Source organism: Zosterops lateralis (assembly GCF_965231275.1).
Source record: "Zosterops lateralis genome assembly, chromosome: 6".
NCBI classification, from domain to species: domain Eukaryota; kingdom Metazoa; phylum Chordata; class Aves; order Passeriformes; family Zosteropidae; genus Zosterops; species Zosterops lateralis.
Window position 1 is genome coordinate 14,943,605 of NC_139761.1, and position 71,611 is coordinate 15,015,215.

General features: G+C 39.9%; 3 protein-coding genes across 4 annotated transcripts; all 3 read left to right on the forward strand.

Annotated features, from left to right (window-relative positions):
* The first annotated feature begins 2,075 nt into the window (after positions 1-2,075).
* On the forward strand, positions 2,076-23,843 carry LOC310910918 (uncharacterized protein). Its single transcript, XM_083863990.1, has 9 exons — positions 2,076-2,148; positions 4,919-5,581; positions 6,450-6,720; positions 7,356-7,503; positions 8,308-8,498; positions 19,348-20,096; positions 20,520-20,790; positions 21,504-21,651; positions 22,368-23,843. The coding sequence occupies exons 2-9, from the start codon at positions 4,936-4,938 to the stop codon at positions 22,572-22,574; spliced, it is 2,631 nt and encodes an 876-aa protein (XP_083720116.1). The 5' UTR covers positions 2,076-2,148; positions 4,919-4,935; the 3' UTR covers positions 22,575-23,843.
* Positions 23,844-36,173: 12,330 nt separating this feature from the next.
* Positions 36,174-42,364, forward strand: LOC310910579 (alpha-1-antitrypsin-like). Its single transcript, XM_083863401.1, has 5 exons — positions 36,174-36,256; positions 37,917-38,586; positions 40,071-40,341; positions 40,988-41,135; positions 42,100-42,364. The coding sequence occupies exons 2-5, from the start codon at positions 37,929-37,931 to the stop codon at positions 42,289-42,291; spliced, it is 1,269 nt and encodes a 422-aa protein (XP_083719527.1). The 5' UTR covers positions 36,174-36,256; positions 37,917-37,928; the 3' UTR covers positions 42,292-42,364.
* A 2,899-nt stretch (positions 42,365-45,263) lies between these two features.
* On the forward strand, positions 45,264-54,834 carry LOC310910805 (alpha-1-antitrypsin-like). Of its 2 annotated transcripts, XM_083863817.1 has the most exons (6): positions 45,264-45,350; positions 48,733-48,813; positions 50,436-51,077; positions 51,768-52,038; positions 52,567-52,714; positions 54,385-54,834. In XM_083863817.1, exons 3-6 carry the CDS (start codon positions 50,450-50,452, stop codon positions 54,592-54,594), a joined length of 1,257 nt encoding a protein of 418 aa, XP_083719943.1. In that variant the 5' UTR covers positions 45,264-45,350; positions 48,733-48,813; positions 50,436-50,449; the 3' UTR covers positions 54,595-54,834. The 2 variants fall into 2 exon arrangements, with proteins under 2 accessions (XP_083719943.1, XP_083719944.1); XM_083863818.1 differs by lacking the exon at positions 48,733-48,813 and having other exon boundaries at positions 45,302-45,350.
* Positions 54,835-71,611: the final 16,777 nt, after the last annotated feature.

The following is a 71,611-nucleotide window of genomic DNA, read 5'->3' on the forward strand; positions in this document are numbered from 1 at the left end:
CGACCACCATGAGCAGATTGTGCCTTTATTCTTCATTATATACCTCATCCAGACTAGAAAAAACACAGTCCACCAGACATGTACATCTCCAATCTAAGCAATTTTCCTGCACTCTGAGTGCCCAATCCTTCCCAAAGGATTACATCAAGGCTATCAGCAAGGATATTGAGGGGAAGGCAATGTCCATTTCCTTCCTAATTCCATACTCCATTTCCTTCATATTTCTGCTCTGTTAATATGCTTGTGGTCTGTATTCTTTACACTAAAATGTCTTTGTGCAAGTTATGACATAATAGACTTATAGGTATAAAATTTTTTGATATTTGAAGTTACATGTGTGTTTGTGAGCCATAATCCCAGAAGAGTTTTATTGCTGCTAAATTGAGCCAAAACCTCTAATTTCCTTTCCTAAGGTGTAGAAACAAAACAAACTGTCAGGAAGACATTTGCAAGGTATTAGCAAATGCATGAAATGAATATATGGCTCTATTTCTTCTAAAGATGTCAAAATATGAGCTGGGGTGTAGTATAGAAACTGACCTACATGAACTATGCAGCAGTGACATGGACTCAGGCAATGTAGACTTTGTCACGGTTTTAATTATCAGATGGAATAAAACACATCTGTTTTGTTATTTCCATGTTCTGTGCTTTTATTCCTATTAAAAAAAACAACATAAGAACAAAAGATCTAGTTCATTAGATAAATGATCAGTATGAAGCTGGTTAACATGGTTTCATGACTCAGAGCTGAAACTGTGCGCAGCAGGGAGGTGGGACTGCAATGGCTCGTGGCAGTGCGTGGTACACCTGGCATGCCTGCGTCTGTCTGCTCATCCTTTTGGTTTCAAGCTGCTGTACTGTCTTATTTCTGCTGCTATAATGAAATGGTAAGGAAATGCCTTGTTAAAGTTTAGCTTAACATTATTAAAAACAAAACAGTAATTACAAGGCATCACAAATGAAAGAGAAAACAAGAGGCTTATAACCATTTTGTAATACAGTTCGTCCTTGACCACCATGACCTGTTATTCACCTGGGCTTTGATGAGTAAAATAATCTCTGTGTTTGTGACTTTTACAGGCAGACTTAGAAGGAGCAAGTTAAAAGGGAAGGGGGGAGGGGGGAGAGGGGAAGAAATACAGAGGAAAACAAAGAAGGGGAGTGTCCAGACAATGTTTATCTATGTTCCGTCTCCACATTTATCTATGTTTGTAACAACAAAATTACGCATGAGTAAACAAGTACAAAGAAAAGACTAATCATAAATGAGGAACTGTATTTTGTGTCACCACTCAATCATGGTCTTTGTTGTTAATTGGAAAAATTCAGTCATCTTGATCCATCAGCATTTCATTCCTATTGGGAAAAGTTAACAGCACTTGTTTTCATTTGAACAATTTAAAAGTGTGTGATAGGGCAAGGAGAATGAGAAGTGGGTGAGCACATGTAGTATGCCAACATGTGGGAGTAAACAACCTGCTACTTGAATTCCCACCACCTGCCCAAGGCAGTAACTGAGATGCACACAGAACTGAGGTGGATGAAGGGACCACATCAACCAGGGTGGGAAACCTATCATGGAAATGTGTCTATCACATACCCCCTCAGTGGTATTTAGCTACAGAGAAGGTACAGGCAATTACTTTGCCATCCATATACAGGCCGAGGATCATGCAGAAGATTTGCCTCTGGATAGATTTTGGAAGAGCACCAAGCTGATGTGATAAATGGCTCTCATCTCCATGTGTGCTTCATCACAACACAGAAAATCTGACTTCTGGCACCAAGAGTCAGCACCTGTTTCTAGTGATTCCAGACACAAGCTCCTGGTTTCCAGTAGGGTCTTATTGCACAACATTTGCATTTAAGCTCCTCAGCATGGTCAGAGGCAGCAGAGAGGATGTCACAGCTACTATTGAGATGGCTGAAGATTGTCAGCTTCTTTGGCTGAATAACAGAGGTGATCCTTGTGAACCCTGTTTCATCAATATTTGCTTTGTTTCCTCCTTTTTTTTGGTTGGCTCTAATTTTTATCAGGTCTGTGTAATGTTTAACATCTCTTATAAAGCAGAAGATGATAAAGCAGTAAAAGTAACAGTGTGGGGAACAGCATGGTCATCTGAATGCAACGAGGCTTCTGATTTTGTAAGTACGACACATGCATTTATTTTTTTTAGGGAGTTGGAATGATGCTTTCTGCAGTCCGTGGAATTTTAATATAAGGTTAATTTCATTTCATTTATCTGTTTGTGATTTCTTTCTTTGTGGATGTTGCAATGAAATATTAACCCAGCAGAAGTGCAAGGGACCAGTGTGACCTGCTGTTCTGGGGGAATATGCTTAGAGTGAAATCAAACTAAAAAACTCTTTGAAGTCATGGGGACTTATTAAGTACTTGTTAAAAGAGAATACTGATGTAATCACCTTTCAGGTTGGAAACAGCCTTCACAGTGACTCAAAATTAGTATAATCCCACTAGTGACTGAATAACCAGGTCCAATTTAAAACCTCTTCTGGTGACTTAATTTATAAAGCAACAATTGAATTGGTAAGGCTAGGCTCTTTAATTAGGACTGGGGTAAGTGTAGGGGGTGGATGGAAGGCCACAATTTAAATTTAATTGCCCCCTTTTACTCCCATAGGCAAACTAATATGTGATCTGGAAGAGAATTATTTTCTGCATTTCCAATTTGCATAAAAAGTACTTCCAGATTTAACAAAATATTTACAATGTCTTCAGCTTTGAAATGTTAACAAAAATACTGGTGTCAGAAATTTTCTAATCTCAAAATGTTGAAATTAATATGATTTTCTAAAAGGAAAAGTATGAGTGGAAAACTTGATGAAAATATTCAGTGTTTTCCAGCTTTTGGTAAAAGTACTTATTTTAGATTTTTGTCGAGAGTTATGATACCAGGAGAAGTTTTTTAACTGATCTATTGCAGCAGAAGTTAAAGACAGAGCCATGTCTAATATAAGTTTGCTGCAGAAAAAAAACAAAACGCAAAAAAACAGACCACACTCTATGCTTCAGAAAGTCTTTAAAATTTAGAAATTCTTTAAAATTTAGGCTAAACTCTGTATGGACAAAGGAAGTAAAAATTTTTTTTTCTTTCTCAATTACTTAAGTGTCCAATATCTCAAATAACTAGAGAAAAACAGACTCTGACATGTTGAACATCAAATATTTTTGAAACATCTTTTGTACTATATTATTTCTTCTTTTTTCCGCAGTACATAAGGCTTGTTTGGGTTTTGCCCTTTTTTTTTTTTTCTTTTCAGTGAAAAAGAGGTTGCGTTCTACTTAAAAGAGTGCAATTTGTTGAATCATACTCATGTCTAGGGCCATACTTCATAATTTGTTTTAAGGAAATTCAAATTTAGTGTTACCACTTGTAACTGTGGGTCACTGCAGTGGGCCCTGGCTGATCTTGGGCAGACTCAGTACATTCAGATCTTAGCAAATATGAGAACACACAGCTATCTATATGTTTGCTATGAAAACAAGAAAGACTATCAATACAAAAATAATACAATGGGCTACTCACCAAGAATCCTTGAACTTCGGCTGCCATCAGAAACTCTAAATTTTTAGACAGTGTATCTATACTATCTATACAGTCACCTTTTACCTCTAGGAATGAATGTAGGACCAAGACAACTGTACCAGGGACATGGGAAAATACATTCCTGAAAGAAAAGGATACAAACAGGCTGTATTGGCTGGAAACCAGAAGAGGAGCCACGACAGTAGAAAAGTTCTAGAAATGTTTTCACGCTGAATATGTTTGGGCAAAAAGCTTATTTTCATTGATAACTTCTTAGAGTTCTGAGGAGAGTTTATACAAGATGCCTCCCCAGAACTGCTGGGAACAGAATTCAGTAACCCAGAGACTTGTTCCAGCTCGTGCGGAGAGCAGGCGGCTCATGTGAAATATATCATGCCAGCTTTAGGAGAACAAGCTTAATGAAGAAACTTGTAATCTTCAAGGGAATTAACCTGTGCACTTTGATGTCCAAATGGGATGAGTGTTCCTCTTCCTCTTTGACCCAGGTTCTTCCCACATCCCATGCAGGTTAACCCATGGTGAGGGCCAAACTGCCATTTAAGAAGTTACAAACGCTCGTTGCAGCTCCCCCAAAAGGAGAATTCCTTCATTCCAAATATGCATATCACTATCTCATGCAAATCTGCTGCTTGCCACATGTCATTGTGCCCACCTCTCAGTGCAAAGCACAGGATGCTCCAGGCTTTTGCCTTGAAGTTCATGTAGATGACCTTTTTCCATCACTTATCCGTTGTGGCCAGTAAGTGGCCGTGTGAATAAGTAACCATGAAGTAAACAGGGGTGTGAATTTAACAAGCACAGTATAGTCCATGATAGTTCTCTGTCCATGTGCTGCTGCCCTGAGGAAAGTAAGGGAATTTACTCAGTCCCAGTGGGTAGTGAGTTGCCTCACATTTCCTTACATTTATCAAATTGCTTTTGGGCAGATTCTGTGGAGTATTTGATGTCTTTGAAACCCACACCCTATCTTACCTTGTAATAATAACTTGTTTGTTTAGGTGTACTCTATAGGAGACAGTGTTTTGGGAAGATAATGTCATTGTTAATAAAGATTATTATGGACTGTAGTTTTATATTTTCATTGCCAATGGAAAAAAGTATTGCTTTTTCAGAGCAGTTACCATGGAATATTATGATTTTATTATGCCTGAAATTTTCATCTATAACCTATTTGAATTTGTTTAATGAGTTTCATGTTGTGCCCATGAGAACTTTAAGCATGCTATGTATGTTAGATATTTACAGTTGAACTATGCAACATTTATACTAAAAATCTATTCATTATTTCTTACTACCAAGCACATCATTACCATCTGCTCATTTAATGACTATTTATTTTGTGGCAGAATAATTTGAAAAGAAGATGAAGTGTCTCCTGTGCCTGGGTTTACTCCTTGCTGTTCTTTGTGCTGTAACCCATTGCTGCCCTGAAGACATTTGCCATGAAGTCAACAACACTAATTTGAAGGATGGAAGAGAAAATTTATTAACATATAGCTGTGACAAGGAAGGCTCTAATTATGCAGATTTTGTATTTAGATTTTACAAGCAGGCTTCATCAAAGGAAGCTGATAAAAACGTTTTCTTTTCTCCCATGAGCATCTCGACTGCCTTTGCCATGCTGGCTCTTGGTGCTAAATCATCCACTCTGTCTCAGATTTTTGAAGGACTGGGCTTTGACAACCTGACTGAGACTCGCACAAATGATGTACATGAAAGTTTCCACAAAGTTTTGTCAGTACTGAACTGTGCTGATGTTAATATCACATTAAATATAGGGAATGCCCTTTTTACAGCTACTGGGTATGAACCACAGGAGTCATTTTTAAAAAATACCAAAGAATTTTATGATGCAGATTTTTTCTCCAGTGATTTTCATAAACCAGATGAAGCTACAAACCAAATCAATAAATATGTAGAGGAGAAAACCAAGGGGAAAATTCCTGAATTAGTTGCTCATCTTGATCCAAGTACCGTGCTGGTTCTTGTTAACTATATTTACTTTAAAGGTAAGACACGTAACATAATATTTCAATCGATAGTTTTGATACAAATTAAAAATTTTAGGGAATTTCTGATGATTTATTACCAGAGTGACAATTTAGGAAAGAGCTAAACTGTGCAAGACCTTTCAATTAAAGATAAGATCTGGCCAAAAGCAGAGTATCTGATTGTTGAGAAATACTGATTCCTTGGTTTTGATTCAATTTGCTTGAAAGCTGTGGGCAGAAAAGTTCCATTCTAGTGGATGCCTCACAGACAAGGATCCACACAGTCCCACTGGTTGAGGCCATAATGACTAAAGATGTGTCCGAGATCTCTGTGCTGGGTGTACATGCCAGTCAGACTTGGTGGGACAGGGACCTTTGCACAGGGACCCCAGTTTTATGGTAGATCTACTAGGTGTTCTGCATGAAAACCTGAGACGTAACATCTTGAGGGCCTGTGCTTCTGGAGCCGTGCTCAAATGTTAGGACTCTGTATTTGCTGATGAATTCCACATCAGGCTGAGTGCAGTCAGCTTGCATGGGGTAGGCCTAGCAGAAAAAGCATAAGAAGGTCCTGTGACTGAATGTTTAAGTGATTTTTTTTAATAGCATTAAAAGCATTACATAGGCTTACAGTAGGACTCTGAGCTAATCATCAGCCTTTGGTTGTTCTTCAGCAAAACATGATGTGCTCACACAAAACATGATGAGCTTACTGCACAGCTAGAATGCTTTATTGTGTATTATGGAGGAGATTGAAGTGATTTAGTGAGCCTCTTCTCCCACCAATATACCTCCAGTGCCCTACATTAAAGCTGGTCTAATTTAGATGAGCCATTCTTTATGATCTTCATGTTTGAGTGCAACAATATCTCTTTTCCCCCATTAGCTGCCTGGGAAACATCTTTTGATCCTTTGCTTACATATGAGGATGATTTTTTTGTGGACACCAATGCAACTGTTAGAGTCAACATGATGCAACGTGATGGTACCTCAAAAATCTACTACGACCAGGATATCTCCTGTGTGGTGGTAGAGCTGCCTTACCAGGGCACTGCACGAGCATTGCTTATTCTACCTGATGATGGAAAGATGAAGCAAGTGGAAGATGCTCTCTCCAAGGAAACTGTTTGTAAATGGGATAGCAAACTTGTGACCAGGTAACTCCAAGTATATGGACTGCTATGTTTGAGGACACATCACTGTTTTTAAGAAAAAAACACCAGATCACCTCCTACTGGACATATTGTCCTGATTTCATGAAGAGATCTGTTAAGCAATTCCCCAAATGAGAACAGAGCACAATCACTGAAAAACAGCAGGCTTTGTGGCCTGACAGAAAGGGTCACAGCATTGTAACAGCTGCCTTAAAACTTGCTTGGCTACTTTTTGACTCCTTGCCTCTTCTTTCATGTTGTAAACATGATTAATTTCCTTCACCATATCTTAGATTTTATCCTCCTTTTCCCTTACTTTAGGCTTTCTACTAGTGCTCTGCTTACTCTCTGTAACCCTTTAGCCAAAAAACTCTACTATCTGTGCATGTGGCACAGGAATGAAATAGTGACAATGAAGAAATTTGTTTCTTTACCTAAAATCAAATAGACAATGTAGATACAAGAAGATGATGCACCTCTCAGGATGCCAAAATTGCTCAAGGAGTACAAAGGCTACCATCAAACAAATTTGCAATCAAAAGAATGCTTTCAAGTGTCGCTGAGTTGTGTACTATCCACCCTGCTAGCTGAAAGGAGGCTGCAAGGCTCACTGCTCTTATGTTTTCTTTGATCAACAGGAGATTAAATCTGCAGTTACCAAAGTTTTCTGTTAGTGGGTCTTATGACGTTAAAAACCTGTTTGAACAAATGGGCATTACTGAAGTGTTCTCAGGTAATGCTGATCTGTCTGGAATTAGCGGCAATCACAATCTCCAGGTCTCACAAGTAAGTGCACAGAGCTGGTGATGGGATGGTGGTTGGTTGTTTTGATCAGTTGTGTCTGGGATTTTTAAAGATTTTATTTCCCTCTTTATATTACTGAAGTTGTAAGTAAAACTCACAATGACATGTAGGGGCTAGCTCAGTAATTGTGCTTTTTTATGAAAGAATCTGCCGGCTCACTTTTGTATTACTTTAATGCTATTATTAAAAAGCTGGATATTAGATACATAGAAAAATTGGGCAACATTTTAAATAACTTCTTGGCACTGGAATATAATAGTTTACATGAAATTGTGTCACATAAATGACGAGTTCATTATGATATTTGTGTTAATTAATATCACAATTTTTAATATTCCCAAACTGGAAATCTCCAGTTTGCAGTAGCTGAATGTGACTGTCCATTTGAGCTATGATTTAATGCCAAAGATGCCAAATATTGCTCCATTTTAGCATTTAAATAGCAGTTTTTAATTAACTTTGAAATAAGTGTTGCTAGTAGAAGTCGAAACCATCTAAAAAAATTAACTAGCTTGTACATGGGGTATTTTTATCCCACTCTACTCAGCACTGGTGAGAATGCATTTCAGTGTGCCAATGCTAATTTTTGGTCCTCCTGACTGTGCTCAGTCCTGGCATAGAAAATATTCCTGTTTCAAACTGTTGGAAATTTATCATACAATAAAGCTTCATCCACTGGATTTATTAGTCCTTTCCTCTCCTAAATGTTCCATAAGAAGAGAATTTATTTTAGTCCTGCTTCCTGTACCATATATAAACCACACTGTTTTCTCTTATTCTGTGCAGGCAATTCACAAGGCCTTGCTAGAAATTGATGAGGCTGGAACTGAAGCTGCAGGAGCCACTGCCATAATCCTTACCAGACTTTCCTCTGCTTCTCGTACAATCAAATTCAACAGGCCCTTCCTTATTTTGATCTCTGACAAACAAACCGGCACCACGCTTTTCATGGGGAAAATTGTTGATCCTACTAAGGAGTAATTGCTGGTTATTTGGCATATCGATATTGGGTATGGCTTATAATGGCTACAGTGTTTGCAGTTTTAGGTTAGTTAGTGCTGCTAACTAGACTCTGATTGAGGTATATTTAGAAGTAAATGAGAAATTTCGTTACAAAATTAATAAGAAAACAACATTGTAAAAAATCACCATCAACTGACACTTTCAAAAATGTAACATTTTCCCCAGTTCAATAATTGTATTGGGTTTGTATGGCAAGGTTTTGGTAGCAGGGGCCTGTGGGGGGCCTATAGGGATGACTTCACTAAGAAGCTGCCAGAAGCTTCCCACATATCTCACAGAACCATTGCCAGCCAGCCCCAAGATATGAATCTGCTGCTCCTGAAGGCTGAGCTGACCAGGAATGATAGTAACACCTCTGTGGTAACATATTTGAGAAGTGAATAAAGTTATTTCACAGAAATAATTGAGCCCAGAGAAGTGCAGATTGAGAATAAATGACAGAAACCACCCTCCAGACACCAAGGTCAGTGAAGAACAAGGGGAGGAGGTGCTTCATGTGCCAAAGCAAAGGTCCACCTGCAGGCTGTGGTGCAGAGCATGGTGAGCAGGCTGTCACCATGCAGCCCATGGAGATCCAGGGGAGATCCACCTACAGCCCGTGGAGGAGGCTCACTCGGGAGTAGATGGATGTCCAAAAGAAGGTTGTGATCCCATGGGAAGCCCACACTGGAGCAGACTCCTGGCAGGACCTGTGAGAGAGGAGCCCACTCTAGAGCAGGTTTGCTGCCTGGACTGGTGACACGTGGGGTACCTGTGCTGGAGCAGCCTGTGCCCGAAGGACTGCATCCTGTGGAAGGGACCCACAACGGAGCAATTCACAAAAAACTGTAGAAGCTGGAAAAAACACTGCAGAAGTTCATGGAGGACTGTCTCCTGTGTGAGGGATCCCACACTGGAGCAGGGAGGAGACTCCTCTCACCGAGAAGGAAGCAGCAGCAGAACCATGTGATGAACTGACCATGAGCCTTATTGCCCTACTCACTGAGTTAGGGCAAAGGTGTTTTTAAGATTTGGTTTACTTATCATCATCCTGCTCTGGTTTTGATTGGTAATAAATTCAAGAAATATCTCCAAGTCAAACCTATTTTGCTTGTGATAGTAATCAGTTTGTGATCTCTCCCTGTCCTTATGTCACCTCATAAACCATTCATTTTATTTTCTTTGCATTTTTCAGTTGAGGAAATGAGTGATGGAATGACTATAGTGAGCATTCATCATTCAACCAAGGTCAAACCACCACAAAAATTCAACTTATTTATACATTTTCCAAATTTTCCAAAAGTTAAGAAGATAACTTCTTCCTAAGTATGTTGTTATATTTAAAAGTGAATTATCTCTGCTAAGGAGTTTCATACTGTTTCCAGTTCTGAATTACTCACCAAAAACTTTATCTCAACAGGTAACAACTCTTGTCATTCTACTATGTCTTTTCCAGTGTTCACCTGAGCTGGTCCCTACAGAGTCCTTTCCTCCTTACATCACTCTTTGCTGTCTAGGCTGCCTAGGCTCACCTCCTCATTTGGAGGTATGAAAAATCCTCCATCAACCTGTTCTAACATGTTCCAAAACTTTGCCTAGGACATCTTAAGAAATCATTGACAAAAAGAAGGTGAATAATCCCTGAAATAATAGACTTTTTCTGATGTAGCTCTTACTGTAAGTGCCTCTTTGTGCTCCATAAGGTCAGCAAAAAACTTTAAGAGACAGTAAATTAGGCATTGCATAAACTGTCAAAGAATTGTCTGTGAAAAAAATGTCATTTGTGAATAATTGATCAGCTGTGGATGATCAATAAAATATACAATGTAATTTAAGCATATCACTGAGGGAATTACTTGAGTCTCTTGTACCATTCTATAAATCTCTCAAAACCAACAAACACCTTCAGTCACTCTCACTAACAAAGCAGATGTCAGTAAAATATGTCTTAAAGCTGTTAAATGAGTGCAACTTTTCTTATATGGAAACTGTGATTCTTGATATTCATTATGTGCTTATTTGGGTAAAACCTCTTTTTAAGAAATATCTAAGCAGTCTCTTGCTGTTGTGGGTCTGTAGATCACCCACTCTTATTGCAGTGGAGCACTGGGGCTAAACTCTGTAGCAAACCATTCTTTGCACAGCTGCTGCCTCAAGGAGAGACTGACAGCTTCTATCCCACTGCACTGCTTTCACGCCATTGAATACTGATCCTGGATACATTTTTTGAAAGTGGAGTTGAGACCCCATCCCTAGGAAGATGAGGCTTCTGAATGTTCACTGCTCATTTCTACAGCGATCCTGGCAGAATGTTTTGAGCACTACAAAGTTAATGCAAGCCCCAAATCAACAAACAAGCTCCCCACCTCTGACACTTCTCTGGCCTTCTGACCTGTTCTCCCAAACTTGGCCCACCTTACAGAGAGATGCCTTTCAGGGGTCCATTGTTGTTTGTAGGATTGGGTTGTTGTGTGGGGAGCTGTGCTTCTGACTCAGGGGGTTTTGGAGATTACTGTCTTGTATGAGTCCCTTTGCTCCAAGTGGCAAGAACTCTGTGGAAGCTCTGAGCTATTGCTCCTCATGAGGCAAGATAGCATCACTCAGGGGACTGGGAGTGACCATGCCTCAGTGCAAAGCAGCGGCTTTTGCAGAGTTAAGACCAATAACTTGCTGTGGTGTGAGGCAGCCTGCTCTGCGGTGCCTGTACAAACTCAACGGGAGCTGGGAGCAGTTCCCATGAGATCACATCCTGATAAATCTGTGCACAGGACTGATCAGAAGGTAGGAGGGTGAGATTTTTATCAGAGCCACGAGATTTTTATCAGAGTGTGGCAGAAAAACAGGTTTTTGGCCTGTTGCTAGAGGGAAAAAAGTTAGGAAAAATCCCATAGTTGCTAGGACAGAGCAAAAGCCTTGCTAAATCACGCACAAAGAAACTTCTTTCCCCAACTACCTCCCAGGCCTTTGGGTTTGAGATGGCACGATAACAGCTGCATTGGAAGTTTCCCTACTGGACTGTGAAGAATGGCTGCTACTAGCAAAAGTATAAAACGGGATAGATACCTCTGAATGCTGGTTTGGGAGTAATCTACCAAGCTGTAGGGCATCTCTACAGTTTTCCTCCAGCTGAGCAACTTCATTCTCCAGACCAGCAGGTAGACCTGAATTGTGACAGGGACCAAGGGTAGGAAGAGGGATCATCCTAAATCCCTCTGGAAGAAGGGGATGTGTAGGGAACAGGAAACCAATAAATCTTGTGCCAAACGTACACTAAAAGCAGAAAAATGCCGACAGTTCACAGTAAGAAGATCTACAGAGCCTGGGCACTGAATATACCTCGCTGATATTACTCTTAGCACAGTTCTGATAATATTCTTTAGGAACTATTTCAAGATAATAAGAGAGACAGGATGAGGGAGATATGTTTCAAAGCATGATTTATTGCTCTTCTACAGTTTCATGAAGGGTGAGAACGTCTTCACCATATAAGTCAGAAGTCTGTGATCAGTGGTTCTCAGTGGTCACAAGACCACAGGTTACAAGGTGTTTTAAAGGTTAATTAGCCAATAAACTACTGCCACAAAGAATGTTTCTAGTTTCACACAAATCCCTAATTAAATTGTATCACATCTTGCCACAATGTAGACTTTCTTAACCAATCATGATACACAAAACTACTTGCTGCACCATAAAGCTTTTACTATTTCTATAACTACTTCTTTATCCAGACATGAAACCTTAAAACTTTTCACTACCTAGCTTAATATGTTTCTATCTAAACTACAAACCTACATTCTTGCCATGGTCTCTAGATCTGGAAGCCTTTTCCAAGGTCTCAAGTCAAACCGTGTATTCATTTCTCTGTTTGCCTGCATGAACAAGGTTTTGAGGATTTGCTGTGCCTGGAATTCCCACAGAACTGGACAATTCTGCAAAGCTTTTGTTGGGAGGTAGAGTATTTTTTCCTAATTCCAAGAAAATCTGTTTTAGTCTACTTCACACCACTTGTCCTTGCAGCTTTCTTTTGTCTGAATATGTGATATCCCTTTTCATTCTATTGGTGTTATTAAAGCTAGCCAAAAAAGGAACTATTCTGATAGACAAAATAACAAATTTTCATTTAGGGACTGTTTATTTAATCTGTGGTAAACACATGTTTTTTGGTGCTCCTCATTCATCTGGAGATGTTTTTATTCCTTTGCAATTCCCACTCATACATTCTCTCAGCCTATGGGGAAGCTGGATCCAACCTAAGCCCTGAAAGAAAACTAGACCTTCTTTATAAGCTAAAGATTGTAACCTTTATGACCCAATCCACCTGAATTCCTGCAGTGACAGTCAGCAGAAGGGGATAATACAGCTTACAGTGAAGCATGTGACCACCTATAATAAACATCCAACATAAATGGCCTGCTGTGGGTCTGTGAGCCATGATCTGACACATTTATGGGAAGTTATGAGGAAAAGGACTTACCTAGAGAGAGTTCCACGCAGGTGAGAACCCTTGTGAGGGAAGATAGATCCACAGGGCTGAGTCCCTGGAAGGCAGCCTGGCTGTGCCCCAGCAGACCCAAGTGCCAAATTTCTCCTGGCAGCCCATGAGCCAAGTGAGAGACTGTAAGTTTGTTCTGTCTGACCTTGTTTGTGGTCCAGTGGGACTCTGCTTGATGGATATCTTCTATCAGTACCTCTCTGTTTGCTTTGCCACATGGCAGAGTCCATGTAGAATGTTGTTACAAAACATGAAGCAGTGGAATTGCACAGCTGCTGCAGTGTGTGTTCCTTTCAGCAGTAAGGAAGAGATGCAGACAGTGCCAAAAGGCACAGAGCATTTGGATAGCTACAGAAGCGCCAGTTGTTCACATAAACCCTGCTGTTCAGATGGTACCAATAATTTGGAGTTCCTTGTCCCTAGCTATGCTATTTGAGCCTCAGGTATCTGGTATGCCTTGAATGGGCACATCCACCCTCTCCCCACAGACATATCATCTGTACAGCCTGTGATCACTGCTATTATTGCAAGGAAATGGGAATTTGAACAGGTTTTAAGCCAACCCTATTCTAAATGTTTCGGTCGATTCAGTGCAGCAAAAGCTGTAGGCTTTTTCCTTATACTCACGCTGATTTCAAGCAGAGAATCACTAAGCTCCTTAAAACCAGATGATTGTGATAGTTCCCAGGCACGGTAGGTTTTGAATGGGGATTCTGAGAACCCAGCTACTCATCTTTGACATGAGTCTTGGTAGTTCTGGAGGTATGAAAAAACATCAAAGAGTGTTAATTCCTAATCCAGCATTCAAATCTTGTCTCCAAAGCACAGAGGCAGTAGGATTTCCAATCACAGAAAAAGGGCAAGAGAAACACAAGCATTCTTAAATGTGTGTTTCACTTGAAAACTTTGAACACTCACTGCAGTGGGAGTTAGAAGGTGGGTACTAAAAGTGACTAAGAGGCATCTAACAAAAGCAGATGGGCTCCAGCAGTTCTTTACATTCTTAGATTGGCAGGCTGGGAAAGATGGAGCTGCAACCATGACAGAAAGCCTGCATAGGTACGTCCTGGATCCCAAAGTGCCCTGTGGATGCATGACAATGTAAGTCATTGATGGAAATGGAATTGCAATGACCTGCCAGGCTGTGACCTGCAGAGGTAAGGGCAACCACACAGTCTTGTATTTTGCCTCCACTGAAACTGGGAAGAAAGTTGCTACATTAAACCATCTCTGATCTGTCAGAATCCCCAAAATCCTAAAATCTTAGAGTCTCAAAGACTTGTTAAAGAAAAAGGATTTGAGCAATAGAATCATACAATAAATTTAATTTCATTGAATATATTCATTTAGCTAGTTGGTCTTCCTTCTGCTTCTTCATTGAGGCCAGCAATATTAATCTGTTGTACAATAACAAATTATAACACTTTGAAAAATTTAGCCCTAATACTTTCTGTCTGGCTTTGGAAGCAATAAACTTAAAGTGTAATTCCAAAATACCTACATAAGGAATTTTCTTAGTGCTTGATTAAGGCCATGTTTGCATCACAAAAAATATAGAATGTAAGACATCAATTTAAATTTAATTTAACACCAAGAGGTTTCTCTGAGTAACTTATTTTGAAACTTCATTTCAAAATAAGAACTTTTATTCTCTGATGAACTTGTTATTCTAAAAGTTGTTTGCATAAGAATGGCTTTTTTACACCAAGAGAAAAAGGTCCATAGGGCAAATTCTACTAGTAAAATGTAATTATTTCAGTATACCAGCTATCAGTAAGATCCTTGCAAGAAGTCAACCTTTCAGTGTGATTCTTCTACACTGCTATCTTTGTAGAATTGTTATGCGTGGAGCCTCGAGTTCTGGAGATTGTAGGAAAAGGAGACCTGTGCCACCATCTCCTGGTAAAATAAAGGAATGGACAAGACAAATTCTAACTCATTTTCAAACCAGAAGGAACAGTATCTTTCTGGCATGTTATTGTATTGATATGGACTTCAATTTTCTTGCTAAGTTTTAGCTGCAGGTTTGGAAAAATGCTGCACTTGAACTGACTGCTGTTACACAGGTTTGATGGTTTGTTGTTCTGGTAAGTAGTACGCATATCAGCTCAGTAGTGGAAGAGGAGGCAAATTATATATTAGAAATTACTGGGAAAGAAAAAAAGAGGAAATTGCATAGCAAATCATCTAAATCTCTGGGCTATCCACACATGGTCTTATAATAACAGAGGGATAAATGAGAACTATTAAATCTTCAGAAAAAACTGTAAGGTTAATCAAAGGTCTGGAGCAGCTCCTGTTGGAGGTGAAAGATTTTCAGCCTTGAAAAGAGTCAACTGGGCAGGCATAAAGAAGGCAAAACTTATTTGTGGCAGAGACTGGGCAAAGTGAGACTGTTCCATTACCACGTCTGATGCCAGAGCTACAGACCACCACATGAAGCACATATGAGCCAAGTTCTATGCCAGTAAAAAGAGATGGTTCCGCGCACACAGGCAATGTATGTGGAGTGGCCCATTGCAGAGTGATGCTGCATTTCCCAAGGTGTACCTGCACACTACTTGCTCTTCATGTGTTCCTGACACAAATTCCCACTGATCAGTATGGCTTTTTTTTTAAAGCTGTATCTTTATCCACAATGCAGCTGACAAACAGCCAATTTCCTCGGTAGATATTGTATACACTGCTTTTTCACTTCATGTTGTGTCTGTTGTATATTTCACAAGACTATCTCTTGCTAAGCAATCCCCTCTTCAGGGAGCCCAGATTGCTGATGGACCGAGGAAAGGCAGGACCAAGGTGCAAATGTAGGGCACTTGGTTGGAGGCAGATGGAGAATGAGGAAGAGTTGGAAATGGGAACTTACAGGAGAGAGTATGGAGGTTCCTCCACAATATGTTTATCTTCCATTGTAAATGTAAATGGCTCTTTTGGACACAAGGAAGAAGGGATTAAGTTTTGCATTTTAAATGCTGTGAGCATGATGAAGGGTGAAGCAGCATGTATTTGTTCCTCATGCATCTCCTCCTAGTGCTCCCCTGAATGACAACCTGGGCTGAGAGCACTTTTTGTGGAGAATGCTTCGGCTCAACCCAAAGATACAGAATAAAAACCATCTCTTGCACTGCCACCCTCAGGCTTTGAGGGAAAATTGAGCTAATATAATAGGAAAGGCTGGAAAATACCTGTGTTTACCCAATCAGATGGACAGACTCCCTATTAAGGGCTCCAGAAAGCAATGTGTTGTGTCCTTTCACTACATTAACATTCTGCCCAGAAAGTGCTGTCCATGCATGATGAAAAGCGAGATTTGGATTCTTTTCCAATCCAATATTAAGTCATGTAAAAATATTTAAAACCTTAGAATCACTTTCAGATGTAAATAAAATTATAAAATTAATAAAAGTAAGACAATTAATAAGTTGATTAGCCTGTAAATAATCAGGCTGAGAGACATTAACTCTCTCAGACAATTTGTCATTGGAAAAGAAAATATCCCTCTACATTACTTCATATCATGATGGAAAATAACACCCTCATTTTTACTATTTTTCAGAAAAAATGGTTTAAAACAATTGCATATAAAATCTACCAAATGTGCAATTCTTCAATGTTCTTAAAAATGTTTTGAGTTTATTATTTATGTGTTATCATAATTATGTATATTAATATATATCATATAATATTTATATGTTATCAAAATATCACAAGTAATTTGAGATAGAATTTCTTCTTTTTTTTTCAATTCAAATCATAGCATATTAATTATTATTGTAACAGGTTCTGTTCAGATTTAACAAAGGTAATGATTCTCTTTAGCAGAACTACTCACACACTGCCATGAGTAGAATTGATAACAATTCCACATCTTCATCAATCAGTTATCACATTCAGAAACAATTCCTCTGGCCTTTGTTTCTTCTTCTATTTGAATTGAGGACAACTCAAGTTTCCTGTCTGCCAGCTTTGTGCATGCATTATTACATTAACATACTACATACTAGATGATCTTTTTCCACTACTGTGAATACTTAGAAATGTGTGTATTTACATACATGTCTTTCACATAGAGGTGAAAACATGTATGATTATTCACACACAATTATCTACACACATCACATAAGTAGTTTTATATTTATTTGATCTTTAAGCAGAAGATCCTCAGAAGGAAAACTGTGAATTGCCTTTCCCCTCACTTTCTCAGCAACTTGTTGCAGCCCACATATGAGCCAAGTGGATCATTTGAGTCTGATGGTCTCAAGTAGAATGGTTTGAGGGTCTTGTAACCAGATCAAGTGATCAGGTGTTGCAGTCCCTAGGTTAGTATGAAAAAAAAAAAAAGAACACTGCTGAATTCAAAATGAAAAGGGTATGCCCTGTCCTGTTTTGCTGCTCGACTACGCAGCCATATAAAACAACCACAAGACAAGAGCCTTGATTTGAGATTGAGGGGGAGAAAGTCCAGTTCCCTTTCCAGCATTGCCTTCAGCTTTCTGAGTGCAGCTCTCCACCAGTCAGAGATGTTGAACATCTCGTGGGACATTTCAATATCCGATATGGTCTGGGGCACTTGCTCAGAATCCAAATGCTTGAGGGTTGGCAGAGAGGGATATGTTGCCAACCAGATCTGTTAAAAAAGGTTAATTTTCTGCCTTAGTTTCTCTTTCAGCAATTTGTTCATATATTATATTCAACCCTGAATATCATCCAGTGATGCCAGCATGTCTTTTTTAGTACTGGATGAAAGGTGAATTGCCAGCCTGTTCTGTGTCCTCCTGGTGTCCATTTCAGCTGCATATGATGCAGAAGACTCACGCAAGGAAACAGGATGTCTATTTCTGACCACATGTTTCTCTTTGCAGCCAGTACTACTTTTAGCAGTGGTGGTTTTGTTGTATATTTTCTACAAAACCAGGTGAAAACTCTTCCCCATTTCCCCAAACACTCCGTCACAGGTGATAGCCAACAGCAATGAGTAAACAAGTTTACTGATTGTAAATGTCTCACTGGAGTGATAATGTCACGTGTTATTCCCCTAAGAAACTTAGAGACTATTCACTGATCACACAATCTGCTCTACATAAGAAAATCCCCAAAACCATTAAACGTGGTGTTGAAGGTTGTAACTGAGGTATACATATGGCAGAAGGACTTTCTAAATCCAAACCCTTTTTTGAAATCCTGCCAGAGAGGTTATGGGTCCAGCAGTGCCCCCAGGATGGATCAAAGAGGGCATCCTGGCAGGGATGCTGTGATCCATGAGTGGGGCTGGCTCAAACAGGCCCAAGCAAGAGGTGTCCCTCACACTCAGTCACAGCTTTCAGCTCCAGCCAGGAAAGGTATGGCTGGGGCTCTCTTGCCAAACACCCATAGCAGCAGGTTTCTCCTGTCAATCCACAAACATGGAAGCAACAGAGATGCAGCCTCTGCTCCATTTCTTCTTGTCTGCAGCCCCATCACCCAGCACTGTTAGTGTTTGTGTTGGACAGATTGTCCAAAATACCCAATGTCATTACTGCTTGTTGTGCATTCTCACTGGCAATTTTTATTTGAACTAATTAATGATTAACGGAGCGCCCTGATTAACTTTGTTCAGTGGTATTGAAGAGAAGAATGAGCAGACAAGACCAGACTGTAACAATGTAAGTGCCCTTTTAGTTTTCTTGTGGATCTCTTCCACTTCATTTTGAGGGTGCAGGAGGGTTGTTGCCTGGGAGTGGTGCCTTTGTACATGTAAATAGGGAATATACCTCTTCTGAAAAAAATCAATGCATTTCAAAAGCCAGACAGAACCAATACTAAAGAAGATACTTCACATAATAAAGTAAAAATTTGGTTTGGAAACAATAGAAGTGCCTATAGAGTTTTATACCACAAAGATCAGTGATCTAGTCTTTCATCTTGGAAGAAGCTGTAAGATTATTTTGTAATTTTGGTTCTAGATAGTATGATCTATGCTTATATCATATTTTTGTTTAATACGGATTAAATTCTCTAATTATTTGATGAATTGAGGAAGGCTAACAGAGCTGCAGTACTGAGTATAAAACCAGCTCATGCCAGTTACTCTGGGGAAAAGGTCATAAGCTTCCAGTTATTTACAAATTTTAAAAGAATATGCTAATATTAAATAAATTAATAAACTTTTAAAATTTTACATTACTTACATTACCTCTTTTGAAAGAGAACTAGACTATATATATATATAAATAGTGAATCAGAAGGTGTATTCTTTCCAGGGAACACTGGCAGGCATCAGAAATGTGAATTTTAAGTGTGGGGGACTTTGGAGAACAGGTGTGTGCTGAATGTATCATTTTACTTTACTGGAGGACACAGCATGAACAAGTTAGTTTCCTTGACATGTTCTGCATGTCTATTTCTTTTCCAGAAACAGCAGAAAGCAAAATGAAGCCCGCTTTCTCCTTGTGTTTATTGCTGATTGGTTTGCATACTGTTGCCCTGTGTCATCAGCATCCTCGGTACCGTAATAAGCAGGATGATGCTAAAGGCACACATTATCCAGGACACAGTTTTCACTGGGAAGAAGCTTCTCCATTTAAGAACAAAAGCTTTGTCAAACTAGTTTTCAGCAATGCTGACTTTGCATTTTCCTTTTACAAGCGGGTTGCATCTGAAGCAACAGACAAAAATATTTTCTTTTCACCTATAAGCATCTCAGCTTCCTTTGCAATGCTGACACTTGGTGCCAAGGCTGTGACACTGACACAGATTTTGGAAGGGCTTGCCTTTAACCTGAAAAAGACTCAGGAGCAGGAAATACATAAAGGTTTTTGCCAACTCCTCCACATGCTGAACCGTTCAGACAGTGAGTTCCAGCTGAACCTGGGCAGTGCCCTTTTTATAGAAGAGACACTAAAACCACTACAGAAGTTCATGGATGATGTCAAAAGCTTTTATGAATCTGAAGTCTTTTCTACTGACTTTAACAACTCTGTTGGTGCTGAGAGTCAGATCAACAGTTTTATCGAGGATAAGACAAATGGGAAAATTGTTAAACTAGTGGAAAATCTTGATCCTCTGACTGCAATGGTTCTCGTTAATTATGTCTTCTTTAAAGGTAAGATATATCAAAGGGTGCAAAGCTAATGCTTATTACAGAGAAAGAAAAGAGAAAAAATTGAAGTATTTTAAATAGAGAAAATCATGTTCAGTATCTGGAAAGTATCTCTATAAGCCCATGTATATTTATTGCCAGTAAAAACATCTGCTTTAATGAAATTCTAAAACAAATATCTTTATTGAGTTTGGTTAATTTTATCATGTGATCACAGTGAAAGACAGTGTTTTCAGTATTGCCTGCCTGTAGTTGTCTTTAAGCGCCTGAAAAAAACCAGATGTGATGCAGTAACACCTGAGGACACAGTAACATGAAAAGGATATTTACTCTAATGACAGGAAGGCTGTAGGACTGGGTCCCATTTTATTCACTGTGACCATTCTTCTTTGTATTCCACTGAATAAATTTTCTTTTTTTCATAAGCCCATTGGGAGAAACCCTTCAGTAGAGCACAGACAAAACAAGAGGATTTTTTTGTGGATGAGAAAACATCTGTAAAAGTTGACATGATGTATCGAAAGGGTTACTACAGAAATTACTTTGATGAAGAGCTGTCCTGTTGGCTGATTCAGATACCTTACAGTGGACATGTTGCAGCATTATTTGTTTTGCCTGATGAAGGGAAGATGCAGCAGGTAGAAGATGCCCTGTTGAAAAGAACTGTAACTAAATGGGAAAAGTCCCTCCGAGACAGGTAAGTTCTTTTTGCTAAGGTGAGAGGTGACCATATTTCAGATTAGTAGTGTTTATGTCACTGAGAAAAAACATTAAAGTACAAGTTTTTGATTGAACTTTATACACTTAATGGTTCCTCTGTGATGAAATTCCCTTTTCTTAGCTGGAAAATGGAAAAGAGTTGTGGCTAATGAACAAGTAAGTCATTGCACTTTGGATTCATCTTGGGTTAAGTTCCTGGTTCAAACAAATATTAGTTAGTCCCATGATGAGGTTGACAGACCCTTGTTTCGTGCAAGTGCTGGGAAACTACAGTGGAGTAGCTTTTGGGTGTTAGAGTGTTGAGGGCATTCTGTGTAAAAGTGGATTAATTCACTATTACTGCAGCTATTTCTGTGCTGGCCAAGGCCCTGTTGTGTATTTGAACAGCCTTAGGTCAGCTAGCTACAATCTTTTTGAAAAAGCCCTCCTACCTGGCAGTAGTAGGTCCATTTGCCACTGAGTTGGTATAGCTGTGTTTTCCAACACACTCCTCAAACCCCACTGCAGAGGCAGGAGCTAGTACAGACTTCTTCTGTTCCAACCCTCCACATTAAGTAGCTAACCTGATCAGAAGTGCTATCTGAACACTGTAAACATTTAAAAAAACAAACGTGAAATGTCAATATACTGAAGCCATTGGGGAGTGTTGCCTAGATCATGATTTGTCTCTATTTGTGTTGTTTGTTACAGAAAAATACATCTGCACATTCCAAAATTTTCTATTTCTGGTACCTATGATGTGAAAAATATAGTCAAAGAGATGGGTATAGTCAATCTGTTCACGGAACAAGCTGATCTCTCAGGGATTACTGGGGAACCTGGACTGATGGTTTCAAAAGTAAGTTGGCATGTGAAAGCAACCACAGGATTTGCCTCTTCCCAGGAACCTGACATTAATATCCCATGAAAAGCTTATCCCAGTCTCTCTGAAGCATCACTCAGATGCTGCCAGTCTGGAGGCAAAGAAAGCTCTGTCTTTCATAAACCTGAAGCCAAACATGCTTACAAGAGGTTAGAAAGGCATGGTTGGAGAGCGAGGATGAAAACATACATATAATTAAATGTTCTTTTGGCTACTAAACAAAATTATCTAAATGTAGTGCATTAGCTTTGGTAAAATTTCCTCTAATTCTTCCTACAGAGGGCAAAGGGAAGTTATTCCTGCCCTTGTAGTGTTCTCAAAAAGTTATTTTTTTCAGCTAGATGACAGGGTAAATTCACAATAATACATGAAGCTGCCAAAGACAAAATTGAGTCTCGGCTAAATTATCAGGTTTCTTTGCTTCCAGAGTTTCTTGTCATCAGTCATCTTGAGCACTCTTTGGCTGCCTGCAGTTTGAGGGTTACTCTCTGCACAAGTGGTGGAGGAGGATGGCTTTAGTGGTGGTGCTGCGGTGGGAACAGGAGCAACTGGTGATGACCTTCCCAGAAGCTGCTGCTGCTCAGTCTTGCTCCAGGCAGGGCTCCCTTCAGCTGGCAAAAGGGAAGAAGGTGGCAGGCTGCTCTCTTCTTGCTGTATTGTCAGCTGGAGGCTGTTTGCATTGTTCCTTGCAGGTGATCCACAGAGCCATGCTGAACGTCCATGAGAATGGCACTGAGGCTGCCGGGGCCACAGTGAAGGAGGTCACCTGGAGATCTGGAGATTTTCCTCGCCCGCCTCGGATCAGATTCAACAGACCATTTCTCCTGTTGATTCTGGATAAATTCACCCACACTGTCCTCTTTATTGGGAAAATTGTAAACCCTCAGAAAAATGACTGACGAAACTTATGCACATCACTGGCTAAATTCCTGTGATCCAGTGTAACAATTATGTATGCATACCACTCTGTGCTAGTGCTCATCTTTCAGCCATTTTCCTTAGATACCTTATTAATCCCTTAAAACACAAAGCCTATTTTTTCTTGTCCAAAAGTCACTAGGATTTCCCAGAGTCAACACCTGAATATAGCATATAGTGTTCATGAAATGCAAGTTACTTTTCACCAGTGTTGTAAGAAGCCCTTTCTGACATGCCTCTATGGGGTATTCAGTTGGTTAAAAGTCTCCAATTGATTAGGTATTGCTGTACAGTCACAGGGTGAGCATGTGAAGGAGAAACAGGAAAAATGAGGTGCAAGTTGTAAGTCCTGTCTGTTTAATCCACTAACCCTTTATCATTACTTTTAGATTACTTTATGATTACTCTTAGACTTTTTTTAATATTGGAGTGAATTTTCATTAATTTCTTCAGGTTTTGTAACCAAGTATGGCATGAAACTGCAGGATCAGTGACTGAGACATTGGAGGAAACACCAATGTAAAGGGCTGATGAACGCAGATGTTTTAGCTTGCCTTCCTCTGCCTCCTCCTGAGGCAGAAGCCCTCTACATAGAGCCAAGAAGGCTGTTTTTGCTGTACAGATAATTTTAATTCTACTAAGGAAGGAATCCATAGTGTTGGGAAAGATGGGACAGGAAAGACTTATGGATATGATTGTCTGGTAAGAAATACTGCAGATGTAAAACCTTTGAGTGAAATAGAAATTAAAGCCAGCTTTGAGATGTGAGCATGGGAGGCAGGAAAACGGTGATTAGCTGGAGAGGGGTTGAAGGACAGGAAAACAAAAGGAGTCAGGAATGTAGCCTTTCCACCCTGCCAAGGCATCAGGGAACAAGTACATAAGAAACTAGTCTTTAGAGTTTAGAATATAAAATGATATGGTAATATAGTAGTTCTTATAGGCTGCATGCAAAGTTTGTAGGTTTTGTATTTTGCACCGGTTGGTCACTGTAAATTAGAATTTTCAACACAAAAAGGGATATAATGTATTGTAACAAGATCCTTGCTCTCTTGCTTTTTTCCATCCTCTTTTCCCCTACTGTCTTGCTTGCTCTCTTCCCCCTACTTTTACCCCACTTCTACCCTTTAGCTCTCTTCTACCCTCTCTCTCCCCTCTCTCTTTTGGGGTTTTGCTTCAGCCAAGGCTGGTGGCTGAAAGCAGGCCCTCTTTACCCACAACCCTTGTAATAAAACCACGTGTTTCTAGAATATCTCAAGTCTGCAGAGTTCCTTGTCCCTGCCATCCACAGATGCTACTACACCATAGCAGAAAAAAACCCTTCTGTTTTATCCTACTAGTATAACGGTTGTTGCTATTGCCTTGAGATAAAAGATTGAGGGAGTAGTCCATGACTTAGCACCACTTTCCTTTTCATAGATTTGTTGTCACTGTCATTTCTTGTTTCTACTGATGCCAACTTCAGTATTCACTTTTCAGCTAGACTTGACAGATTGTGGTAGAAAAAAGGAAGAATGGAAATTATAACTCCAGAAAATTTGCATTTCCTCAGTAGGAAGAGCAGAGCTTTCCTAGAGATTGTTAACTTGGTTTAAACTATCATAAACACACATAAAAAAAATGCAGAAAATATTTCAGAAGTCACTTTTCTAAATGTTAGCAGTGGATTACTGTTATAGAGTAAAAATAGACCAAGAATTGATGCTTGTACCTTTTCTTAACTTAAGGTTCCTTGAATCCAACTACACTAAATAGTTGCATGGTTATGAAAGAAACATAATTTTACTTAAAAAGCAGTAAATATTTAAATTATTTTATTATCTTTTGCTTTATTTTTTAAATCAACATCTTTAGCACACCTTATTAAAATATAGAAAGCCAAAGAAAACATGTAAATTATGGATTGATTAAATATTTGTTACAGAATATCTCAAACTGATAGAAAAAGTATAAATGCCTATGTTTTAGACGTTAGTTTCTTAAGATGTCTGTGAAAAATGTAACATAAAAACTGTGGTGAATATTTCTAAAACACAATTTTTGTTTTGGTTTGGGGATCTTTATTTTCTTTCACATTAAATCAGTGTCATCAATATGAGTAAATTGTAGTGCAAGAATACCAATAAGGAACAGAAAAAACATTCCATGTCTTTCTGCAGACAGGTAACACTTGATATTCACTTTCAAAGTCCTCCTCAAAATCACATAAATCAATGGCAAAAGTTTCTCACAACTGTTTTTAGTATGTTCTGTATTTAGTAACAAGTAGTTGGCTTCACGCTTCTAAACATATAAGGACTTGGTCTCAGGGTAATGCAGATAAATTTATTCTACAGAAGATCATTTAAAACTTCTTGCCAAATCTCAGGGCTAACTCAGGATGAATTGTCAAAGTCCAGCTTTGCAATGACAAATAACTCTGTAGGCAAATATCAAGAGACTATGTTTGTTGTTCGTCATGGAGCTCAGATCAATAGTCTCTATTTGTTAGTAGGAAAAAAAAAAATTAAATGCTATTTTCCCAACCACATCTGTTTGAGAAATAACCTTGCCTCTTAACTCATTTGCAAGTGGATAGGCAAAAATGAAGCTGATTTAAGAACTGGATGACCAGAAAACCTCTTGGTAAGGAATTATCTTCAGACAGGTATGGGAACCATACACATCTTGACTTGGTTTTCTTTCTATTTTGGCAAAAACCAGGGCATGCCCCTCACTGCAAATGTGCAACAAATTTGTGTAGTAAATAATGAACACAGAAGGATTGAGCAACCCCCTCCCAAAAATGTCAGCATTAAGGTTGTCACAAACCCACTGCACTCATGGTTTGCTCAGGACAGTCTGCTTCTTTTTTGCTTCTTCTTTCATGGGTTTTTCTTTCTTGGTTGGCTCTCTGGCTGTGAGTGTTGTGACCAAGAATAAGCAGGGAAGGACTTCCATCCTAGCTAGTCAAAAGTTGCTGCTGCTGCTGTTGCATGCAAGTACTGTGAGGGGCCACTTCAGTGCAGGGGCATTGCTGGAGACTGGAGCTGGTGTGATGAGACACATGAGGGACAAAGTGCAAAGGACATTTTCTAATGCAGCCTGCACTGGTGTCTGCACACAGATATGACATGGGAGTGCATGAAACCACGTGAACGCACAAGCTGCAGCCTCAGCACTGCCTATGCAGACCCTGAGGGAAATCTGGGATGGTATGGATCAAAGCAGTCTCTGTAAAGGCTGAAAGCAGTCTCCTCTTGTAGGTTAACAGCCACAGAAAAAGAATTGCCAACATGGCAGAAACTTTGGAACAACACACACTGACCAGCTCTCTGAAATAAGGAGAAAAGGAAAACAAACAGTGTGGAAATAGCAGTAAACTGTATTTGCTGTCATATTTAGGAACTAGAAGTGAAAAAAAAGACTAAAAACGTAAATGAGAAGCTTAGAAACCCAGGCTAACCCATGGTGGAGATAGATTTAACTGTCATCTACAAATTATGTGAAGTTCAACAGACACTGGAAGAAAACCAGAGGCAATTTTGAGTGGTGTTAAAGATCATAAAAAAAGGAACAAGCAAAAGCAGGAAACTGTATATTGTTGTGGGGCCAGAGAGAGAAATAGGATGCCTGAGATATAAAAGAAAGTTACCTATTTCCAACAGCCAGTGGTTAGTGCCAGTGCACAGGTCTGTCATTGTTCCCAGTGTTGTACAGCACCCGCTAGGGAGAAACTAAAAGCACATAACAGAAGCAACAGCCTTAAATGTCATGGGCTGAAAACAAACTACGTATTCTGCTGGAAAGACCAACTAATACACTGTTAAATGCACAAAGTAAGGATGGAACACCTCTCCTATGAAGAGATGCTGAGAGAACTGGAATTGTTTAGCCTGGAGAAAAGGCTTTGGGGTTACATAATTGCAGCCTTGCAATACCTGAAGAGACCCTGCAGGAAAGATGGAGAGGGACTTTTTACAAGGGCCTGGAGTGACATGACATGGGGGAATGACTTCAAATGGAAAGGGAGTAGGCTAAATTAGATATTAAGATGTAATTTTTTACTCTGGGGGTGGTAAGGCACTGAAACAGGTTGCCCAGACTAATTGTGGTTGCCCCATCTCTGGTAGTGTCAATGGCCTGGCTGGATGGGGCCCTGAGAAAAACTGGTATGGTGCAAATTGTCCTTGCCCATGGCATGGGTTGGGAACTAGATGATCTTCAAGGTCCATTCTAACCAAAACCATTCTATGATTCTATGATGTATTTAATTTTGTTTTCTGATAGTCTAGTAATCGTCACACAATTAGCAATTAACAGATATTCCTGGGAAATACTATGAGAATTTCTCAGTTTTAAAAGAACTTGGTGATTAATCAGGGCCTAAAATGTTGCTTCTATTGCCATTGGGAACTTGGCAGATATGAAGATGCCATGGTCAAGATCCTCATAGCCAGCATCCATCATCTGCCAATCACAGCAACCTCTAGGCTCAGGAAATCTGTGTGATAGATATATGCCTCAAAGTAGAACTGTCCCATAACCTTCAAAGAGCCTTGGTAACCTCAAATGCCCCAACATTCTCCTGGCACATCAGAATGAGTTACCTGCAGCAGAATCACCTATGCTCAGGGACACCTGAGCAGCAGCCCAGGGCCTGTCAGGACCCATAAGCTCCTGTGAGCCAATCTGGTGAGGAGGGGATGTTGCCAGGGCATCTGCAGGAGATGTAAATGGCTCTGGGAGTGTGTGACCAGGGTGTGTCACATTGGATGCCCTGCAGCACTTGGTGTGGGCAGGGCATGCAAGGAGGGCACTGCAATCTGTGAGGAGGTGCACAGCTCAGATAAGTTAAATGCTGTAAAGGTGGGCTCTTGCCTCAGAGCCAAAACCACTGAGACAGCCCTGAGAAGCCCAGGTGGGACTAGTAAGGAAGGAGGTGTCAGTACTGGTGGTAGCTTGCAATGGATGACCAGATGCTTCCATTGGAGAAAAGGCTGGTGCCTGTACAAAGTGTGCACAGGTTGATGACTTGTTGTGGCATGTAGATGAATTCCAAGGGATGGTTAATAGACTTGAAGTATTAGAGGGGCTGAAACAGAGCTAGATAACCTGGCTTCTGGAACAGGGTGTATTTAATTGTAGCAGCGGCTACTAGGAGACTGCAAAAGGTAAAAGTAAGAACAAAACAAACAAATGCTCAAACAGATGCACTCAAACGTTTCCAGGCCCTCTTAATGGAAAGCCATAATCCTAAATCAGTAGTTCTATATATTAGATTCCTGGCTCTTGCTCTGTCATTTGGCCAGGAGACAAAAAATATCTGTGGTTATTCGACTCCTGCGAAGGCTTGGAAAAGAGTAGTATTTCTTTTCTTCAAATACAACATGGTTTGGTCATTTTTGTCATTTCATCTGGAAAACAGGGCTGGAAAAGAAATAGGTTTACAAATCAATCAGAAGTGCATGGCTATATAAGCAAACCATGCTCTAGCTGAGACTGTTGGCTTTCCAATCCATTCTTCAGATCTCTCATTCCCTCTGAGTAGCTGACTTTGCCATTGCTTATGAGATTTCTCCATTTTAAATGGATTTACAAGTGTTTTGTGTTAACTGAAAAGTATGTCTTGGACTTTTATCACAATACCTCTAAAATAACTTAAACCACTAACTGCCTGCATTGAAAAAATATGAAAAGGAAGTAATCTTCTTCAGAAGATTATTTACAGCCTCCAGGATTGTTTTTACATTCTCATTCAGTTGCCTTATGCTGTGTGAAGTGCAAGCAATAAAAGAAAGGGCAGAGAGGACATCTTGGCTAAGGGGGCATCCTGCAAGTGGTGTGAACATCAGACTTATTTTAGAGCTCATGCTACCTGTTACTCCTGGTACAGTTCCTTAAGGATGGGTTTGATAGTGGTGCTCAAGGACATCACCACTCTGCAAAGGAAAACATAGGGCCTTTAAGGCTTTAAAACTTGGAAACGCTCAGAATAAACATTCTGCACCTGTGTTACCTTTCCATTCCAGTGTAATTTTGTGACACTTTCATTTGCATAGGTTTTTTTATGTACTTCAGAGCATATATAAGACTTTAAGATTTGACTCTCACATGTCTTTGGCACTGGCTTCCTGAACTTTTTGTCTGAAGGCAAGGTCATGTGTGGGAGCTGATAGCTGATGTGACACAAACACTTCTTGCTCCTTCTTCCTTATTTTGGGAGTACAAGAGGCTCTCCCTGCACCAGGCCATGTAGCATTTGCTGAGCACTGCAGCAGTTTCTTTCCTGAGACATTTATATCCATTCTAACTGCCAGCAATTTCCACACCATTATCTGCTCAAAGACTAATCCCTGCCAAACTAGTGAGGTGATGGCTCCATGGCGCCCTCTCTCTCTCTTTTTTTTTTTTTTTTTTTTTTTTTTTTTTTTTTTTTTTTTGTGCATCTGATATGGTAGGGTTAAACCCAGTCTTGAGTTCAGGCTCCAACTCATTCAATATACTACTATGGATCACAAATGATACTCAGACCTATTCCAATCTGAGATGACTTATGTTTTGGCCAGTTTTGGGGTGGTATAACATGAGGGTTCCTTAAAGATATAATTCAGGTTTTTTACTAAGAAGAAATTAAGAGAAAATTTCCCAAAAAATTTTTGGGAAAAACTGTGTGTTTACCCAAAAAATACAGCTGGGGTAAACACACAGTTTTAATTATTTCTTTAAAAGGTGTATTTTTTCTGTACATGCATTGCTGTGCAGATGAAGGCACCACAGATATACATCCTAATTTAATTCAACACAGCAAAATTAAAAGAGCAAGCTAGTTCAGAGGCAGTAAGAGCAATCAGATATACCTTCTATTTCTAGATTCAAAAGCAAATTTTTTTCTTACTGACATTGATTCTCAAAATGTTCTTCCCTTGATCCCCCCAGGAAACCCAGTTCCATTTTCTTTCCAAGGCACTCAAGTTTGGATAGAGGTAGAATTTGAGTGGGGGAAGATGATGAAAGATCAAGAGAAGTTTAAGGGGAAAACAGCCTCTCTAAACACTTCAGTATTCACAGAGCCTGGCAACACTGAACTGACCACTGAGATCTAAGTCTTGTAACTCATTTCTGTGGGAAAAATGAGGAATTATTTTTGGGACTCTGTGGATTTTTTGGGTGTTCTAATCTTTCTTTAGAAACTACTTCAAAGACATTAATTAAAACTGCTTTTTTTTCCTCATTGTTTTTACTCTGGTCTTTGAGTTCATAGATCCAAATTAGCATAAAGTTAACCTCTGTAACAAATATTGATGGTTTCTGTGCAGACGTAGGAAATTTTCATTATGCTTTCTCACTCAGATGTTAATTCCCTTCCTCATTATCTTGTAAATGACCAGGAAATAAAAAGTTCACTGTGTGATTGGGTTTCATTCCCATAAACTAACTGATCACTCCACTCAGTAGTACCTCTCAAGAGCTGTAAATTACCCACATCTCCTGGAAAGCTGCAGTGTAGTCAAAACCTGACTCTACTGAAGGTAGGCACTAGCAATACTTATTTTACATTTTGGCATTACAAGCAGATCTAAGCAACAGCAGGCAACAAGAACATTGAATTTTCTCCTTTGAGTCTTTTTGTGAGGCCCACTGCATCAGCAGCCTCCCTTTACACTTTTACTGTCCAACCTCTGATTCTATGAAATTTGCCCACTTTCTTTGCAGGATTTTCACAAAGACCTCCTGAATTTTGCTGGGAAGCACATTGAAGGTGCACTAGCCAGGACTGCTGAGTCTTGTCCTCTCACTACTCAGCAGTTGTCATTGATTACAGCTGTAGGTTAAACTGTCTGTAGTGAAAAACGCTGATGAAACCTTGGCTCAGAGTTTTGAGTTTGTAAATCCACGTAAGGCATGATGAACATCATCACTGAAAAAAAAAAAAAAAAGGCATAAATCATATTTTTAAAATATAGAGAAAGATATTGTAAGCTTCAATCCATTTATCTCTGTGCAGACCCGATGCTGCCTTAAGCAGCCTGTGTGCTCTACTCAGAGCTTTTGCACCCAGAAATAATTTTTAATGTTGGAAATATTAAGGATTACAGACTTGGCTGCACAGATTTTGGGTTCTTGTGTGATCCAAGCTTTTGCTGTGATTAAACAATAAGAATATGAAATATTTAGCATGAAGACAGCCTCTATCAAACTCAAATTGAAGAACATGTCAATCTGTTTTACTGAGACCTGTTTTTATATTGTACAGAGGGAAGCAGAGTCCGTAGAAGAAGACAACTTGAAATTCAATTACACAATACTAGAAGCAAAGAAAAAATTCAAGGAATGATCTTTATTTTATATGCATACATGCATCACTAGGCAGCTGTACAAACAGATACTGTGCCAGCAGCACACTGTCAGATTAAGTTGGACTAATTAAACCTTATTACTTTGTTAGGCATGGCTCACTGAACAGCCACTGTGTAACTGCTTACAGAAATTCAGCAATGCTAACATCCAGGCCAAGTTAAAACATAAGGGGAGAGTTTCCATTAGTGTCAACGACAAAAATCGACATCGTTGTCTCTCTTGAAAGGATAAACACAAAATATGAGATCAGAATGACTTTGCACATGACCTGTGTTTGTATTAGAGCTAAGAGCAATATTATGTTACTTTCACAAGTGTGCTAGCAAGAAAAAAGAAGCAAATCACTGAGAAACATTTCAGTGCATCCAGAGCCTATGTTTTCATGTCTTATGCTATTTTTAGAGTCTCTTGTAAGCTAATTATTATTACAACAAAACAAAACAAAACAAAACAAAAAAAAAAAAAACAAACCACCACCACCCCCAACCAAAACCCAAAGAAAACCAACACACAAAAAAAGAAACCAAAATACAAACAAACCGGAAGAAAAGCAAACAAACAAAAAAAAACCACAAAAAAAACCCCACTACATAACTACTTAGGACCGGTAACACTTTTGTGAACAAACTTTCCACCAGCACAACTAGATTTTTCAAAGTTGGAGTTTTAAAATTACACTCTTTTAGTAACAACAGGGCTCTTGGATAAAAACATGACTTGGCCAGCAAATATCAAACACCTTAATATTTATTTCAAACATCTGCCAAAGGTATTCCTGAAGTACAGACTGATTATTAGGACATTTTTTATTTGGTCCATAAACACAGATTTAAGAAATCTGCTTCCAGATTTAAAAAGTTCACTTTCCACAGAACACAGAAAACTGTGTATTTGACACATAAATTCTGGTTCTTCTCAGAATCAATAAATACAATACATAAAAAGCAAACTTTTGAGAGTTTAATGAATGGAATAAAATGGGATCATCTCCTTTCTTTGTTGAGGCTTTAATTCTGAAATATTATTTTCAAGGCTTTGAATTATGAAAATGATAACAAAATGATTTTGCACATCTCTTTATAACTGAGTTGTTTCTCACTGTGCTTCTCTAATTGAGATAGCTTGTAACATAGATAAATATTAAAAGAAAGCTAGAGAAAATCTTGAACACATTTTAAAATTATTAAATACAAAATTCATTTTCCTGAACTAATGATTTTAATGGCAGCAGAAACTGAACTCCTGCTATATTATATTTGACTGATATGTGAATCATAGATCTGTGTTCCTCCCAGATAATTTGAAAATACCATTCATCATCTGTAGCTTCTATTATCATCATTTTAAATGGATATGTTTACCTCTCAAATTATGCAAATTATTAAAGACTCATTAAAGCAAAAAGTTCCTGACATTAATCTCCATCTACAGTATAAACGAGCACATGGGTTCTGTCAAATGGGATAACAGAACTAAGAAAAATATTTGAGAGAAATTAAATGCAGGAAAGGTTCTTATGCGAGCCATGACAAAACAGTGTGGTTTACCTTCCATGAATCCATCCTCCTTCCCTGCTGACTGGAAGGCCAGGGTGGGCAGATCTTTCAGTCCTATTGCAAGAACTGAAATCAAAGGGAAAATCTGCCTCCAATTATGCATGCCTTCAAGAAATACTTCAGGTAAGTTCTTCAAGCTAACTCTGACTATTGCCCCAGAGCCACCACCCCTCATCTCCCCACTGTCACTGCATCCTCTCGGCTGCAGTCTGGTGCCAGGGTAAGTAATGGTGAATTTTGGTAGTGCAAGTACTGTCCTTGTGGACAGGACATGAAGACAGCCTTGGGCCAGCCAGTAGAAAGGGTTTCACACCCACACCACATATGTATTCTGTCAGGTGGATATTATAGGTCTGGAGTGGGGTGGCCATGACTACTCTGCAAATACTTTGTCCAGGTCCTTCCTCAGCCAAGGCTGACATTTTGCTGCTTCAAGACAGTGCCATTACTTTTCTTTCAGAGTGCCCAGAATTACAGGGGAATTTTGTAAGAGCCTGAGAAAATATTTCTGTAGAGTGATGGTCTGCATTGCACTCAGCAGGGCATGGCTGGGGCTGCAGGCAAGGCATGCTAAGTATTTACTGATGAAAGGAGCTAGGTAGCTTCTAAAAGGAGCATTTTGAATAAGTAGTAGGAATACAGTCACATTTTTTAAAAGGAACTACAGTGAAAAACAAAGTAGTAGTGTAGGCATGCCTTATGCATTGCTGTCCCCAGAAGTGGGGTGGGGTCCCTGGGGTGGACCAGCTTGGAGAATCTCTGCTGACCTCCCTGGTAGGATGGTGAACCTCATTTTCAAGCCACCACCTCATGACAACAAGGATAACTGAAGCAAAGAGAAGCAGATTTTGAGAGTTTCAAAAATCAATCCATGCTGACTTTCAACAAGAGGCAAATACAAATGAATGTCTGAACAGCAAAACATTTGTGTTTGTGTCTCTGACACAGTTTTCTCACTGTACTGAAGCATATTTTGGTTCACCTCAGAGTCAAAGAGGGAATCCAGAATTAGCCCCAAAGCTTGCATATAATTCTTTAGAGTGCTCTCTCTCCTGTTACCTTATGCTTCAGCTGGCCCTGAAGCTGCACAGTGGAGTCCACTGCCCAGGGTTCCTCTTCTGTTGTGACCAAACCAAGGCTCAAAGAAAGCATCTGAATGTAGGACAGTTTCTGAACTGCTGCCAAGTTAATTTGTGGGGAAAAAACCCAAGTTACACGTTAACTACCTCTTCTGATCTGTTGCAATGTGCATTTTTGGGTTTTCTAAAGTTCTGTATGATTTTTGTTATTAAATTCCTGTAGTGGTTCATTCCTACCCCCACCCCTTTCCTTAATCTTTGTCGTTAAACTTCTCAATAGGCCTCCCCCTCTCCACTGTATCCCCTTAATAGCCCTGTCCCAGTGTATTGTATCCCTATTGTATCTTACCTATTGACACACTCCAGTGCTTGATGGGGTGTGTCAAGGCTTCAGGTATCTCCACACCCCTTTTACCCCAAAATGGCAGTGTCAATCCCCCCTGTACCTAAATCACTCCCTCTCATTTCCATCAGTAACACCCCTGTTCATAAAGGCAAGTAAGAGCCAAAAAGAGTCACTCACACTCTCACACTCAGCACCCTGGACCTTTACCCTGAATAAACACCTTCTTAAGTACCACCAAGTGTGAGTCCACTCCTTGTTCCAAGCAAGGTCACGGCCCTGTCTGAAATCTGGACCCAAAGGAATATCTGCTATCTGAAGGGCAGAGCTAGCCAGAGAGACAAGCTCAGAAGGACCATACTTTAGATGTGCTCTTTTTAGTACCATGTAGAAACAGGTACCCAAGCTGCATGATCAAAAATCTAAAGCCTCAGTGTAGGCCATAACACCCTTCAGGAGATGCCTCAGCACATGTGCCACTAGCTGGCAATAAGCTAGGGAGCTGCATGTGGTAGTACAGCTGCTCATGGCCATGGACCTCTCCTCCTCAGAGTGTGTTTGCAGATGGCTATTGTGCCCATTTGGGGACAACAAACATTAAAGCCAGCTGACCCAGTGAGCACTGACTCCTGCCTTCTCTGCATGGCTACATCAGCATTTATCCGTGTCCTCAGACAGGGTTTTTTAAATCCATGTAATATTTAACAGAAGTGTAAATATTTACCACTGCTCACCTCTATGACTAAAGAAGTGCCCAGCATCATCACCAGAACAGCCTGACTTTCTTGGAGCACCACAAACACCTCTCTTGCTTTCCCTGAAAACTTCCCTTGTGCCATCAGGCATTCTGGCTTACATATTCATTCAATTTAAATGCAGAGTCTTTGTGGCTGGCAAAAAAATAAAACAGGCTAACAGGCTATTCCATCAAGCCTCACCTGCCTTTCACAAGTGTTCCAAGGGACAGCAGCAATTGGTACTCTAATAAGAAAAAATACAAATTCAGAATCAAAATACTTAACAGCAAACTTTGAGTATATCTAAGGTAAACATGTAGGGTTAAGCTGCATTCTAAAATATATATTTGAAAAAAAAAATTAAAAAGTGTTCAGTCTGTAAATACCATGCAGGGAACCTATCTTCATGATCAAGGCCATGGATCCCAGCAGGCAAAGAATGACCTCTGAAAGCAGCACAGCTGGGGCCTGGGAACTGCTCTGCTTACACAGTTTTACATCAATATCTCCTTGGTTCTACAGTATCAAGGGGATTGTGCTGTCCCTTGCTGAGCAGACAGTAACAAGTCCTGCAAAGTGTACAGAGGCATAGAGAGACTAAGCAGGCATTCTCCTGATGGGCTGATCAAATCATGCATCTGAACAGCTCATCCATTCATGAACAGTGGTAAACCCACTTCACGGCACTTATTTCATCTTCCTTTGGAAGATTCCTGGGAAATACATCTTTATAAAAAGGGTGACACTTGTGGTTTGAGACTGCCTTGATTTACTACTGGTTAATATTTCTGGGTTACTCTCTTCAATCATTTGCTATTGCTGTATACATTACAGCAGTTGCATTTGTTCAGTGCTGTCTTTGGGAACTTGCAGTGATGGCACATGTTTTATACAGCCTTTTCAAGTGCTGAATTAAGTACTTTTCAAATCTTGATAGGCTAGGTGGTCCTTAAAAGAGATAAAGAAAGAATCATTTGAATGTGAGGAGACCATTCAAGGACTTGCCACAGACCTAAAATTCAACATTCCTACAAGACTGAGTGAGGTACCCTTTTTATTTATGAAGCCAAAACTCATTGGCTGCTGAGTAGTGACCTGTGCAGTTTCCACTGTGTAAAAATAAAAGATGAGATATTGACACGTAAGTGGAGTCCAGTAAGTTGGAGTGGAGTTCAGTCAGCATGACTGAGGACAAGCAGTGCTCCTTGTAGCTCCCTCACCCTGGCCTTTAGAGCTTAGTCATGGGCAAAATTGTGTCTCCAGATGAGCAGTTATATTCATCTCAGGTGGCATATAGGCCAAGTAGCTGCTCTTGACACCAAAATATAATTTCCAATAAATACTTGCTTAGGAGTTGGATACCCTTTGGGATGTAACACTGCTCTACTGACCAGCCTGGGCCCTGTGCTCTTTGTTCTGTTTGGAGTGAAGAGATGTGGACATATGCATACAAGGTCCAAGAACTCTGGCTTCATCAACATTCAGCTTTGTGGTTCTAGGTAATATGTATCTGAAGCCATGTAATGTTTAACAGAGGAAAACAGCAGTAGGAGTAAAGCAGCAAGAAACAGCACAGCCCATTGAGAGCAAGAGCCTTCTGAATGTAAAGTAAGTACCCAGTTATCTTTACCTTAATGATTTTGACTCAGCTGTATGGTATTTAGCTAAGTGAGTCATAAAGCACACCTGCTTTCAAGGGTGAAATGTAGTTTCTAAGTACTCAAATGGCAGCTGAACTTAATTTCAAGAAATACTGAATAGTAAATTCTGGTGACTCATTATAGCAGCTCCACAGAATACAATTCTGTTCTGAATATTTATCCCAAATAGATCAAAAACATCTAGGGAAAAACGCTTCAATAGCAGAAGTATTCTGACTTTTCAACTGTCAATTTTATTTATCATTACTAATTTTCCCTAAAGCTTACAATCAGATAACCAAAACTGAAGTGAATGAGTAAATGTCTTGCTTACACTAAGATGGCCCAGACAGAATTCACTAACTCATTTTGCTATGGCAATGTCCTCTGTAAATTGCAATTTACCCAGATCGCACAGAGCAAAGCTGCAGAAAGAAAAGTTAGCTCCTTTTCACTCAAACCTTAGTGTTCAGAGTGTTGCCTCAGGGTGGAGAAAATCCCTGTAAATATGTCATATGTTCTGCAGAACCCATGACTTCGAGTGCCTTTACCATTGACCGTGGGGTAAGCAAGTAGCTTGTGATCTTCTGCCTGAAGCTGTTCTGTTTCAAGTAGGACATTGGGTGAAGGCTATTTGGAGCTTTTCTAGTCATTGGTACCAAATTTTTAATGGGAATAGCTCTTACTTGTTTTCTGACAGTTTAAGGATCTTAGATAACACAAATCATCCCAGCATGTTCTTGGTCCAACTGGTAAAAGAAAAGCAGTAAACAAACAAAATAAAGGCAAAAATGGCCATAGTCACCACAAAGGTCCAAGATACACTGATCCAATCCTGCTGCTGAGCACTAGTCTGGCCTTAGGCATATTTACCTTACAAAAAGATACTTTCCTTCTGATGTGAACCTTAGAAAGACAGGAGAGGCCAAGTCCACACCAATGTTCTCACCTTCCCATAACCAGATGTGGGATACACAGAATAAGGAACTCCTCTGGAAGACAAGTAACACATGAGTGGCCATTTAAAATAGACTAACATATTCTAATTTAATCAGGTATTGAAGCAAAAAAAAATTTATCAGCTCTTACGATTAGTCACTTTGTATGGTGAAATGAGTCAGAAATAAGGGAAAATAGCACTTTTGAATTCTTCATCTCGTATTGTTTCCCTTTGATACAGCAGTGTAGCACTGCCACTTAACATAAACCTCATTCAAACCCTAATAGCATAATAATTTTAGGAGGTCTTAAGAGACAAGCACAAAAGAATTAATCAGAATGCTTTTAACGTGTTGCTTTGCCATTTTAAAAAAAGAAAAAAAGAGGTGCTTTTTCACTTCTTCTCTCCCTTGTACTCTTATTTTACTTTAATATTCACGTGTTTCTTTCCCCACTAAAAAGGAACTTTTGTAGCTGGAGTAAAGTAGAACTGAAGTAGGCAGCAATGGATAGGAATTGCAGGTAAACTCAGAAGAACAAGGATTTAAAAAAACATTTCCATAACAAAGGAGGAGGTCAGGAGACAACGGTGATTTCCACTTGAAGGCAGTAGCAGACAGAAATAAAAGATGAGATGTTGATACAGTCAACCTCCAGCATCCAAGACCATTTGTTCTCTGTCCACGTAGTATCTATGAGGAATGATGGAGGCCACGCTCCCACTGTGCTTCCTGGTGGCCATGCTTCACCTCAGTGTCCACAGCCTGACCCAGAGTGATCACCATACTGACCAGCCTGAGGCAACTGACCCCCAGGAGCAGCATTTCCGTGAGGGAGATCCTCTTGAGTCCTGCCAAAGGATAGTCTCGAGCAATACAGATTTTGCCTTTCAGTTCTACATGCAAGCATCCACTCAAGAACCTGGCAAGAACATTTTCTTTTCCCCAGTCAGTATCTCTACTGCCCTTGCCCTTCTGGCCCTGGGCTCCCGAGGCAGTAGCCAGGCTCAGGTGCTGGAAGGACTGGCCTTTAACCTCACCAACATCCAGAGGGAGGAGATCCACCATGGCTTTGGTCAGCTCCTCCTCTTGCTGCACCGCCCTGGTAGCCAGGTACAGCTGAGTATGGGGAACACCCTGTTCATGGACAAACACCTGAAGCCAACAAAAACCTTTCTGAAGGACATAAAAAAACTGTACAGAGGAAAAGCTGTCTCTAGTAGCTTCCAGAATGCCACAGAAGCTAAAAAAGAGATCAATGATTATGTAAAGAATAAAACCCGTGGGAATATAAATCAAATACTTGATGACCTTGATCCAAACACTCTGATGGTAATTGTTAACTACATTTATTTCAAAGGTAAGTTACATAGATGCTACTTACTGCATCTATTTAGTGCTGTTTCACCTGATATAAAACAAGTACACCAAGTTATTTCTGAATAATTTTAAAATGAATGTGTCTAGATGAGACTATTATGAAAAAAAAATTGAAAGTTTTCAGCTCTGAAACTTCTTCCACATCTAAATTTTTCAAGTATATATTTAGACTTCAAAGCATAAAAGTTGCAATATTCAGGTTCAGAGAATTTTCAGAGTACAACAGATTGTGCATTGTTAAATTATCCTGTCAAACTTTATCTACTTATTATTTTAAAAATTAAAATATTTTCATATTGTATGTATGAAGTAGAAAACTAAATTCTGAAGATGACGATTAACAAAAACTGCCAAAAACTTTAATTTACTTACAGTCCATGACTATTAAATGTGTAAACACCTCTGGGGTTGGAGTCCAAATGTTCTACAACTTGTCATCATTTTATACGTATCCCAAGAGGTATTTGAATGTGTTGCTTTGGAAATTATTAACTTGTTCTTGGGTGTTCATTTGTGGCAGCATGCAGGACATACATGAGATTTCCCACTCAGAAAGGAATATTTGGAAAATATTTGGAAATTATGAACTTTCAGCAAAATATAAAAAAAAATATATTATTTCAAATACTTTATAAATTTGGGTGCCCTAATCTCAGGTTCCCTAGTCTGAATACCATACCAGAGTACATTTCTTTTCTGGATAGGATGAGAAAAGGCTTAAACTTATTAAATAACCGGAATACTGTGGAGCTTACATTCTATTATTTATTTTTCAAATTAGGCTATTTCTATTCCACATTAAAAAAAAAAAAAAAAAAAAAAAGCCAAAAAAGCACACTTACAGAATGGCAAGCTCTAATCCTTGTCTATTTGTTTAGTGAATGACATGCTTTTATTACAAAATAAAATATTATAGAAAATTCAATTGAATAAACATCAAGAGCAAACCATTTTCAAGACTAAAGACCTTGAGGCCCTATTCAATTTACCATAGTGCATTTATGTTCAGGTCCAAAAGTTTGTGTTTCTTTAGCATGTAAGCTTTTCCTTAGTGCTACAGGATGAAAAACATATAAAAAACATGTGAGGAGCATAGCATTCTACCTTTTAAAAGACAGACATCCACTGTGAAACTTACTTTACAAACAATATTCTGAAAATAGACAGCAAATCCCTGGATTCTGGTCAGTTTTCATTTTCTTCAAATAAAATATAAGGTAATATGATACTTTATTTAATTTATCTGACTTAGAAAGATGGTGTACAAGTCCATTCAAAATTTAACCTGTGATATTTAATTGTTACAGAGACTAAGATATCTAATAAACTTGGAATACTTTTTATCTTCAAGTATAAGTGTACATCTTCAGACATGGCTTTATTTATTGTACATTTGTCTGACTATATTAATATATCCTCACTGAAATAAGTATTCAATTCCATTCTTTCTCTTTTGGTTTTAAGCCTATTGGGAAAATCCTTTCGATATTGAGGGGACTCACAAGGATTATTTCCATGTGAATACAAAGACCTCAGTTGAAGTGGAGATGATGATTCGAGATGGATTTTATAAAGCATTCTCTGACAGGAAGCTGTCTTGTGAGGTGGTGCAGATTCCTTACAAGGGAGATGTTGCAGCATTGTTTATCCTGCCCAATAAAGGAAAGATGAAACAGCTGGAACATGCCCTGACAAAAAACACTGTTTCTAAATGGGAGAGATCTCTTCAAAGACAGTAAGTATAGTATTTTGATCTGATGTTCGAGGTAGTCAGAATCCAAAGTCTGAAGGCTATGGCCAGGTTTTACAGTTACTATCTTGTATTTTTGATGGGAGGTTTAAACAACAGAACAACTATAAACCATCAGACCAAATTATTTGATACTTTTAGCAAAAATTAGAATCACCATTGCCTTGTGATGAGAAATCTCTGAGGTGGGAAATTTAATTCTTCTTTTCCCATATATTTTTTAGTTGATACTAAGTGTCTCCTTGTCCTTTGTCTCAAGCAAAATATTTAAAGAGTGGTAATATCATGACATAGCAATCAGACCCCTCAGAGGGAAAGAGGTGTGAATTCCAAAAGCAGAACCTTCAAGGTTAGAAAAAGAATGCAAACTTTGACCCAAAAATGCTGGCAGCACTACTGTTTACTGTCTCATAAAGTGACTGTGTTGCAGAATCATACAAGAAATATGAACTAATGTCTTTCTCCTTCCATACTTTCCTATCCTCCAGACCAGCATCTTCCTATCTTCTTCTTCTTGCCATGTTTTTTATGTGAAAAACTAGCATTTTAGCACATAAGAACCACCATCAAGTTAGGAATCTTCAGTCCAAGGCATGCTCCAATTGCAATAATTACCATTTTGAATTGACAGGAGGATGGAATTGCATCTTCCAAAACTATCCATTTCAGGCACCTATGACTTAAAGAGGATCCTAGTGAATCTGGGTGTAACTGATGTGTTTTCTCATCGGGCTGATCTGTCTGGAATCACAGGAAACCCTGATGCGAAGGTTTCAAAAGTAAGTTTATCAACAGAAAAAACCATCTATGGATTCCTTAGAAGCCTTACTCTAAGCTCAACTCTGAAATTTTAATTATTGCTAGGGCTGGCTGATACTCTGAAATAGAATATTTAGCTGATAAAGTCCCTGTAAACTCCCTCAGACTTCTCCAAGACCTGGAGATAAGGATATTTTCTTTTGTCTGACAAAGATGAAGGGTAGATGGAGGGGTGAGTTTAGCATTTAACCAGGAAACTAAACACAGCATATTTTCTGCATGTAAAATAAGTGACTGTGGGTAACTGTGTTGTGCATGTCTTGCATCAGCATATCCACCAAGAAAGTGGCCTTTTTCTAACATGCATTCTATAATTTTAAAGGATTTAGAAACTGCTGTTACCATTGAAGGCCCTGTTGAGTGCTAACGATGTAAAATGGACCAGACTTGAGGAAACCATCTCATTTACTGAAAACAATGTGAAGATAAAAACTAGCACTTTACAGCCATTCTGAAAACACTTACAATTTTCTTACATTTTGGGGCTAGTAAAAGAAAAAAATTAAAAATGCCCAAACAAAAAACAAAATGGTATCAAGATTGAATTTTTACCTGGCTAAACTGTAATGCATGTGCCTTTAGGGATGCTTACAGAGCAATTCTGGAGCCCCATTTCCTTTCCCTCTGAAACTGACATTCTCTGTGAATTTGCTTGGCTATTTTACTTTCAATGAATTCCACAAAGTGTGCGGTTGCTAAGATCTGCATTGATACACTAATAGTGAGGAACACTGAATGTGTAAATATTTGCTTATTGAGACAAGATTCCTAAAAACCCCATAATGGGCTGTAGCATCCTTCTTCCTGGTTCCTGGGTTAACAGCAATTTTTGTGAAAGGCAGTAGTTGAATTAAATTTGTGTTAATTTGAACAATTTATACAACATCTTCCACATGCATTAATTCTTGCTGTATTTTATTGTAGGCTACTCACAAGGCCCTGCTGAAGATTCATGAGAATGGCACAGAGGCTGCAGCAGTCAGCAGCATAGATTTTCTTCCTCATTCTGCTCCTCCCATTGTTAAATTCAATCATCCATTCTTGCTGTTGATCATTGATCAGTATACTCAGAGCATCCTCTTCATGGGAAAAATTGTAAACCCAACTGAAAAGTGACTGGTCAGTGGCTGGTATTATTGATTTGAATTGCATTTTATGGAATTATTGTCCGCTATGATTAAAATTATATACCAACAGTTAATAGCAATTTTCTTTTTCCAAAGAAAATCAGGGAAGACTGCAGTCGTTCTTAGAGGCATTATTTTGCTTCGTTCTTCCATAGAAAATAACCATTGAGACATACTTATTAGTAAATTGTGAGGAATTTGATAAATCAGTCTTTTAGTGATCATGCCATCTTTCAAAAGCATGGTAAAATCCAGCTGAGAGACTCAGTTAGAACACTGCAAATAAATAAAATTTGAGTGCATAAATCCAAATGAATTCTCCGCAAACTACAGGTTGGCTTCTGACATTGGTAGGGTTTCCAGTAAAAGGAAGGTATAGCTGCAGATCACACACTGGGAGAGTCAGGGACTTTAGACCAGGTCTAGGCACTTCCTTTGAGGGTCAAGTCCTAGTGTATAGGACATTCAACCTGATGGCGTCCACCCACATTGTGTTGGCTTCTTTGAGCTGGCCATTAATGTAACAAACTCTACGCAAACATCCTGTGTGGAAGCAGTGCTGGGGAATGTTTTAGTTGGCTAAATATCCAAAAGTTTCTGCTGGCATTGCATTATATAGATTTAATCTTGTATTTCTCGTAAATAGAAGTCCCCTGTAAGTGGATGTTTAAAAGGGATAGGATATTATAGAGGTGTCTTGTCTCTGCCTCGGCCAGCCCTGACACCTTGACAGTAAAGGGCATGACTTGGTAGCAGGATGAACCTCACCAATCCCTTGGGTTCTGGTTTGCCCAAAGGAGTCAAGTGACGACAGCAGGAAAGAAAGAGGGACTCTGCTCAAGGTTAACTACTGGCTTTATTCATCCCCCAGTGGGGATAACCTCAGTTCAGGGTATCTGCCTCAGCAGACACCCCTCAGCAGAAGTGACTCCTTAGCCAAAGCAGCAGGAAAAGAGGGAAACCCCCAAAAGTAACATCTTTTATTGGGGGGAGGAATTCAGGGATGGGTTTAACTGAGGACAAATCAGGGATCATGTGGGTATGGCTCTGCAGGTAAATGACACATATTACAACAAATAAATAACTCGGGTGGGGAGACAGCCAAAGTCTTGTCCAATCACTTGAGACCCTGACTGGAACTTTCCAGACTTTTGGGAGAGACCCCAAAGAGACAGACAAGACCCAGGGGCTGTATAACTTATGATTGACACATAACTAGGGTTGGGGTAAAACCAAGAAGGGTTGAACATGGGTCACATGGGGCAAACCATTACAACTTACAAAAAACAATATAAAACAAGGAACAAATACATACATAAAACTGATAAAATCAAAACCACACCACTACAGGATATGAATACCTGGAAAGGGGAAAAAACAAACATTGAGATTAATCATATTCCCAGAGTTTATATCCATACTGGTAAATAAAGTTCTATGCTATCTGTTCTGTAACCACAAGGTCAACTGACTTATCAGAGGTAGTACCCACATTGCTTAACTCAGATCCTGCAAGTCATCCCATCTACTTACTGGAAAAGTCCCTTGGCCTGTGCTGACTCCAAACACAAGTACTTGTTTGGAAGAACTGTACGGTGGTACATGTCTGAAACTGTACTAAAAGTACATAAATGAACTCAAATGAAATTTAAAATGTGATGCAACTTACTGTGGAAGCATAGGCACTGTCCATCATCTATATCCCCTTTCCTCCTTAAAAACATTGAAACCAAAGTTTTTGTTATGGTCCAGAAAGTCTGTCACTAGTTCAAGGACCCAGATACTTGCTAAGTGTGGCCTGACACTGCAAACTGGAATGAGCTGGCAGAAAAAGGCCATTGGAGAGTCTCCCTTGGCAGGTGGACCCCTTGTTGAGAAAGGTTGAGCACCCAAGGCCAAGATCATGTAGCTATCCTTCCAACAACTGTGCAGAGGCAGGCAGAGAGAGCAGGCAGAGATGGAGGTGAGAAAGAGCTCCTCACTCCTCAGACCTGGCAGTAATGTTAAAGCAGAGCATCACTGCAGTAATATTACTGCCAAATTAATGCTGAGCCAGAAAGATATAACCAAATCCCAGGTGGTCAATTCATTCTCAAAGACAGTGCCAGACCAAAGGGAAACTCATATTTTTTGATTGCTAAAATTTTTTAGAAGTTATTTTACTGACAATCAGAATGACAAATGTGGCTATAACCTGATAAAGTAATAACTATAGAAGTTCTCAAAGGGCCAGATGGATTAATTCAGGAGTTGTTTTTGGCGTGGTACCCAGATATGAAATCTTTTTAAAATTTCACTTTTTCTTTATCCATGACTTCATGAAATGCTCCTTTGCTGCATGTGAGCCTATTGTCCTTAACTGTCAACAGCTCAGTGGCCACAAGCAGAGTAAGGAAACTAAGCTCCACAGGAACAGCAGGCCCACAGTGGAGTTCCTTTTGGGTGCTGCCAATGGATACTCAGAAACCTGCACTCTTCCTTACAGTTTTACAGGCAACTGACTGCCCAAGAGTTCTTCCTGGTCAGCTTCTCTAATGCTTTTGCTCTGGTCTCCCTGGGCTCCAGAGCTACCAGTCAGGCTCAGGCTTTGGAAGGTGTTTAGCCTCACTGGCACTCAAGAGGTGTAAGACAGTCCAAAGATCCCTCATCTGCCTCACGACTGCCGTCAAGGACGAAGATTGAAGCCCCCCCCAAGGACTGAAACTGAGACCCTTAAAATTTTAACACAGGGACACTGGCCTGACTGAAGTACACTTGTTTGCCAAGTGTTGCCTGCAGGTGTGTTCACTGGACCAAGACTGGTTTCCCATGGGAACCAGTCCTGAAACAATGGGTCCTGCTCACTGCTGGGACGGGCTTGTCCTGTTCAGAACTGGCATGTCTGTACTTGTTACTGTCGTGTACCTGTTCCCTCAACAAACCATCCTGATCCTCCTCCCTGGCAGACCTCGAAAAGACTATAAAAACCCCTGAGTTAACCAAAGACTGAGACCTGCCCACAGAAGACAGATCTGTTGGCCAGACCACGAGGATTTCGTCTCTTTGTTGGTAGCTATAACCCCCCTCCTTTCTTTCTCTCTCTAGCCTTTATTTCCTTTCTAATCCTTCTATTGCATTTGCTGTTGGCACTCAATAAAGGTGCATTTGTTTTGATTAATACTGAAATCCCCTCTGTGTTGTTTCTGCACTCTGAGATCAGTTAATGAACCATCATGACCTCCGCTTGTGTTAGCGGATTGTGACATGAGGGCACAACAATTTTCATTTTTTGTAATTTATTTGATTTCTGGGAGTTATACATGCCACATCTAAGTTCCTGTACTGTTGTTATTAATTCAGGGTTTTGGTCTGTAGTCTTATCTACTTGAGTTTGATGTATCTTTTGAAAAAAGAAATTCAAGCTAAGATACATTTTGAGAGAAAAATTTTAGTCTTGAATTCTACCTACTATTACTTATTTTCACCCATTTTATTTGGATGTATTTTACAAAACTTCTAACAACTAGCTTTAAAAAGCTTTAGTGGTATCAGGTAGGTCTACAACTCTACTATTTTCATCTGAGAACTTAATGGAAAATATATCAGAAAAAATTGAGATGAGCCGTCAGTGACAGATTACCCATATTGAACATTACAATGCTGGCTGATTGACTCCAGTGGAATTCACATCAGGCCTTAAATGCTTGTACACTCTTGGAAACACTTTTTCATTCAATGCTAGGAAATTAATGGACAAAGTAAAAAATATAAAATATTATTTTCTGAACACTGATGGAATAATCATCTAAGGTAAAATGTCTGTTTTGAGAAAAGGAACCATGCCTGATAATAAAAGGCTATTTTCTTCTGATATATAACACAGAAGGGAAAAATAGAATATTTGGTTCTGGTTATACAGCTTTCTTCGAGGAGACTATGAGTTTATATGAAAATTCAACTCAAAGATTCCTATTGCATTGGTGAAAGAAGCTGACAACAAAGTAGGAAAGGTCTAGATTCTATTCCCAGTTCTGTCACAGACTTTTGCTTAGCCTTCAGCTTTTTCTTCTTTCTGTTAGTGATGCTGGTTTTTGAAATGGGAGCCTAAAGTACTTTTATTATTTGAGGAGAAAAGGTTGAAGTATTTGTAAGACATGGAGAGTATATTTGGGATGCTCTCTACAGAAAAAGAAAAAATTACTGAAAGGAGTTGATTTTTATTCTACTTACACCAGTTTTGTAATGATACCAATCTTTGGATTTTAATGGAGTTACATATGTCAAGAAGTTAATTTAGATGAACTTTTGTAGACATATCTTGAATGATACATCTTTGTAGGGAAACAAGAAACAGCTGCATGAGGATTTATCATACAATGTACACCATTATATTGCTGATTTTTTGTTTTTACAGTCAGAAATCCTTTGCCCTGGAAAACCCTCAAATATAACTTGCAAAGGCAGCATATAATAATCAGATGACCAAGCAGCAACTGAAATATGATAATCTGATGACCAAGCAGCAAAAAAATAAGTTAATGATATGGGATGAAATTGCTCCTATAAGGAGGAACCAAGACACATTGCATAACTGGGCAGAATCACTGGCAGAGAGTAGGGAGAGAGATAATGAAATTATTCCTTATTCCTTCCATATAGACCATTATCAGGTCATGTTTGTCAGTCCTTTATATGACTCCCCTGGTTCCTGGAACAAGACTCCCCCTTGTCCCAGCCACTGCTTATCTCAAAGCTTCCAGGAACTCCACACTCTCTTCTGTGCAATTCCCCTGGATGCCTCTCCTTTTGCAAAACCACCCCAAATTTCTAGTTTGACCTTGCATTTCCCTGTGTTCTGGGAACACAGCCATTTTCAACAATAGGAATGTGCAGTGAGGAAACAGTTTTCCTCTCCCTGTGTTTTCACAGACTTGCCACCTACCTCACATGCAGGTGATACCTTTGTGTGGTGATTCACCCTCATTTTCCATTGCCTTCAACAGAAGCAACATATATTATCCAAGAGTCTCTATTTCCAGCACCTATGACCTAAGGGAGATTTTCAAAGGACTGGGCGTGACTTATGGATTCATTAACCATACTGATCTGTCTGGAATTGCTGGGAAGGTGATTTTTTGAAAATGATCATTTGCGGGTCTGCTGTAAATGCTGGTCTTAACCTTGTCCAGGAAGATACTTGGGCTAGGGTCAGAGGATCTGGTGCCTGGGAGTTGTGAGCAGGAGCAGAAGCAACTTTCTACTCTCTCCCTGACATGCTGAGTGCTGCTGCATCTCCTGGGAGAAAGGAGAGGAATCACTGTAGTAGCTTTGCTGTTCCCAGAAATTCATCTCAAGAAATGGTGACATCCTTCAGATAGTTGGCCAAGCATTAAGACTGGCCTGAAAGATCAATGCTATCTATGCAAGCAGGCCTACATAGGCCTAGGCTTGAGAAAAATATCTTGTCTTTGCTAGAGTTAAGCAACAGCATACTTGCTACTCCTGAGACTTGGTCATTTCACATAATTCTGCAATAAACTTTCTGAGTACTTGCACATATCATAAAAAAACCCTTTCTTTAGGAATATATTCTGACAGCACTGCCTCTGTTTTGTAAGAGAGAGTAGTTACATAGCAATAACAATGATCGTTGATTCCCTTGTGTAGATAAATTGTAAGTTTACCTGGGGGAAAATCATGTACATTCAACGGAAATAATTAGTCATTGCTAATTAGGATAAATGCCATGCAACTCATCCTTAAATAACCTCCTAAAGAGCTAAATTGTGCCTGTTTCAGCTTCCTCTGAGAGGGATCCCAGTGTAAGATACTTATGATATGTATGTAATTCGTGCTTATCCTATGCATAGATAGAACAAGGGGTTAAGATATTTTCTCCCAAGTTATCATTTTGCTATGGAAAGGTTTGCCTATTTCATTCTCCCATTTGTTTTCTTATTTTGGTTATTTTTCAAGGCATGCTATGGTTTGCTTTCTACTTTAGTAGTTTCTAATACTCATCAAAGGTCCACAAAAAGCGAACCAGTGTTCTGAGCCCATCAAATAATGCCATTTAGGGCAGGGTGGAGCTGTACCTGAACAAACTTGCTGCTGCCTTAGGTACTCAATTAGATGTCATTGTTGCATTAGGGTATCCTGTGCAGAAAGTTCAGTGGGACAGGGCATCCATGTTTTTTGGCCTTTTCTTAGATTTCCAGTTCTGTTTTGAGGAACTCATTTACCACGGTTATTGGCAAAGCCCTTTTACTTACAGTTTAGTTTGAGCCAGCAAAGTCCCTAGTCTTTCTCTCCCTTTAGAGCCCAAAGTGCTGGCATCATTCTGGCTATGTGATGGGAAAAAGACATTAAATATTTGATATCCGGGAAAAAATAGTTTACTCAATCTTTGCTTTGCAAATAACTCTTACTTACCCTGTTTAATCTTTACCAGTGGAGTAAATACTAGGAATATTAATATTAGGAAGAAACTGTGTAGGAGGGAAAAAGCACTGTGAAAGAAAAGTCCAGCACAGTAAGTACTATATTATACTTTCTTAGAAGTCTTTGAATTTATGCTCTGTGTGATCCCTGCTATTTACTGCTGAGATTAATTTGTTTTGTACAGTAATTGGAAATTATTTTAGCTTCTGGAAGCATGTTCTGAATGTTTGAGGCAGAATTCATTCAGTGATCCAGCTCCTACCTGTAGTGACAGGATGACAGGGATATGAGGTCCAACAATCAATAGCAAGATGAAGAACAAAACCTTGTTTCTGCTCCCAGAGCAGTAAATTTTGTTGAAATCTCAATGTCCCAATTATTCCAGGCTGATGCAGGGCTAATGAGAGTTGCTGTATTTCTGTCTAGTGTGCCTAAAGACCAGCCTACTCACAGTCAAGTGGCCTGGAAGAGAAATCATTCTCTCTCAAAGGCAGATTTCAGAAATTGTGAAACGAGTTGTTACCAGAACAAAATGAATTATCAAGAGCTAGAATGCCTTTTTTTTCCTGAGTCAGTGTTTATACCCAGCATTTTAGACATGCTGAGCATAGCTCCCATAACTCAGAACTTCAACAGCTTGTATCTCCAGTTTTTCATAATGGACAGCCAGGAAAGGGAAAACCTGGAAATAACAACTCCCCATCATAAGTCCAGTGCACGACCTGAACCTGGCAGCCTGAGGCAGATTCTGGGTAGAACCTCATACTTCTGAATAAGTATACAGCTGCTATGAACAGTATTCAGACCATCTCTATTTTCCTAAAGGTCACTGCTTGCTTCATGGGTTTGAGTTTCTGTCATTTGAAATAATTTAGGTGAGGCACCATATGGAGAGCATTCTTCTCCAATTGTCACAGGGTTCTTCCTCCAAAATGACAGAAGAGAGACTGTGGGCTTATGTAGAATTTGCTTATGTCAATTGAAGGAAAAGGAAAGGTAGTCAAATTACATGTACTCAGCAAGGCAGATTCCACTGCAGCTTCTCCTAAGCTCTTAAGTCTTGGGCTTTACAACTTTATGGATAGCTTATGTGCTATATAGAGTGTCTTATAAACTTCCTCAATTTAGCCTTAATTTGCTGAAACACTTAAGGTAAAATCTTGAAATAATATAGATCTTGACTCAGAGCTGCTATATAAGAGGCAGAAATATATAAACAGTTTAAGAGCAGAGCATTTAGGTGGATTTTATACCTGGTATAACTGACTGTCTCTGCAATTCTTGAAAACCAATGTCCTAACAAGACCATGGATACCACAGGAACATGTCAACAAAAGTTGGACCCTCTGCCAAAGTACTCACCAGATAGATGGGTGCCAATACATGAACTCAGCCATGTAGCCCAAGGCACTTAGGACTGCACTGAGGCCATGCTGGTCAGAAGAAAGAACTATTTCACATGTAATACCTCAGGAAAGCTGATTTTTCCCTGGTAATACCACATTATTGTCTTATTTCCTTTGCTCCTTGGTCACAGACTAAGAGAACTCACTAGAAACAGCCTGTCCAGAGGCCAAGTAGGAGAGTATTTCCAAGAAGGATAGTAGTTCTAATGTCTGACATTTGAAAATCAGTATCTAGAATACAAAATCTTTTTATCCCGTAAAGAAAAATTTCTCTAGATCTAAAAGCTGCCCTGTTTTTTCTTAACAGAACTGTTCAGGACAATGAAGTCTGCATTGTATTTGTATTTGTTGCTTCTTGGACTTCAAGTCCAGGGTCAACAGCAGGAACAACAAATACACCATCTTCCAGAAGATCACTCCCAGGCTGATGGTGAAAACTTGCCTCATGTCAAGCTAGCCCCCAGCAACGCTGACTTTGCATTTAAGCTTTACAAGCAGATCAGAGATGAATCTGATGACAGGAACATTTTATTCTCTCCTTTGAGTATCTCCACTGCCTTTACAATGCTCGCCCTGGGGGCCAGATCAAACACGCTCAGAGAGCTGTACAAAGGCCTTGCCTTCAACCTGACACAGATGGGTGAGCAGCAGATTCATGAGGGATTTCAGCATATCCTGCAGCTGCTGAATGACCCTCAGCGAGAAGTCCAGTTGAACATGGGCAACGCCCTGTTCGTAAATAACAAAGTGGAATTGCTTCAAACCTTCATGGATCATGTCAAAAATTTTTATTATGCTGAAGCTGTTTCTAGCAACTTCCAGAATCCAGAGGCTATAAAGGAAATCAATAAGTACGTGGAAACAAAAACACATGGTAAATTTGTTGATTTAGTCAAGAGTCTTGATCCAGAAACCGTGATGGTTCTCATTAACTACATTTTCTTTAAAGGTGAGTGACAGACATGGGTAGCAGCTATACAAATAAGCTCTGGAAGTTCTAAGGAAAAAAACTTCTACACATTGTGAACACATCCTATAATCTAATTTAAAACACTTCTTTCTATTTTTAAATTACACAGGAAAATATTTGAAAGACAGGTAAGAAGAATCATTTTCTATATGAGAAATTTTTAAAAGAATGAAAAAATAAAAGAACCAGCAGAAGTACTGATCAATGTCATATAAATTTTAAATCAGGATCAGAGCTGAAGATATTCACAATTTATGATCATTTGTTGAAAGGCACAAGTGTTTGGCTGTGCAGGACATGGTCCAACACAGATGACACTTGCATGAAAAGAATAAGACTGAAGCTTGTATAGTTGGAGTCATTGAAAGACTTACCACTATCTGAACAGGCAAATACTCTGTTTTCTGCTGCAAGCCTCAACTTATACATTTCTTTTCCTTTTTCTTTTCCGTTGCAAGCTTCAATCTACACTTTTCTTGTGTGATTTTTATTAAAACCATTGAAAAGAAGTGAAGCTTCTTTCCATGGCCAGGGAACAAGCATCCTTAAATTGAGATAGGTTTGTTGCTGTCTCTACAGTTCAAGTATATTATTTTAAGCATTCATTAATGTGTCATACCTTTATTAGTTCCTTTTTTTTCAATTCTATACTCATTCTTTTTTTCAAAGGCTCCTGGAAAAGACCTTTTAACAGTTACAGCACAAGAGAAGATGACTTCTTTTTGGATGCCAAGAATTCTGTTAAGGTCCAAATGATGTATCAAAAGAATCACTTTAATGTCCACAGGGATGAGAAGTTGTCTTGCTGGGTAGTAGAAATCCCATACAAAGGAAATGTTACTTCATTGTTTATTCTGCCTGATGAAGGGACAATGAAACAGGTGGAAGATGCTCTGCTAAAAGAAACGGTGTCTAACTGGTTGAGCTCATTTAAAGAAAGGTAATATTTTAATTGTGGCTTTGTTTAAATATTGAACAGGCTAAAATTATTCATCCAGGAAAGGTAAAACTTAGGATACCATGATGAGCTGCTAAGTACAGCTCTGAGGAACAAGCACTACTCAGCTTCTTTAACTCAGACAAGCTATCAATTTTATACCACAGGGGAATTCTCTCATCCCCCCAGTCACAGCTCCCAGCTGTTAGGATTCTGCACATGGGTAGACTGCCCTCAGGAACCTGCCTTCAGTAGGAGGAATCCAGTTAAAAAGAAAATACAATTTTTCTTTAGTCTGCATGATGCTTTCCAGTCAGTTACTTTCATAAACCCCTGCGCTACATATCAGACTGTGGCTGGTGGGACAGGTAACTCAGTTTCTGCTTCTCTAACATGAGATTTATCACTGTCTTAGAATGCCAAGCTTTAGCTCCATGGGTATTTGGGATGGATATATACCTGCAAAGATATTGCTTCAAGGGATCTTGCAATAATAAACTTGCTGCTTTTTTTTTTTTTTTTTTTTTTAAGAGAGATCTATTTGTATCTTCCAAAATTCTCGGTCTCCAGTTCCTATGATCTTGAGAGCCTGTTTAAGAAAATGGGTGTGACAGAGGTGTTCAGTAATCGGGCTGATCTCTCTGGAGTGGCAAAAAATCTTCCTCTGACAGTTTCTAAAGTAAGTATTCAAGCAGGGGTGGTAATCAGGAGATTTTTCTGCCTTGTTCATATGCAGGTTTAATCCTACCAACAGGCTAATCCTACCCCTGGACTGTATTCATTGCTTAATGGTGGTAGGAAGGAAAAGGTTAGACATTAAATGGCTGTTGTTCCTACAGTTTAATATTAAATTTTTTACTGCACAGTGATCCTACAAATATAGCTGAAAGTCTCTGAAGAAGAAAACAACTGGAAAGCATAGCATGAATAATTTCACAAAAAGCTGGTGTTAAAGAAGTAATGCATTACAAGAATCATAGTTATGGCATAGGTCTGGGAATAGTCATTCTTAGACTATGTATACACCTTCCATTATTACATCGTCTGAGTACTTCAGAGTTTACATGGACAACAGACTGGTGGGACAGGGGTAGCTCCAGTTCACAAACAAGAAATGAGTACACAGATAAACAAAATTATTTCTCCAGAGTCCCAAGGAGTATATGCCTTTTGTCATGATGGAGGTGAGCCTTCCCTCTATTCTTCACTTGTTGAGCTACCTCTGGAGCTCAACACATCCAGTTTGGGGCTCCTGAATACAAGGGACATGAGGGCACCCTGGGGCAGAATGAGTCCAGTGGAGGCTGAACAGGATGTGGCTGGAGAACTGCATGTATGAGGAGAGGCTGGGAGAGCCAGAGTTGCCAGTCAGGAGAAGGGAGGGTGAAGGGGGATTCTTAGCACTGCCTATAGATATTTCTTAGAAAGGGGCAGACAAGATGGACATAGACTCTTCTTGCAGGTGAACTGTGATACATCAAGGGGCAACACACAGAAGATGGAAAATTCTGATTGGGTATTATGTTAAAAAAATCACCATGAAGGCGATCAAAAACCAGTATGGGTTACTTATGAAATTCTATCCTTGGAAATACTCAAATCCTGAGTAACCTCGTCTGGTGTCAGTGGTGACACAATGCAGGGGGGTTGGTGGCATTCAATGGCCTCTAGAGGTCCTTCCATCATATATTATTTGTGATTCCTCACATTCCTCCCTACGTCATGTGGAAACACACGGAATGTAGATATGGAACTGATGCCTGGAAAGCCAGGTAAATTGGTGAAGGGTAAGCAGAGACTCATGAGAGGAAATTTTAGATGTGTTGCAGACAATGAAGGAAGAAAACAGAGAGCTGTCCAAACCCAATGAAATAGCTTGTGTGAATTCCTAAACACGAATTTGCTATACCTAACACAGAAAGCCCTGAAAAATCTTATCCTTGGGCCATGTTACAGAAAGACACTCTATAAAGCTTGTCACTATTGTTTTTGTGGAGAGAATTATTTTGCTTACACAGAAATTGATGCAAAATGAAAAATTTCTTCTTTTGTGTTCAGTATTAAGGACAAAACCTTACTCTGAAAAACAACAGAATAATAAATATCCCCTATGTTGCTCAGTCTCTGCAAGCAGGTATGTTTGACTCTGACTGTTGAAGAAAACTTTTCCTGAACTCAGAGAAAACTTTGCTTGTCTTCCAAAGGCTGGACACTAGTATATTTTTCACACTAGTTCATTCTGTGTTTTCTTTTAAGAATTACATTCTCACAATGTTAAAGCAAGTAAATTTTCCCCCAGCTGCTTCTCTCTTTTCTGCTCCTAGATAATAATCTCTGTTTTCCTTTCAGGCAATTCACAAGGCCACAGTGGATGTTAGAGAGAATGGCACAGAGGCTTCTGCAGTGACTAGGATGGAAATATCAATGATGAGTATGATATTTCCTCCTCCTCCTCGAATCACCTTCAACAAGCCCTTCCTGATGATGGTTATTGACCAACTCACTGATGGAGTGCTCTTCCTGGGGAAAATTGTGAACCCAACTGCTAAGGAAAACTAGGCCAGAGCACTTATGCTCTCCAGTGCAGAGAGGAGAGTTCATGCACATCCCACAAATTTCTTTGCAAAGCAGGACTAGAAGTGAACAGAAGCATAATTAAAAAAATAAAAATTAAAAAAAAAATTCTGTCAAGTTCTTCTTTACTTCAAAACAGACATTTGAATACAAACATTCTAAGCCATTTTCACAAAATTACTCAGCCCAAATGGGCAGCCATAGGTTCTTCAACAGGTATACATTCATTCCACCATGAATCCCATAAGTGTCCCTCATCTTTGAAGTCCTTCTGGGAAGGGAAATGGAGACATAGAGCTATTATACCTTTCCTCTCTTAGATGGTGGATGCTCCTTGATAAAGAATAATCATTTTCCTTCTAGCAGCTTCAAACCTCGCTCCCTTCTACACTTCTCACTATTGCTCCAGAATAAGAGGCCCAACATTTCTGGCAAGGCAAGGATTTAGCTTTTGTGTCAGTGAAAGCTGCACATCATTGCACAAATTATCATTTCTAATGGTCTTGTGCATGCACAGTAAAGCATAGGATCTCTACGAGAACCAGATGTGGGAAAACCCATCCTCTGGTTCCAGACACTGATGACTGCAGCTGGAGGCCATGTCTCTGCTGTCCACAGCTGATTATATTGACATCCACTTGCTTCAGCAAGCTCAGGCTGCTGAGTGCCTCCAAGAGGATTTTCTCCATTCAGTTGATGTTCAGGGTGCAGAAAGGTGACTTGGGCATCTTCCTGAATGCTGAGTAGGCAGAAGTCAACATTACCAACAGAAGTCAACATTACCAACAGCACCATGTGAAGGGAAAGTCTTGCTGCAGCAGGTTAATTTCATTAACTGCAATTAAAAATAGAGTAGGATAGTAGTAAAAACATAATTGAAAACACCTTCCCCCCAACCCCTTCCTTCTCCCAGGCTTAATTTCTCTTCTAATTCCTCTACTCCTCTCTCTGAGTGGTACAAGAAAACAGACACAGGGGCAGGGGAGTTGAGGTCAGTTTACAATGCTTCATCTCTGCTCCTTCTTCCTATTCCTTCCTCTGCTCCACCATGATGACAGTTGACAGTCCTTCAGGAACTGCTCTGGCATGGGTTTTTCCAGCAGGATCCAATCTATCAGGATCAGACTGCTCCAGCATGGTCTTCTTTCCATGGGGGTTGCAGGTCCTAGCAGGACCTTGCTCCAGGACAAGCTCTCCACAAGCTGCAACTTCCTTCTTGCCCATATCCATTTGCTCTGGCATGGAATCCTCAAGCAGCATGAGTTTCTGCTCCACCACAGTCCTCCACAGGCTGCACCAAGGGACACAGCTGCCTCACCAGGGGCTTCTCCAGGGGCTGCAGGGCAATCTCTGCTCCAGAGTCTGGAGCACCTCCTGCCCCTTCTTCTGCATTGATGTGAATGTCTGTGGGGCTGCTTTTCTCACTTGTTGTTTTAGTCCTCCCTCTCACAACTGCTACACAATGTGTTTTCCTTTTTCTCAGATGCATTCCCCAGAGGTGCCACCATCTTGTCTGGGGAGCTCAGCTGTGTTGCGTGGTGGGTCTGTTGGAGCCCTCTGGAATGGGCTGGAACTGCTCATGTCCAGCACAGGACAGTCCTGACCTCTCCTCACAGAGGCTGCCCTGCAGTCGCCTCTGCTAGCACCTCTGCACAAGGTGCAGATACACAGAATCCACTCCTCAGCTGGGGCTCACAATGGGTAATGCTGTTTAATGGATGGGTAGAACACTTTGATGGTGCTAATGAGCTGTCAGGAGCTCCTTCACAGTGTCCTCTCAGCATCAATAGCTGGAGGGTACTCCTCCAACACAGCCTGAGCTGAGCCTCAGGACAGCTCAGGACATTGCTTCCTCCCTGGGTTTCCAGCCTCAGCTCTGCCCTCCTCCTTAGGAGGAGCTGGAATCAAAGAGACCACTGAGGCTGCCTGGGGCTCCCTGACACTGCTGCAGGGCTTTGGCTTCCGGCTAGGATGGGCCAGAGCTACTAAATGCTTCTGCAATGTATTTTGGTTTGGGAGAGCCCTAGCAGGTCATGTGGTGGAGAGAAAACCATAGTGTGCATTTTTGCAGTGAGAGATATTAAAGTCTTTCATGTGAGCAAGCACAGACCTTTCCCCAATCCTACAGGGAAAAAAGCCCCAACCTCTAGCCAACCTATTCACACAGACCTAGACTTGCTTAATGCAAAATATTTTCTTTATAATCACCCCCTTATATCCAGATATTAAAGAAAGAAGACTAGCAATGCTCCATGGAAAATATGAGTCAGCTATACCCGTCTAACGCATTTTCTCTCTGGAAAATAAAATGGTTTCAGCATTGCTTGAAGGGGTAAACGTCTGCTGTTGGACACAAGCCAAGGATTTTAGCTTTGCACAGGGCTGCCAAGCTACAAGTCTCTTCATCCACAACTACTAATACAGCTTGCTCAGTCATTGCTCCCCTGCTTTGGGAGTGGTGAGGCTTAGGGGAGCAGTTAACTGTGAGCTACTTGACACACGTTAAAGGGAAGGCAAGAATGAAAGTAAACAGGAAATTGTTCATATTGCCTCATTTCTTCCCTTCCCCTCTGCCCAATTCTGCAAAATGATACCCAGGAAAAACCTCAGTTTTATTGTTTACTAGTAAATACTAGATAACTGAAATAAAAACCTTCGTAAAAATTCTTAATTATCCTCTTATCAGAACTGTGAGCTTTTCTTACGGAAAATAGTGCAAGTTCACTTGGTGTCTAATGGGTTAAATGTAGTTTTTTGAAGGTGGAAAAATTATTTCAGCTGAGAAGATAGTTCCCAGCTATGCTTTTGTTACTTCCTTGCAACTGCAAATCAGAACAATTAAAAAAAAATTTAAAAGGCAGATTAGTGATTTCTCAAACAAGCAGTTAAGTTCAAAGACTTTGTTGGAAACTTAGATGGATTTTGGAAAGGAGCTTAAAGATTTGGAAGAGAACAGGAGTGTTGAGCTGATTTGCTGAGTTATTTTAGCTCCACTGTGGAACTAGGGGGAGTATAGCAAGAACATGATGATTTAACAGAAAAAATGAAAGCTTTACAGATGTTCAGAAAGTCTGCCTTCAAACCAAAGGCAACACATTGGCCCAGCTGTAGATACCCTGAATCAGCTTTGGCTGAAACTGAAATTCTACCAAGAGGAAAACATATCACCCTGAGCCAAACAGATAACTCCAGCAGACTGAGACACTTCATGTTTTCAGGAGCAATGTGGAAAGAAGAAAAGTGGGAGAGCAAAATCTCTCTGAAGAGTACAAGGAACCCTTTGCTACACTTCAACATACCAGTGCCCCTCATACTTCAGACATACTGACCCAAGGGAGAGAAAATGTGGAGCCAGCACATGGAGTGGACTGCCCGTATGTTGTGGCCTGGTGTTATCAGGGATAAATAGCTTCACCTCATGCTCCACCAGCACCTACAGGTAACTAGTTAAAATCTCAAGGATATGCATTTTGATTCTTGATGACTTTCTTTGTTAACTAAAAAAGTAGCATCTACTCCTACCGTATTGGAATATTGGACATACAGGAATATTTGGCATACAGAATGCACAATGAGGGGTGAAACTAGACTGCATTAACTTTGCAATGTTTGACCTCCATTCTGCACAGATTTTAACAGACAGGTCTCTCTGTGTCTTCATTAGTCATCTCTCTCTGATTCTTTTGGTGTCAAGGCCCTACCTGAGAAAAAATGCATTTCTGAAATGTTAAGAGACAGAAGTACTGTAGCTGAAGTCACAGGAGTCCTGACTTAAAACTCCCACAGTCAGCCCTAAGTGGGGATGGAGATTATCTGAGCAGTGCTTTTGTTTTGTATTTCCAAACAGTCTGACCTGACATTCAGGAAAATTAAGGCTTTTGAGAAGCAATGGGGAATGGTGTAGGCAGTAAACTGTCATATTTGAAAAGTAACATATTGCACTTCAAAGTTACTGTGAACTCTCTTGATTTGTCTGAAATGCATCTATTGAAATAAGAACCATAAATAGCCAACAAATCAGAAAAAGTCTGAAATAAAACCACCATTATTTGCCCTTGGCTAACATAAAATCATATAGTAAAAATGTACTGCAATAGCTTGTTATGTTGGATCCATTTTCTGCTCTAGGTCTCTTCAAGCCCCTCTTTTTTTTCATAGGGTTGATGTGTCTTCCAGTTTACTAAAGTATCACTTTTGCAAGTGCCTTGCATCTGGGTATCTCAGGTCTATGCATTAAAGGAATTCCACAAGACTGTGGAGAAGGCCAATGCCTTTGACTTCCTTGGTTAGAGAACCAGATACTGCTACCCCACTTAGCATATATTACTTCTAGTAAATCTGGAGCTCCTTGATGACTGAGAATTCAAGCAAAGAATTTCTCTTGAGCCCCTGGGAGAACTGCTGGCTTAGCCAGTATCTATTACATGCACAATCACATGGATATTCTCGCCAGTTATATTTCTTTGAAGATGTGCCAGTACAGGCAGTATTAAAGGGGCACATCAGGTTTTTAGTCTTTTAAGACTGTTAACTCTTGCTAGCTCTGTTAATGTTTTCCATGAAAATTGTTAGTCCTCATTTGTAAATCTGTGAGTCATTATGCAAGTACATCACATTTACATCAAAATTTTGCATGCCCACATGCTGTGTGGATGTTAATGGGAGCTGTAGCCAGCTGTATTGATTGTGTGTACTGCAGGTAGGATTGATTTTAACATTTAAATATGGCACTGAACAAGAAAGTACAAAACCAAAACTTCTATCTAATTTAGAAATACAGCCATTCCTTCCAAATCTCTGCAGGCTCTGTGGCACTCACTCATGTACAGTGCATTTACACCACCCTTTGTTCAACTCCTATTCAAGAATGAAGTGCCAAAAACTGAACACTATTCTGTTCTGTGACACTCTGCAAACCTGGACATTCACCTTAAGACCTAAAAAAATCAACATCTGAAGTGCTGTAGAAGTCTTGTGGAAGTCCAGAAAGTGGTCAAGCTGACCCTAATAGAGCAGTTCATATGGAAGAACCAGGTCCCCAAAAGAGCAGATGGCTTTAGGTCAAGATTGAGGTGCAGATTCCCTTGCTGAGGCCCACACATGGATATGGATATTAAAGTGAGAAATCAGTATCAGGATTCCTTCTCTCTAAGAGCATCAGTTTTGAAGAATTTAATTTCCTATCTTGCAGGCTGTTTGGTGTGAGAATTTTTGGTAGCCTGCAAGAGTTGTAGGTGGGGAGTAGATTGTGCGAAAGTCCTCTCATAGCTTTTAAATTAGTTGGATGGTATCAACAATTCCAAACTAAAAAAAACCCCAACCAACTATCTTAAATAAAATTCTGAGTGCCTGTTGCTTTCCCTTCTATGTTCCTATCTCTTGCACTCCCTGTGCTATTACAGAAGGAAAATAAAGTAGATAAAAGTTAACATGAGCCAGCTCTCTGACTCAGCCATTGAACCACACGTTGTAAGGGTTCAGGGGAAGAATTCTCAGTTGTACCACGAAAAGAGAGGGTTTATTAATTTCTACAGGTTTCCAAAAATGAGACAGTTGGATCTGGAACTGATCTGAAACTCATGCAAGGGCCTCAGCAAAATTACAGAAATAAATAGGAAAACAATTTAGAAAAATTGCTTTTCTAAAACTGCAGACTTAAAGAAAATCATTTTCCATGCCTTTCACCAGAAATATTATTAGCTAGTAAAACTTTCAGAGCACCAGTAATTATGAGTACTGTTGCTGAATCCAGCCATCTGGTTACAGGATAAATATGCCAATACAGAAATAAGATTTCTGTGGTCAAGAAAACCATAAAATAAACCTGGCTAAACAAAGGTTCATTGAATATTTCCTAATGATTGCTCTTTTTCTTCATTTAGCTTCATTTTCCACTGTTTCTCAAAGGTCTTCTGAACAAAGAATTTCATTATAAAATTACCCAAGATCATGTCAAAATATCAGTTAAAGCCCAAATGAAGACCAAACTAAGTAAATATCACAGTTAGCCTCATAAGCACTGAGTGGCTGGCTGCCTGGGTGGTGAAATCCCATAGACATAGTAAATCTCTTGTTTATCTTAGAGAAATGAAAATGTAGGAGGAATAGAAGACCCTTTGGAATTACATGCTATAAAAAAACCCAGAAAATATTCATTGGAATACGAATTTTTATTGGTTGCTATGTTTACATACACTAGAGGCCAGAAGAGGACAAATGCCATAACAATGCAAAGGTCTCTTGTTTTTCATATAATACTACAAAGACAACACATTACTCACTCTTCTTGGAAAAAGGCCTTGTGCCTCTAAAGGTCTACTCTGAAAGGGAGAAGTTCTTCTTCCCCAGTTTTACTTCAAGTACATGGCATATAATTATTGAATGGCATCTACAGGATGGACGCTTTTTCTTCCGGGGGTATTTCTCCCCTTGTGCTGTGACCTCAAGGTTTACAATTCCCTCAAAGGTGGTAACTTCAGCATCTTGCATGATTGGTGGGAAGGAGTAGGGTGAATCATTCTTTCAGCTTTCAGTTTTCCCCAGACTGGTCATATTTAAGGAGCTGTTATACCCCAACTGAAATAAGAGAATTTCCTTCTCTTCTTACCAGAACAGAGCCTGGTAATTCCTACTCCACTATAGAAAACTATAAATCCCCCTACTTAACTCCTTCAACACTCTAAGGAGCAGTTTAATTGTGAAATAGTAGTGTTTGGGGGAGGCTGTGTTCAAGAGAGATTTTGAAGGAATAATTAGAGACATGATCTTAAAATAAGTTTGTGAATCAGTGAATAAGGGGCGAAAAATAAAGTCATTGTCTGGCAGTACAAGCTGAAATTATTGTAACAGGTGAATAAAAAATGGGAGTTGCCCTCTTCATACCAAATAAGGAGACAGTAGAAAAGGTCAGAGTTTGCAAAGAGTTTGTAAATAAAAAGAATCACCAGTGCAGTAATCACAAAGAAAAGCAAGTGAAATCTTCAAAGGGTAAAAAACCCCCTTGGTTCTGAAGGGGCAAAAATGTATTCCTGAAGTGTGTGTCCCTCACATCCTGTTGATTTACCCATATTCACAACAGCACTGCTGCTGGGTCCCAGAGAGAATGCCAGCCTGGGCTCCAGAGGGCTTGACAGGCACACAAAGGTCACCAAAGCAGTGAGCATTGTAACGTGGTGGGCAGGACTGGAAATACACGGCTGTGTGTAGGAGATCATATTGTTAATACAGCTGAACTCACAATTTTTCCTGCTCATGGACATCCAGGTTTCCCAGTCATGTACTGGATCACTTTAATCAACCACTCTGTGTTCTCATTAGAGAGTATCTGATAAAAAGCTCTTTACATTGCACTGTGTTCTTAACCAGTAAGTACCAATAAGTACCATAACTAGCAGTTACCGTGCCCACTCCTCTGGGCTGCTCTTCCTCAGCTGGTCTCCAAGAGTCTTTACCAGACCTTGCACATAATTTTGCTCTCTGTGAACTCTGGGCTGTTTCCTTAAAGTCTTCATCTTGCTGAGCCCTATGGAACATAGGAAACAAAATTCTTAGGGATGTTTTAGAGTGGGCATAGTCAGACTAAGTAATTCTAGCAATATTCAGCATACTAAACATCTTCATTTATCAATATATCACTTAGAGGCTTCCTATTAAGCCTTAACTGAAGAGCATGTCATCATGGCATCTTTGGTCTAAAGGCTTAATTAATCTTAAAACCACAAACTAGGAAGTTGTTCAACACTCAGATAGAAAATAAAATAGGCACGATTTGCTATGTGTGATCATCTTAGTGTCTGCCATTAGGTTAATTCAAAGTACCATATATGGTACTTTGTATGGTTTCGACTTGGTAATGATTATTTTAATTAATCCTAATATGTCCCTATATTTGGAAATGTAACTGCCTGAAGTATTCTCTTTCTAATAATCAGACATGGAGAAGAGAAATGACACAGCTTCAAAGGAGAGGTTGACTTTTCAAGCATGAAATGCAATTTAGAAAAGATGTCTCATGAGGAAATGTTGCATGTCACATGCAACTATCACTATAACTTGTTAGGATTCATGAAGAAAATAACTTTATTTGATATGTCTGAATTTGGAGCCATGCTGCTGTTGGCTTTCCTCTGAAGGACATTGAATCAGAAAAGCAGGGGAAGGAGAGTATTTGCTATTTCCTACCAGTCTTTTGCTAGAGAAGCTCTGTGAAAATCCCTTCTCCCTTCATTTCTGGCATGAACCTTAGGAGACAGCAAGAAACAGCAGAGCCATTGGGACCCAGGATCACTCAGTGATATTTCTGCTCTTTTGTGCTGTAATGCAGCTGTGCCCAGAAGAGCAATGTTGTCACTGCTTGCCTTACAGCTACTGTATGAACTTTATTTGCTGTTTAATGTATAACAGTGTGTTCACTCTGTAAGCCTGTTCAAACAATATAAAGACGGTACAAAAAGCAATAAAGGTCAGATGAATGTGAGGGGGTCCTTCTGAAAGTGCCATGGATACCAATAGATTTTAGTAGCTAAGGACATTAAACTCACATTAGTTATCTGTGTCATAGATAAACTCAATTAAATAATTCATCCCCAGTTGATGAAGCTCATTAGGGCAATGACAGTCTACTCTGTATATAGAGGCTCTTCTTTGGCCAGCTAAGAAGGCAGATGACATTTTCACTGCCATGATTTTTAAATTAAACTTTTAAACTTTTAAAGAAAGCAATGGGGCAAACAGGGATCACTGAGCACAAACTGTAGAAAGAGGTAGGATTCTGGGGAAGGTCTAATTCCCATAATCACTAGATAACTAGGGCATCTACTTCTTTGGTACCTGGATGGCTTCCCCAGATTTCAGCTGGTCAGAACAGAGGCATTCATGTAGCATGAAATAGATCCAGAAGGTCTCATTGCAGAAAATATGAAGAGAGAATCAGGAAACTCAAAAGCAAATTTGAAGCTTCCAATGAATGAACATCCTACTCTCTGCTGGTTTTGGGTCAGAGTGCAGGGGTCTGAGGGGCATGAAAGAATTTGTGCCAATGTGGAAAATTATGATCAGGGTCTTTTTTGTGAAGTGACTGAGAGGTGGGGAGGGAAAGAAGGGTAGGGGGAAGATGGAAATGCTTAAGGGATAAAGATGCTTTGCCACATCTGAGACCATTTAACCCTTCCCAGGAAGACCATCTGACACTGCAGGGGCAGCTCAGGTGAGGGAGAAGAGAGTTTCTTCCCCTGGGACACCTTCCAAAGATTTCTGCTGCAGCTAAGGTCTCCTGCCATAGTGCAGCTTTCACCCAGTGCCTATCTTCCTAAAGTCACACACACATGCACACACTGCTCTTCTTAATACTTCCTTGCTGGGTTCAGACCCACCAGCTAAATCAATCTAGCTTCTGACCACATCTCCCATGTCCCTTCTTATGCCTAGCTCAGAAGCATCCATACTAAAGCCCCATCCTCTTCAGAATGAAAAAGTTTCTTAGCAATAGCTGCATTTTTCTGGAAGAATGATGCATATAAATATCCACTTTCCACTCTCAATTTCTTTCATCATGTATCACCTGAATTTCAGATCACAAGCTGAGAAGAATTAAGAACATATGGCATTCTTGGCTGTATATAAACTCATGATACATACAGGGCACTGCCAAGACAAAAGTCTTGACAGATTCTTTGATTGTTGCATGGGGACATTACTGGTAGCTTCTTCCTTTGCTGTTGCTATCTGATCACCTGTAGGTAGCTTCCCTTTTTCTGCAGCTCTACATTACCCTTCTACTGCAGGAATTACTATCTGCATTTGGACCCAGAGTCCTCCATGATCACCTTTGCCTAAAAAAGCTTCTATTCCCAATACTTGTGCAGTAGTGTGCTGACTAGTCAAAACATGGGATATCTGGATAGCTGATCTGCAAATATTAAAGAACAGAGAGAAAATAGGAAAGAACAGAGGGAGCCCTCACTGGTGTCACAACATACCAGAACAAGCACATGGAAATTCCTGATGGAGCTCAAGGTGAAAAGCTTGACTTTGTTGTATCCTCAATACTTGTAAATAATACTAAGATGTTGCAGTTTTCAATTATTCCTTATATCTTGTGCTTCTGGTAGGGAATAGAGTCCAGGTGAGCAAACAGCACCTACAGAAGTAGGGGTTTGTAGCTGACAGGTTAGAAGGTTGCCAGGTAAAAAGGCTCAAGGGGTCCAACATGCTTTTACTACAAGGGCAAGGCAGCACTGCATGAATTACAGTTTCACTGGTCCTTCCCTTTCTCTTCGCTCACAACTCACCAACTACACTACCAGCTGGTTATTGCCAGGGATGAGATGTAAAAAAAGTGTAATATTTCATGTCTAAGGGCAACAAAGGATATAAACTATGTGCTTTAGACACCTACAGATTCCACATTGCAGTCCATCATCTTACAGGCTATCTCTAGTTTCTTGTTGGTTTTCTTCCACCCCAGTTTTACTGGAAATTTCCCTTCTTGATCCTAACCAGAAATACAGCCTTCTTCCTGCCCTGTTTTTTCCAAATGTGAATTTAATTTATTGAGCAAACAACTGCACATTTCACTTGATCATGTGCCTCTGCTTATATTGCCTGAGTCCAAAAGACATGGGGCCTCTTCTGACTGATTGAGGTGGTTGATTTCCATCTCATAGCTGCGACCAGCTGTTCTCTCACACTCATCAATAGTGTTCTCCTTAAACACACCTGAAGATAATAGAAAAAAACCCAAAACAATAACAGGTTTCGTAAGAAGACTATTAAAAATATTTCATAGCAATTGATTACTACAATATTCCATCCATCAATTGTGTCAACTATTCCTTGTACTTTCATGGCATTCAGGAGTTTCAGTCACTTGAAGCAGGACTCAGCTCTGCTGAAGTGAGTGTGCGTGGGACGGGAGCCTTTCCCCTGGGAGGCAGGTTAGTGCCTGTACACAGCCCTCCACACCCTTCCCTAATTCCCACTAGTCTCATCCCCAGATCTGCTCCTGAGTGAATGAAACACCATGCCAGAGCAGTTCTAACAAGCAGTTTCAGATTTGCCCTTTGGATGAAAAACATTGTCAGAAAACCATTTTTCATTTTCTGAGTAAATGAGCTGAAAGTTTCTCCAAGAGATCAGCATGTTTTGTCTGACCCCAGCTGAAAAGCAGCAAATTATTGAGCTGAGGGAGGCATTGTAAGAGTCAGACAACATTTTAAAGAAACTTCTAAAATACTGTTCCAGTTCAGAAACTATGAAAATTAAATGCTTTAGTTTTTCATCTAAAAACTATTTGGGAAGAAACTATTCAGCAGAATCAGCAAAAACTTCAGAAGTTGTTCTGGGCAAGCTGACACAACATGTCTGGATGAAGATGAGTTTTGACAGGAGTATTTCACCCTGTCAGAGGCTCTTCCCTCTTCACTATGAAGCTGACCTTCCCCTAACTAGAAATTCTCTCAGCTTTTGTAAAAAAAGAAGCGCAGGCAATATCTACATTATTTGCTGTTCCTCAGGAATGATTATCTGTCCCTGATCTGGTTAATGTTTATGACAGAGTCTGGGTTTGTAACAGTGTTCAACAGCTGAAAGAATATGAAGAACAGGACAGACTCTGTGCATTGGAGATAATTGACTAGAGCAGGAATAAATATCATCAAAAAATGACCATATTTAGAAACAGCTGCTGAGCATCACAAACTGCCACCTTCAGAGCCCCAAAAACCTGATTTTTCCTTTTAGCTTGCCATCTCCAGTCACCTCCATGGCCACCATCTCCCAAAAGCTGGGTGAGTTTCTGAGGAGTAACAAAGAAGGTAGAAAGTAAAAGTAAAACCATACAAGTCTTATTATAAGCAAAACAAGACTAGCGATGAAACTTGGCATAAAAATGCATTTTTACTGTGTGAGGTATATTTCAGGCCACTTTTCTTCACCAAAAGACATAAGGTAATTCCTGTCTGCTAATATCAGTGTGCTGTTTGGCCAGATTGTATCTGTATATGCCCAGGTTACTTGTGGTGATGGTCAAGACTAGCTGGATCTGTTTGCTACATGTCCATGATCACCATCATGTAAATAGTTGCAAAGTATACTCAATGTCAGCTAAAAACAGCTAAATCAATGCTGAATTTGCACAACTGTCTGTTTAAGTATTAGGAAATACAGAAATTCATGTGGCACTCACAAATACATCTCAAGACCATCTGTGTAGACATCTTTATATTTTCCTTCAGGAAAGGTACCTTGTTGAAAAAAAATCTGGATATTGATTCTATCAAGTATATGAATATCTGCACTTGGAAGTAAGACTGAGGCCTCAGAGTTTTACCTCTGGAGAAATGTAATATCAAATCAGTGTCAGTGGAGCAGGACTCCACTAGTCCTATATTTCACCAAGAAGCACAGCACAGCCACCTTCATCCTGGCATTTCCTAACTGCAGGAGTTTGCAGTTAATGTGTCCCACTGAGGTGCCTGGCATATGACAGCCCTTCAAAGAATTCTGGGTTTTATCACCCCACTTCTGAGGTGTCTAATTGCATAATAATCACTGCACATGGTGGATGAGACAAAAAAATGAGATTCCAGGGCAAGAGAAGACAGTGCAAATGCTGGAGCCATCAGCCAACACACAGGAGATGGTAGACTTATTGGGTTTAAAATCAAGCTAAATAATAAGCTAGTTTTCAGTCTGCTGAGTATTTGTGTATCCTCATTTTCTGTAAATCTCCTGGAAAATCCAATTTCCTAGTCATTTCAGAGACATGCGAAGGTATCTGATCAGAAGTGATGTACTTTTTAAGGAGAGATTTGAAAGCAGAAAGCGTTTCCACAGGACATGTACAGAAGTTGATAACTCCTAATCAGCTTTCAGAGTTTAAATCTCTTATGGACTATATCTCACAGCTCAGGGCAAGAGGTGTGCAGACATTTTAAACCTGCAGAAACTTAGGACCTTTCTTTGGTGAAAGAAGCAACCATTGCCCAAATAAAGATCTAACACTGAGTATGTTCAGACCACATAGTTTTAGAGCATAGAAACAACAGGTAGAATTAATCTTCCTCTTTCCTATGGTTGTATAGGGAGAAATTGCAAATAGACACAGAAAGGAAGGAGATTTGTCCACATAAAAGGTAAAGAACTGTCCATATTTGCTCTCAGATATGCTCACATATATTGTGTATTCATGGCTCAAGAAAGAACAAAATCTACTCAATAATAAATGTATATGTGCAAGAGAAATGAGTGTGCATTTGAACTTTTTCCAGACTGTGTTCTCCTGTGCTAAAGGATTTTATCACTAATCAGAGATAGCTCTCCCCACTGCAATCACACAACTTCATCTTGGGAAATGCTTTAGCTTGTCCTGAGAGAAGGCAGCAAACAGTCAGACCTGTTGAGACACTTGCACTCATGCATTTTGTACACATGCTTCTTGCCCACTCAGAAAGTAAATGGAATTAAATCTCAACTTCTTGAACCCCCCATTAAGGACACATCTGAAAACTTACCATCTTAAGGGACATATGTGAAAGAAAATGGCCATATCAAATATTTCTTTCATAGCAACTTTTAAAATAGCTCATTCAAGTTCACCTGTTCCAAGGTTCACCAGTTTCCATCTCTCCACCACATAGGCTATCAGAAAGTACATCATTAGCAGGCCTGAATTACAGGCAGGTCTAGGGAAATCAAGGCAGCTACATGGATTCCTGCTGATATTCAGTCAGTACTGTCAAGGTCTCTGAGAAGAGCACAGTCTTGTGCAGTGCTGCAAGTCTGAGCATGGAGAGATGTGAGCCACCTGCCATGGCTGTGGCGTGCTGGGGGCACAGCAGATGGCCCACCAGATTTGTTTGTTCTCTGTGTGCAATGTGTGTGCTGTGCTCTGGTAGAGCCTGTGTCTGGGCAGCCAGGAGGCAGCCTGCCTGCTTCCCTTGTGCTGGCTCTGCTGGGAGATGCCTGAGGACCAGGAAGATGACACCCTCCCAGGAGCTGAGTGTTTCAGGGAAAAGCCTCTGGACTCGTGGTGAGGAGCAGAGTGGAATTTCCCTGCAGAATGAAATGCAAACCTGCAGCACAAGAGGAGACAGGGACTCCTGAGAGCATGGCTTCACAGTCATTTTTTTGTTAGAAAAGTAGAACAATTTCTGTTGGAAAGCACCTCCAATGTTGGAAGGTCATCCAATCCCACCACCTGCTCACAGCAGCACCAGCCTGGAATCTAGCTCAGGTTGCTCAGGGCCATGTCCAGCCAGGTTTTGGATGTCTTCAAGGACAGCAGTTTCACAGCCTCACACAGAGATGTGGCCTTGTATTTCACCTCCTTGTGAACTCTACTTTCTATAGATGTAGTTGGCATTTCCCTTGCTGAGGCTTGTATTCCATGCCTTGCTCACTACCACTGAGCACGTCTGGCTCCATCTGCTCTCTAACATAGCCCGTTATGTGGGAGAGGACAGAAAGTGCAGTCTTTCCCTTGGCTTCTCTTCTCCAGGCTGAAAACACCTGTTCCTCCAGCCTCTTTCCACCTGTCCTGGGCTCCAGACCCCAGAAACCATCAGCCATTCTGGGGAGATGGCACAAATGCAGGGGGATGAGACATCTCTGGCAGCAGCATCCTGTACTTTGATCAAGTCACAGCAACTATGCAGCTGCAGCCTAAGAGAAGAAAGCACACTCCAAGCCAGATTTTGAAAGTGATGGAACATAACTCTCCTTGGGACCCAGAAGGTCTTGACTGCATTGCAGAAAGAAACTGATGCTAAGACTGGCAATATGGGAAGGGACCCACTGCAGGGGCTCTGCAAGAAGACAGTACTGTGTGTGCATTCCCTCATTGGAGCTGGAATTTGTGTCTGAGCAAGACATTCCCCCTTGGGGTAAACCCAGACCTACCGTGTGGGGCTGGCAGGGGACAAGACCAGTGCACAGCAACTAAGCAAAGAAGGAACTTGAAGGTGATGGTTTGCTGTATTCTTACTTGGAAGCACTGGAGAAGGCATTTGACACGACTGTATTTGGTCTGTACTGGCACTTGCTCCAGCAGGTCACTACTGAACTGTTCCATGTAACCATGAATGCCTTTTCTCTTGAAACACAGAGCCCCACAAGTTAAACATAGCCTGGCAGGGAAGAGTGGGATGCAGCTTTCACCAGCTCCACACTGGCATTTACTCTCAGCACTATCATAGGAGGGACTCTGTACTCTCTGTACTCCAGAGGGCATCATCAGAACAGCAACAACCCATTGTGTTTTAAAATAGCTTTTAGGAAATTAGTTAAATATTTTAAAAAGATGAAAATGTTTCTCTACTAGGGAAGCAAGCATACAGTTCTTCTAATTTAAATAATTAATTCTTTTCAGACTACAGCCACCCTGATTTCAGGGGAATTCATACTGGATGACTCTTGTTAATGTTGTGAATTTATGAAAAAATGAAACAGTATTATTGTGATCTTTCAATAATAAAAATAATTACAGTAACACTAGTAATAATAATACTATTTTAAAAACTCATCAGTAACAGGGGGTTCAAAGTAATAGGACACCTAATGTTGCAGACCAAGAGGACCAAATTCTGGTATTCTGTTTTTCAGAATACCAGAGCAGTGCCTACATAAGCTTACTGCCTGCATAAAAAGAGAGCTACAAGTTCCCGTGCAACATATTCTGACATCAAAAATTGAAACAGAGTCTCGGCAAATTTCAGGATGGCTTACATGATTGGATGAAACTGATACATAGATGAAAAAGAAAACAGGTATCACATTGGTTATAACATTGGAGATTGATATAGATTAGATTTAATTTACATCATTTTGTCTCCTGCACTCCCCTACAAATGTCAGCAGGTGAATGGAACTTCCAATTGCAAGAAAAAATTGCTCTTAAATAAAGTCATATTAAGTCAATTGGTTTTTCCTTCACTTTTTTTGGGTAATTTTACTCATAGCTGAACTTTTGTGCTCTCATTTTTCTCTCAGTGCATGTGTTATTCATCTTCAGTCCGATTATCTTTTAGATAACTTCTGTAACCTCAGAGAGTATTTTCATTTGTTGGTTTACAGAAAAACAGGCTGTATGTGCCCAGCTGCTTTTATCAGTCTGTAAACAAATCAAACATTTTTGCCAGCAGTCTGGATCAAAACTTCTGAAACACTCTACTTACCTTTGCACAGGTAAAAGGCACCCACAGAAGAGAAAGAGGTAGAAGCCAGGAAGGAAAGGATTTGCAGAAGCTCCAACAGCCCTAAATGCATAGACCCTTTAATGCTGTACCTACAGGTAGTTTCACATGTGCATACAGGCTGGAAAAGAGAGGAGAAGAAATGCCTCCATTCATTGCTAACCCCTGAAGAATGGCCCAGAGGAAAATCTTTCCAAAACATTTATTCTGTTATTGTAAAGCTTTTCATTCCAAAAGATTCCTTCTTTAGCATGCACTACAAGAAAAGGCATTTTCTTTACACGAAGGACATTGAGGTGCTTCAGCATGTCCAGAGAAGGGCAATGGAGCTGGTAGAGTCTGGAACACAAGTTTTATGAGGAGCAGCTGGAGGAGCTGGAGTTTTTTATACTGGGGAAAAAGAGGCTCAGGGAAGACCTGATCACTCTCTACAGCTACCTAAAAGGAAGTTGCATCAAGGTGAGTGTTGGTCTCTTCTCCCAAGTAACAAATGATAGAAAAACAGGCAACGACCTCAAGTTGTGCCAGGAGATGTTCAGATTGGATATTAGGAAAAATTGCTTCACTAAAAGAATTATGAGCACTGGAACATGCTGCCCAGGGAAGTGGTGCCAGCATCATCTTTGGAGGTATTTAACAGACATGTAGATCTGGCTCTTAACAACAAGGTTTAGTTATGGGAGTTCTCAGTGCTGGGTTAATGGTTGGACTTGACGATCTTGGATGTATTTACCAACGTAAATGATTCTATGATGTATAGCACCTTTTCTCCTTGAATCCCCTATCTCCCAAGGGGATGCCCCTCCTTGATG

What these genes read in the sequence shown, in the direction of transcription:
- LOC310910579 (XM_083863401.1), top strand. Translation starts at nt 37,929, where the DNA reads ATGATGGAGGCCACGCTCCCACTGTGCTTCCTGGTGGCCATGCTTCAC. An exon ending in TAACTACATTTATTTCAAAG is followed by an intron (nt 38,587 to 40,070) that starts GTAAGTTACATA and finishes TTTGGTTTTAAG; the next exon opens with CCTATTGGGAAAATCCTTTC. An exon ending in GAGAGATCTCTTCAAAGACA is followed by an intron (nt 40,342 to 40,987) that starts GTAAGTATAGTA and finishes TTGAATTGACAG; the next exon opens with GAGGATGGAATTGCATCTTC.
- LOC310910805 (XM_083863817.1), top strand. Translation starts at nt 50,450, where the DNA reads ATGAAGTCTGCATTGTATTTGTATTTGTTGCTTCTTGGACTTCAAGTC. An exon ending in TAACTACATTTTCTTTAAAG is followed by an intron (nt 51,078 to 51,767) that starts GTGAGTGACAGA and finishes TTTTTTTCAAAG; the next exon opens with GCTCCTGGAAAAGACCTTTT. An exon ending in TTCCTCTGACAGTTTCTAAA is followed by an intron (nt 52,715 to 54,384) that starts GTAAGTATTCAA and finishes TTTTCCTTTCAG; the next exon opens with GCAATTCACAAGGCCACAGT.
- LOC310910918 (XM_083863990.1), top strand. Translation starts at nt 4,936, where the DNA reads ATGAAGTGTCTCCTGTGCCTGGGTTTACTCCTTGCTGTTCTTTGTGCT. An exon ending in GATAGCAAACTTGTGACCAG is followed by an intron (nt 6,721 to 7,355) that starts GTAACTCCAAGT and finishes TTTGATCAACAG; the next exon opens with GAGATTAAATCTGCAGTTAC. An exon ending in CTGGACTGATGGTTTCAAAA is followed by an intron (nt 21,652 to 22,367) that starts GTAAGTTGGCAT and finishes TGTTCCTTGCAG; the next exon opens with GTGATCCACAGAGCCATGCT.